Here is a 68,363-nt window from a genome sequence, read left to right as displayed (position 1 = left end):
AAATCCTGTGGACAGAGGAGCCTGGTGGGCTACAGTCCCTGGGGTCCCAAGGAGTCATACATGACTGAGGGACTAAACATGCCATACTGTGCCATAATCCATAACCGATCGGAAAGGTCACTGTAAAGTAGGCATACTATTACCATTGTTATCAAGCTCTGGCAAGACGTATTGATATCATGCAAATCTAAGATGAGGTTATAACTCTTGCCACTGAGTCTGCAGGGCAACCTAACTTTTGGAAAATACGACAACTGAATAGGCCCCAGAAGAGCAAGTTCGGTAACATTAGAGCAAAAGTCTAGTGTCAGGGTTACTGAAACTACTGGGGTGTGTGTCTTATGAGCAAAACACACAGACAGGTTTACTCATTTATTTCCTCTTTGGTTCCTATGAGGTTACTTTGTCATCTGACTCTGATGATAATTTTATTAATATTTTCTAATATCTGACACAGGAAAGAAGCTAGTCAGAGGCATTTCTGGCCTTACCAGTGAAGTCAGAACTCTGGAGTGTGGAGTCCCCTGGTGGTTCAGGGGTTAAGAATCCGCCTGCCAGCGCAGGGGACGCAGGTCTGATCCCTGGTCTGGGAAGATTCCACATGGCCTTGGGCAACCAAGCTGGTGAGCCGCAGGGAGCAAGCCTGCCCTCTAGAGCTGTGTTGCCCAGCGAGAGAAGCCCCGACACAATTAGAGAAAGCCCCGTGCATCGCAATGGAGGCCCGGGGCAGTAAAAAATCAGCCAGTCAGTAACAACGAAGTGTCCATTAAAAAAAAGGAAAGGCACACCGCGGCATGCGTAGGAGAGAGGCCTGTCCCACCACCAAGAGCGGGTGCTCCCCTTGAGGTCGGCGGGGTGACTCGGAATCTTTTAACGATTGAGATGTCAGGCCAATGTTCTTTTTTCTTAAAGTTGCTCAGACGTGTCCGACTCTTTGCGACCCCATGGACTGTAGCCCACCAGGCAGGCTCCTCTGTCCATGGAATTCTCCAGGCCAGAATACTGCAGTGGGTAGCTGTACCCTTCTCGAGAGGATCTTCCCAACCCAGGGATCGAACCCAGTTCTCCCGCAATGCAGACAGGTTCTTCAGCGTCTGAGCCGCCAGGGAAGCCCCAAAAGTGCGGGAAAACGCTTCTTAAGTGTGGGAAAAGCAGAAGGTCAGCCCTAGAAATATAAATGTGGATGATAAAAATCAAGTATCTCTGGGAGCCATGAAAAGCTTCTGATCAATACGGTCAAACACTAAAAAGCTGGAGGAATTGTGCAGGGGGAGAAAGTTTTAACATATCCCAAACCTCAGGTGTACAGACACCACCCTGAGGGCCGAAAGCAGAGAGGAATGAAAGAGACTCTTGACGAAGGAGAGTGAAAAAAGCTGGCTTAAGACTCAACATTCATAAGATGAAAATCATGGCATCAGGCCCCATCACTTCATGGCAAGTAGATGGGGAAACAACGCAAACAGTGACAGACTTTATTTTCTTGGGCTCCAAAATTACTGAAGACGTTGACTGCAGCCATGAAATTATACGATGTTTGTTCCTTGGAAGAAAAGGTATGACAAACCTAGACAGCGTATCAAAAAGCAGAGATTACTTTGCCAACAAAGATCATACAGTCAAAGTTATGGTCTCCCCAGTAGTCATGTATGGGTGGACCATAAAGGTTGAGCACCAAAGAACTGATGTTTTCAAACTGTGGTGTTGGAGAAGACTCTTGAGAGTCCCTGGGACTGCAAGGAGATCCAACCAGTCCATCCTAAAGGAGATCAGTCCTGAATATTCATTGGAAGGACTGATGCTGAAGCTGAAACTCCAATACTTTGGCCTCCTCATGCAAAGAGCTGACTCACTGGAAAAGACCCTGATACTGGGAAGGATTGAGGGCAGGAGGAGAAGGGGATGACAGAGGATGAGCTGGCCGGATGGCATCACTGACTCACTGGACATGAGTCTGAGCAAACTCTGGGAGATAGTGGAAGACAGGGAAGCCTGGGGTTTCTGCTGTCCGTGGAGTCGCAGAGAGTCAGACACAACCTATCGACTGAACATCAACAATAACAAAAACAGTGTTCTCTAGGGTCATCCATGTTATTGCTAACGGCAGGATTTCATATTGAATAATTACTATGGATTTCATATTTCAACATTTGATCATATTTTGAGATTGTTATTTTCAAATCATCTTAAACAGTTATTTTACAATTGCTGTGTGACATTTCTAATTTCTGAAGTTTTTGAGGATTTTGTCTCTTATTCTCAGTTCTGGTACCTTGTTTCCTTGTCATTTTATTGATTGATTGATTGACTTTTTACTATGAAACAGCTAATCCCTCTGGAATTTTGTTGCTGTTCAGTCGCTTGGTTGTGTCTGATTCTTTGCGACCCCATGGACTCTAGCCCCCTAGGCTCCTGTCCATGGGATTCTCCAGGCAAGCATACTGGAGTGGGTCGCCACTTCCTCCTCCAGGGTATCTTCCCGGCCCCGGGGTCGAAGCCGCATCTGCTTTGTCTCTTGTGGCTCTTGCATTGCAGGGGGATTCTTTGCCCTCTGAGCCACTGGGGAAGCTCAAGGCATAACATGGAATCACCCCTAAAACTATTTGGTGACTGTCCTCCCACAGTCCACTCTCACCTCTCTCTTGTGCAACTCATCTGGCTGTTACTTTTATTAATATTCTTCACTCCAGAAATAAAGTTTCAAAGTTTGCAAAGTGAAATGCTCACCACTGGCCTTTGCCTTGAATGATGTGAAGTTCACCCTGCTGTGCCTTCAACTGTTATTTCAGGGCAGATCTTCATGCCCAGAGAGTATTTCCCTGTGAGTCAGCTTGGGATTTTTCATATTTATGGAGCCGATCTATGAGGCAAGGAGCCAAAAATATTTTGAAAACCATGTATATTGACCGTAGAATAATGATAACCCTCACCACCAACTAATTCTCACTACTTTAAGATACAAATGATCATTTCCATTTGCTGCGCGCGTCCCAACTATCGGGGAAAGAACGAAGCCACAGCCGCTCTGGTTGCCATGGTGGCAGCATAATTACCCGTTTTAAACATGGCAGCTATCAGGGCAAGAAGAATTTTAAAAACGGAAAGGTTTACTCCAAACATAGTACCTGATCATCTGAGCCAGACTTGCAGTAGCTCCGAGTCTAGCACACCATCTGCCCTGTTGGCCATCGCTGACGCCGTGAGGGCCCAACTTTCCCGTCACGTCTGAGCTGCAGAGAGAAAGCCGTGCCGCCTGACCTCAGTACTGCTCCAGCCCCAGGATTTCCTGAGCCCTCCCTTCTCTCCCACCTTTGCGTGAGGCATAGTCAATTACTGTCACTTGCAACCAAAAGATGCCCAGATACAGTCATGGAGGAAATCAAAGTATTTATCAAGCAATTTGTCATGCAAAATAAAATTTGGAAGACAGCAAACCATTTCTACGCATCTTTGTACATGGCTAATTGCTAGTAAACCCTATGAACAATTATTGATGTTTGTTTTTATGGAATTTTATAACAGAAAACATTGAATGCCTTTGGGTAATCAAAATCTAACCAAATTCAATTTCTCAGACATCCGTCATTTAGAAGCATTCTGCATTTCTAATAGCTTATACATTTGTCCTAAAAGTATTTCCTTCACACAAACCAACTGAAATTCCACCTCAGGTATGACTATTTAGAAGTTAGAGAAGAAAACGTCTGGATTTTCGATGTCAATTCTTAGATTCGTTATTTACTCAACGTGTTTATTGAAGGTTGACAGCTTCCCGTGAAGAGTGACTCCCTGATGGCCCTGGGGGTGACACCGGGCCACCCGCGGACCGGCCGCCCGCAGTCACAACGCTCCGCCCGGTCTAAGCTCTGCCGCTGAAGTGCTGAGTCAAGTTGTCACCTGAGCCTCAGCTTCCTCTCCTACACACCGAAGGGACTGAACCCATCTCTCTACGCTCAAATTCAACCAAGAGGTGAGTCAGCAAGGTTACTGGGTTTTGACAGCTGCTGGAAACAAACCTCTATTTCTCTACTTACTTCTGTGTTCCGCCAAGAGAAGCAATGATTTCTAGAAAAGCAGCTGCAGATCTGCTCCTCGCGCAGGAGGAGAGAGGAAGTGACCAGTCTGTCCTAAGGCTACACTTGACTGCTTCTCTCCAGCTGTAAGCGATCTCAATTTCAGTTTTCAGAATACATCGGACGACTGGCATAACCAACAACTGACCAAAAACACGGCTCCACGGCATGGAGTTGAGCGTTTATGAGATGCTTGCACACCTCCGGCCGGCTGGTCCTCCTGCTGGGGGAGGAGATACACGGTCACCCTCCTCGGGCTGTCCGTGAGGACACTGGGAGGAGACGCGACGGCCCCTAGGTCAGACTGCATGAGGCAAGCTAGCCCTGGTTCAAACCGTCGGACCTCACATCTCAGCTGAGCCCAGGACCCTACCCTGCCTCTGGTGAACTGCTTTTGTGTTGTTTGGTCGCTCAGTCGTGTCCGACTCTGCAACCCCGTGGACGGCCGCACGCCAGGCTTCGCTGTCCATCAGCATCTCCCGGAGCTTGCTCAGACCCATGTCCATCGAGTCAGTGATGCCATCCGACCATCCCATCCTCTGTCGCCCCCTTCTCCTCCTGCCCTCAAATCCTTCCCAGCAACAGGGTCTTTTCCAGTGAGTTGGCTGTTCTTGTCAGGTGGCCAGCATCCGTATTGGAGCTTCAGCATCCATCCTTCCAATGAATATTCGGGGTTGATTCCTCTCGGACTGACTGCTTTGAGCTCCTTGCAGTCCAAGGAGACTCTCAAGACTCTCAAGAGTCTTCTCCAGCACCGTCAGCCCCTCGGAGCTCAGCCGCCTTTATGGTCCAGCTCTGCACTCACTATAGGGTGCGACGGGCGCCGGCTGTGACGGCCGGCTGTCCACTGGAGGACAGGCAGCGCGGGGCCTTCCTTCAGGCCCAGGCCCGGCAGTGAGGACCCCAGGCTGACTGCCCGTGCCCTGGGCTCCTGCACACGTCCCGTCCGCCTGCTCCCACCCTCTCGGTTTCGAAGGACAGAGGTGAGATGAGGCGGCGGCAGCAGCCTCAGGTCCTGACCGCAGGTCCCGCCAGGATGGGGACGGAGGGAAGAGGACTCAGGCTCTGCAGCCCCGGGAAGGACAGCGACCCCCGAAAATCAGGTCTCACCCAGGGCTGAGCACCCTCACCTGCAGCGGGGACACCGTCCAGACAGGGTCCTTGTGAGGGATTAAGCAAACAAACACTTAACACCCACCTCCGAGCAGCGAGTGGCCGGCGGTCAACGGAGGCTGTTCATTAGTCAGCAACGCTGACTCACTCTATCTTCAGTGGACCTGCTTAAATAAACGCTGTCCTAACAGGTACACTCAGGTTGAACCAAGTATTAAATGGTGCAAATCAAGATTTAACCTGTTAGTCCAGTTGCAGTGACTTCAAGTAGGGTTTTTAAATTGAGAAAGTTATCAACCCCGTTTTTTGAATGAAGTCAAATGATACAAAGAATTTGAGGCAGGGACAGAAAAGTGACCTAATGCTTTTCTTCCTTCCAGGAAATCTACGCTTTCGTTGTCATCCTTTTTGAGGGGGAGGAGAGGACACAGCAAACTCGTGTTTAGTTTGTGAAGAAAACAACCAAGTAGTTAAATATTCTGAAACAAAGCCCCTCATTAAAAACTCCCGGAAGAGGGATTCCCTGGTGGCCCAGTGGTTAAGACTCAGTGCTTCCACTGCAGAGGTTCGGGTTCGAACCCTGGTGGGGAATTGAGATCCCACATGCCACGTGATATGCCCAAAACAAACAACCCGGAGGCTATTTTGAGTCTCGACACACCTCTTTCCTGAGCCAAGGAGGGAGATGAGAGAAAAGCCTCAACTGACTAGCGATTTCTCTAGATTAAACGAACCCAGAAGTCTGGCCCCCAAACTGCCTAAGACCACCTGGGACCAAGATGAAAGCAGAATGGGTTGAAGGCTACAAGGGAGGGAGACAGACCGTTTCCATAAAGCCTCGTTGCGTGCGTGCCAGCAACTGCTAAGAGTCATAAATCACCTCCGACAGGACGATGGAGAAAAGCCAGGCCTCTGGCAGGGGCACGTTGTCTTTAAATGTGCAAAGACAGAATGTTTGCAACTTGCTTCCTGAAAGATTCAGTACCTTAATACACATGGCCTGGAGCATGATATAGACAGGAGACACGAAAGGAAATTTCAAGTAAATACCTGTTCTTTCTAAAATAAGCGTATAGTAAAAAATTAAATAAATAAATAAAAGAAAAAAAAAAGAGAAAAGAAAATAGTGAAAACACAATGGATTTTACTTTGGTAAATGCTTTATTACTTTAGCAAGCGCACCCGTGGATGGTTGAGGCTACTGAAACACCTCCACGTCCAGGTCACTGGAGGGCGGTCACTGCCGCGTTCCTTCTCAGGACCCCGAGCGCACCCTCCTCTGAGCCCCGCACCCAGAAACACCATGCAGTGGCTGCCCAGTACGTGCTGATTCACTTAATGAACCAAGCTGCCTTGCCCCAGGTCAGAACACAGTATGTCCTATTTTGTATTAGCCAACAACGTTGTGATAGTTTCAGGTGAGCACACATATACGCACGTATCCATTCTCCCCGCAGACCCCTGCCTGTCCAGGTTGCCATGTAACATTAACAGGGCTGTGTTACATTAACATGTAACATGCGCTGTGCATGCGTGCAGGCTCAGTCACTTCACTACTGCCCAGCCCTTTGCGACCCCATGGACTGTAGCCTGCCCAGGCTCCTCGGTCCACAGGCAAGAACACGGGAGGGGGTTGCCATGCCCTCCTCCAGAGGATCTTCCCAACACAGGGATCGAACCTGTGTCTCTTACATATCCTGCATTGGCAGGCGGGTTCTTTACCACTAGCGCCATCCATGTGCTGTACAGTAGGTTAAGTCTAACACAAACAAAAAGAAAATAATAAAATAGGTTCTAATGGAAACATTTTAGATTCCTCATCTTAATTGTAATAACTTGGTTATTAAATAAAAGCAACTGGTGTTTAGCAGAGGTGGCGGGGGTGGTACATGAAACAGGTGAGGAGGGTCTAAAAGTACAAATTCCCAGTTAGAGATAAGTCACGGGGTATAAGGTAAGGCACGGTGCCTGCAGCTAACAGTACCACACTGCATATCTGAAAGTTAAGAAAGTAAATCTTGAAAGTCCTTATTACAAGATTAAAAAGATTTTGTAACTGCGTGGTGACAGATGTCAGCTAGACGCAGGGGTGATCATTTTGCAATATACACAAATATCAACTCACTATGAGGCACACCTGAGACATCATTAACACGTTATATCAATTATATCTCAGTAAAAATGTTCAGATCAAAAAAAAAAAAAGAAAAAAGCAAATTAACAAAAGCAATTGTTCTCCACCAGATAGCTTTTCACTAACCTCTACAGAGAGAATTCAGGCCCATTTCCAGGGATCCCCTAGGGTTCCCTGGACCTTTGTTTTATCATGACCTAAAGCCTAAATCTTGATGTTCTAAGTACTTGTTGTTCTGTTGCTAAGTTGTGTCTGACTCTTTGCCACCCCATGAACTGCAGCACGCCAGGTTTCCCTGTCCTTCACCATCTCCCAGAGTTCAAATCTAGACAGGGTATTAAAAATCGAACACATTAGTTTGCCAACAAAGATCTGTATAGTCAAAGCTATGGTTCGTCCAGTAGTCATGTATGGATGTGAGAGCTGGACCAGAAAGAAGTACTTATCTGTGACTTTTTACCCAGTATCCACTGGAATTAACCAAAGTGATTTAAAAGGCAGCAAATTCCCAACGGACTCTGCCTCTGAAACATTTCATTTTTTAGAAGGCTAGCCATTGGTCCTTATGGGAAACGTCATTAAGGTAGGAACAAAAGCCCCAGCGTTAGATTACCCTGAGGCCAGTGTCCCACTCACTTCACTCGTTGGTTCTCACTACCACCCCACGAAAAACATACTGCTGACCCCTGAATGCCCGGAGTTAGGGGCGCTGACTCCCGTCAGTGGAAAACCCGAGTATGCCTCAGAGTCAGGCCCCACCCCCCCAGCCACTCGGTATCCAGGGCTCAGGGTGCACAGACGCAACAACTGCACGTCCATCGTGCGCTACTGAGTATTTACCTCCGAAAAAAATCCACGTGTAAGTGGGCCCACGCAGTTCAAACCAGTGCTGTTCAAGGGTGAACTGTATTTTAACAGTGAAGAACCTAGATCCAGATTTAGGCAATTTATTCAAGACCTAAGCCCTAAAGGAAATCAACCCTGAATATTCATTGGAAGGACTGACGCTGAAGCTCCAATACTTTGGCCACCTGAGGCAAACAACCAACTCACTGGAAAAGACCCTGATGCTGGGAAAGACTGAAGGCAGGAGAAGAGGGTGACAGAGGATGAGGTGGTTGGATGGCATCACTGATTCAATGGACATGAGTTTAAGTAAACTCCAGAAGACAGTGAAGGACAAGGAAGCCTGGTGTGCTGCAGTCCATGGGGTCACAAAGAGTCAGACACAATCTTAGCGACTGGAAAACAACAACCAGCCCTAAGGGCAAAGACGGGGCTCCAACACTCCAAGGTGTGGCCCCTGGGTGTCTCCCTCCAGGACAGCCGTCTGCACTAAACCTGAACAAGTAGGAAGAAAGCCAGTATTAGCAAAGATATGCTATTCAATATGCACTTTTATAACAACTTTGTCAGCTATAACTAAAAGTAGAAAATTAGCAGAGAGAATTGTTTTAAATAATAATTTATATAAGCAAAGATTTGTTTAAACCACTTTTCTTGCCACTGGATTGTTATTATTTCAGGTAACTTATTTTTATCTAGTAACCTTCCTGTTTTATATGTCTACCTCCATGCATGCATGCTCAGTCGCTAGGTCGTGTCTGACTCTTTGCAGCCCCATGGACTGTAGCATGCCAGGCTCCTTTGTCCATGGGATTTCCTAGGCAAGAATACCGGAATGGGTTGCCATTTCCTCCTCGAGGAGATCTCCCTGACCCAGGGATCGAACCCACGTCTCCTGTGTCTCCCGCATTGGCAGGAGGATCTTTACCAATGAGCCACAGGGAAGCCCATTTGTCTAGGTAAAGCTTATCAAATTTAAACACTTAAGATTCTTAAACGTTTAAGAGTTTTGCTAGAAAGCACATACCTATTTGTAGACACTGACATGCAAAAAGTTCAAGTTCTAATGTATGATCAGTTACAATGCCCCTTTCTTTACCAAACAGTGCTCTGTACTGGCAATTCACTGTCAAAGTTAGGGAATGACGTCTGGCACAAAAAAAGTTCTCAGTAACTGTTTACCAGACGAAGGTAACAGTCAGAGAACGGACTCCTGGTTTCACGTGGAGTGAACAGCTGCCACAGGCGTGCCCAGACGCTCTAGCAGCCCGACCTCCCCTGTGGTGGCTTCAGAGACCCAGCAGACCCTGCAAAGAAACAACCCTCGCCCAAGCAGGGTTAAAGGGAACCACCTTACCACTGGGAGCTCAAAGCTCCACCGACCCACGCGGTACGTGGGCAGTGAAGACTCCGATGATCGCACCGGCCGCTAGTCTGAGTCCGACGTCAGCACGGTCCTTCGGTGGGGCTGGGGCCGGGAAGGAAACGACTTCAGCTCTGTGGGTCCTGCGGTCTCGGTCCCAACCACTCGACTCTGACGCTGGACAAACTCGGCCACACACAACGTGTTAGCAAATGAGCCTGGCTGTGCCCATAAACTTTATTTCCGGACACTGAAACGTGAAGGTCATATAATTTTCATATGCCATGAAATAGTATCCTTACGTTGACTTTTTTTTTAACCATTTAACAATCTGAAGATCATCCTTGGCTCACACACTATACAAGAGCAGGTGGTGGGCAGCATTTGGTCTGTGGACAGTCATTTCCCAGCTCCTGGTCTAAACATACACTCCTATTTTAACACTTATTTTTTTCCTGGCAATTAGGGTAACTTCTACTTGATTAAGTGAGAACAATAATACAAAATTTTCTTAAGGCTTTGTCTATACTGCTGGTGTACACGTTTTTAAGACAAAAATGTAACACGTACTTATGTCAAGATTAAATATACTGGTAGATGAACAAACTGGCCAAGGTGCATTTATTTGACATCATGTCTGCACTGCTCTCCTGCACATGGTGGCATTTGGTTGCACTTCTGATTACAATACAGTAAGTGCCAGGTTCACTTGAAAACCCTCATTGGTACAACTTCTGTAAGTTAGAGACAGCTACCCTGGTATCTGTGACAGCAAAAGCGTGTGCTCTGAAGCTGGATCTCTCCAGTTTGGTTCAGGAACAAACGTACGCAGTCATTTAAAAATGGCCATTTGGGGAATAGGCCAGAATATAAAATGTTTGTCTGGTAAAATTAACCATTTAGCATTTTCAAAAAACAATTTTCAAGCGTTAAAACTTGTCTATTGAGTTGTTACACGGATACACACTATTACAGCGAGAAACCAACTGGCCACAGGCCATTATTTTAGCAACTTGGCTAATTTTTTTAAAAAAATGTGTTCATGAAGTAGTAACATTTTTATTCAAATAAAATAGTGGCGAGATGGACTCTTTTCTTCCCACATCTAATGCGTGAGGTTGCTGCCAAGACGCCCCAACCCCCAACAACAAAAAAAATCAGAGACTGACTTGGGTGTTTCATTCAAACCTATATTTTCAGTTTCTCAAACGCTGGTCCACAGACCACGTTCCTGTTACACGCGTGCACCGCCGGGAGAGCAGAGACGCCCGGCGCCCCACCGAGGACTGTCCTCCTCCGTCTACAGGTGCATCCCTGCGCGCGCCCGCCCGCCCGGTGGCGACGCAATAAATACGCGGCTTGCGGCCGCCTGGGTCCAGCAGGCCCGCCACTACCTGTTGTAGGCCCGCTCCCGTTTGGACTTCTCCAGGGCCTTGTCCATGGTCTTCTCGCTCTCGCCCCGGCACTTGGGGCAGTACCACTTGCCCTTGGGCTTGTGGCTCAGCCCCACGCAGGAGAAGTGGAACCACTCGATGGGGCACTCGTCGTTGTCGCAGCCAATCATCTCCCCGTAGGAGACCTGGTTGCACAGACAGTACGTGGGCTCGTTCGGGTCTATGGGCAGGTCCGCGGGGGAAGCCTCCCTCTCCGCCTTGGCCTTGGAGCGCTTCTTCTTCTTGGAGGCCTTGGCCTTCTTCTCCTTGGGCGTCCCGGAAGTGACGTCATCGTGGTCGTGGTTGTTTGCGGCGTTCTCCCGGTTCTCGTTGTTGCGCTGTCGCCGGGACCTCTTGTTGTTGGGCTTCTCCGCCTGGGCGATCGCCTCGTTTTTGGCCTTGTCCTGGCCGGCTTTGCTGTGGCCCGTGGCGTCGGCGGCCTCCTGGTGGGCCTCGAGCAGCTCCACGTGGCTGTCCACCTGCCGGGCCCGGTTCTCCACCAGCTCCACCATCTGGCTCACGAGCTGGATCTTCTCGTCGCCCAGCTCCTGGCTGCGGATCAGCGCCCGCTGGATGCAGTGCAGCGCTCTCCGCTTCTGGGTGCCGTCTGCCTCCCGCTTGAACTTCTCGTAGTACTCATCCAGTTCCTTCAGGATCTCTGCCAAGGGGAAAACAACCGTTAGACCCCGGGGGTACACAGTCTCCAACCCACAAAACCGTGGCTGTCAGGGACAAAAATGATCAACGCAAGGCTTCCTAGTACGAAAAATGTGTAACACGAAGGCCTTTCTAACAGGCTTTTTACACTCCCCGTTACAAAAAGGAAAAAAAAAACAAAAAAGAAATCTCTGGAACTAAATACAAATGTTAACACGGTTCCCATTTATCAAAGTGCACTCCAAAGCTTCCCAATGGACTGCACGCATTCAGAGCACAGGTAACAAAAACTCCCTGGACAAGGGGCCACGGGGAGAATTCAAGTTTAGGCGACGTATTGAGGTCCAAGTTTTTATTTTCTATAAAATTAAAGATTACGTCCTATATTTCCATTGTTTTTATCCAAGCATTTTGGGAACATTTTAAAGGCTGTTTGTTATTCTCTTTATTTTAGTGCACCGACATCTAGAAGCTACTATTGGAGAGATTATATAAATACTTCAGTGGCCCAGCCTCAGTTTACTCGCCACATCACTGCATCGCAGCATGCATGGGAATATCTCTCTCACCCTGTCACTGAAGACAAGAATGGTCTGTAAGGAGGAGTCAGACCAGAGCAGCCCTGCTGGGACACAAAGGTAACAGATTTCACTTTTCCCTTTCCTGCTCAGAACAATGAATGACATTTGTATCTATAGAAGGCAACAGATTTTAAAACAAACAAAACTCCCTCCTACTAAATGTTAATCTATTTGGACAGGTTAGAAAACAGTATACCTGATTTTAAAATGTAATTTGGCAAATGGAACTAGGCAATGTCTCAAGAAATAAAAGCTGTTAGATAAATCTGACTGAAACAAGGAAAGTAAATATTCTTGCCAAAACTCTACTTAAATACACAGAAATTCCCACAGTTATTTTCCCTAAACAGTAACCACTACACAGTATCAGATTTTATTCCTGAAAACCCTTCGCAGTCTCTTAAGATAAGGCAATTGAACTTTCCAGCTAGGAAGTTGGGGAGAATGTTGGTAGAGGGTGTATAAAATGTGACACGACCACTTCCAGATCTTATCTCCAATTAGTTATAAGGCACACACCTAACGCCAGGGTAAACCTATGAACTTAGGCCAACACGACTTAAGCATGTATTATTTTCCAGGCTATATTATTCAGACTGTCTTCTACTAGAAAGGAGGAATGCCACAGTCTCAGGGGCTCTTGGAGTAACTACGCCTGAAAACAAACAGCTCTGTTCAATTATCCAAGTTCTATCTCATAGGTGTTAAAATATGAGTTTCTGCCATTTATTTTTAAGTGAATTACACATTACAAAACTGTATCACTTGGTTTAATCAGTAACCCAAATTTCTGAAGACAATGTTAGCATTTCACTGGAAAGACACCAATCCCATCATACCACTAATTTGAAAGTTAATAGGTACACCTTTCACATCACAACCAAGCTCACAGTCCCATTAAGCCTTACTGTGGAAAAGAAACAAACATCCCATCAGAAAATCACCAAGAAATAATTCTGTTACCTACACAACAGTATACATTTCTTCAATGCCCCAAGCAAGGCACTCTTTATCAACAGAGCCATGGAAGTACAAATATCTGTAAACAAGAACCCGGGTCTAACTAGAGAGGCATCCTGGTCTCTTAAGCTCCATCAACTCCAACTGGTGCTAACCCTTTTTTCTAAAAGGGCTCCACACATGAGCACACTGTGAAAGTAATGGTACCAGGAAAAGAATCTTAAGGATTAATGGAGATTCGCAGCAAAGTTTAATCTGACCTGCCCAATTATTAGAAATGTATTTTAATTTTACATAGGCATGGCACCAAAGTTCTATTAGGAAGCCCTCTTCCTTGGGGTTGCATCAGCATTTAAAAAAAATAACATTTTAAAAATAACTGGAAAATATTTTAAATTGAAAATAACCCTAGATATAACTGGCAAACGAATTACAATCCATCGTTATAAATTAATGTCCCATTGAAAATAAGCAAATAATGTTAATCACAGCTTGACTTGCGACCGAGGAGTTAAGAATGAAGCCTTAATTTCTAGACTAGGCTGCGCTGCAAATCTCGGCGTTTATATTAAGTCCCAACCGCATAACTTAGGACCACTATATGCCGGGTGACGAGGCTCCCTCGGGGCCCCGCCGGGGTGTCGGTGGGGCTGGTCTTCTCCCGCGGAGCCGGACACGCGAGAAGCGGCTGTCACCCCGGCTCTGAGGTGGTAAAACAGGGAGTCTTCACCCTCCGTCTCCGAGCACAGGGCACGTCACCCGCGCCCGGGGCACCCACCCACCAGGCCCGGGTCACTCACGACACCGCCGCTCCGCGCGGCCGCTCCCGCGGGCCCCCAGGGCCCGGGCGGGAGGCCCGACTGCACCCTCGCCAGTACCAGCAGCACGGAGCGCCGGCCTCGCCCCGTCCCTCGGGTTCCGCCATTGCTCCCTGGAGGAAGTGACCTGCTCCCGTCCTTGGGGGTGGGGTGGGGGCGAGGCCGAGCCGGACCCCACCAATGGAGAGGCGGCCAGCGGGCGGCGCGCCCCGCCTCTGGAGCCACTGCCTATAGGGATCGCCGGACCGGGGGGGCGGGGGCCAGGCGGGGCACCAATCACGACGCAGGACGGGAGGACACAGCCCGCCCCCGCAGCACCAATGGCCAATGCGAGGCCCAAGGCCGGGCGACCCGAACACTTTCGAATCGACTCGACCACCTCCCTCCTGCCCGCCCCACTTACGCAAGGGAAAAAAGAAGGCAGCGGAAACACAGCAGTGCCACTCATAGTGCAAGGCCCGCCCCCATCCGGCCGAGGAACCAATGGCTCAGCGACGGACTGATAAGGACATTCCATGGGAGATACTGAGGCCAATCACAGGAGGCCGAGGCGGAACGATCGCAATATGCTAATCGGCTGCCTATATAAGCCGCCGCGAAGCGAAGGCTTGGGCAGAGCGCGCAGGGGCGCCTTGCCGTACCGGTGGCAAGTTCGTTGCGGTGCTCTTCCTGGTTATCCGCCTCCCCCCGCTCTTCCGTTTCCCTGCTGCGCAGCCCTGTAAACATTAGTAAACTCCGAGGTACTGTCCACCGCCCAGACACAGCCCCCAGCGCCGTGACTGACCAGGCAGCAAAGTTTCCCCAACGGCCGACAATTCCCCGCGGACCCGACCCCTGCGTCTCTCGGGCAGTCTAGGCGGCGGGGGCTGCAGAGGACGACGCACAGATCCCCTCCCCTGCCAGGTCCCTCTCCAAGCCGAAGGTACCTGCCTGCGCCCCTCGAGCGCAGCACGGATGGACGACTTCCTCGCTCCGTCCTCCTTCCCCTCCCTTCCCACGGCACACACGAAATAAAGCCCTGGCCCTCCGCAAGCTACACCCGTCCGCGGCGTCCCTCAATCGGTGTCCGGCGCCGCGCGAGGGCTGGGGACTGGGTGGGGGCGACTTGGGCCGCACCACGCGGAGTACGGACCCCAGGACTTTACGTAACACTCAGATTCGGGACTGGCTGGAGGTGGTTCCAGGGACCCCTCGCCCTCTGCGCCCTCCTGGCAGCCCTGCGCGCAGCCCGGTCCCCGCGCCCCTCAGCCTGACGGCCGCGGCACAGCCCTCCCCAGGCGCCGTGGCCTGCGCCCCCTGCGCCCCCTCCCCCGCAGCACCCCGCCTCGTCACTTCACTACAAAGAGCGCTCTGCTCGCGCAGCCTGGCATCGAGACCTCTCCCGTTCCTCCTTCCTCCTCCGTGCCCGGGCTTCGCGCACAAGGACCTTGGCAAATCAAAGACGCCCCAGACCTTTTGTTTCTGCCCGGCAAAGGCCCCGCCGCGAGCTCGCAGCTCTCCAGGAGGGGAAGCAGGACGGCCCGCGGCCCCGCGGCGCGCCGCCACCGGCGGGGATGGAGCAGCCGCCCCCGCCCATCCATCCCGCCGTACCTTGGTATTTCGCGTCGATCTCCCGCATCAGAGAGACGTTTCTCTGCAGATCAAAAGGCAGAGACTCGATGGAGTCCAGGTAGTCCTCCACGTAGTTCACCAGGTGGATCTGCTCCCCGTTGGCAGGGCTCAACATGGTTCACCGCGGTCCCCGGCGACTCCGCGCGGCTTTCCGCTTCCTCCGGCCCCCGCCCCCTCGGAGCCCGGCGCTGCAAAATGCAAGGCTCCCGCCCGCCGGCGAGCCCCCCCCCGACTCCAGCCGGCCCCGCGCCGCTACATCTGCGAGCCGCGCCGCCTGGGCCCGGGGACCGGCGCCTGGCGGGCCGGGCCGGTGCTCGGCGGCCTCGGGCGCGGGGCGGGCACAGGCGGGCGTGCGGGCGCGCACCCCGGCGCCGGGGCCGGGGCCGGGGCCGAGCGAGCGCGGGAAGGGGCGCGCGCCGCCCGCCGCGCCGCACTTGTCCAACGTGGAAAACCCAAATACCAGTTTCAAACACTTGGGAAACATTCGGCCCCCCGGCACCGCGCATGCGCCCCGGCGCCACCGCCCCCTCCCCCGGGGGCCCCGCCCCCGCCGCACGCACGCCCCTCGCCAACCCCGCCGCCCGGGGGTGGGGCTCTGCCTGTCACTCCGGCCCGGGCGGGGGTCTCGCGGGCAGAGGGCGGCGGGCGGGGCGCAAACTTTACTAGGAGTTTCGCACTTGCAGGCAGAGCGGCGCCGGGCGGCACCGCACTCCCACTGGGGCGGGGGGGGTGCCGCAGGGCGGCAGACGGCCCCGCCCAAAACGGCCGGAGCCGAGCCCGCAGCAGAAGCCCCGCCGCCAGCCCCATGAACCACCTCCCTGTCGCCGTCAGCCCCTCACACTCCCCCAACCCGCTCTGCAGCGGGGAAATATATAAGTACGGCTCGGAACAGACTGGCAACCTAGGCAGCCAATCGACTTGCCGCGCTCGGTTGGATGGCCCAATCAGGACGAGAAGGGGGCGGAGTGAGCTCGGGTACCGCCCCCTCCGCCGGGGTCTCACTACTGGAAACCCGCGTCCTCCCGGGGCGGGCGGAGCCCGGTCGGGCGGAAGTGGGCGCGCGTGCGCACCAGGGCGGCCACGGCGGCCGCCGGCCCGCGCGGGAGAGACCTACCATCGGCAGTCGGACCACCACTCCCAGCGGCCCCGGCGGCTCGCGCGCTTGCGCGGTCCTCACCGCCCGCCCTTATTGTGTCGCCGGCTGGAGGCTGGAGCCAAGCGGCTTGGAGACAAAGGGGCTCGAGAGGGGAACCCACGCCGGGTCCCCGGAGAGGCCAGGCGGCCCTTCTTCTCTCTCGTGGCCTGGATGCCGCTCTTGAAGTCCGCGCCCCCAGTTCGAAATACAACCCACGGCGGGGCGGGGCCGGCTTCCACTCAGGGGGCCGGGGGGGTGGTTTCTCTCTCAGTCTTGGGCCCTCCCCTCCCCCCACGTCTCTGTCCTTCTGGAGCTAAACTTATGTTGGGTTTTCATCGAGCCCCGTTGCCTAGACGACGAGCCCGCGCGCGGCTGCCCGCCCCTTCCTGTCCAGGCCCCGCCCCGTGGGCGTGACCACGGCGGGGCTTTGTCCGCGAGCTTTTGGGGCTTGCGCCTGAACGGCTGCTGCAGGCAGGCGAGCTCGGCGGAGTCGTCTTCGCCCCGTGTGTCTCCTTTCCTTGGGCGCAGACGTCCTGTCGCCGTCTCTAACCCTGCCCGGTAGCTCGGCCCCAGCCTACGGGCGTCCTCTACCAGCTCTGCGCCCCCTCTTCGGCGGGGAATGGGGGTTCGGCCTCCCTCCCTCTCGGGTGCCCCGCTGCCCCGCGCGGTCCCGCCCCTCGACCCGGCAGCGAGGCTCTGGTGGAGCCCCGAGTGTCCGCAGAAGCAGCGTTGTGACAGCCGACACCGCTCGGAAATTTTCAGTCCCTCTCTGTAACCAGTAGAATTGCAGCCCAGCCCGGTGTTTTTAAAATGGGCGATTGTCCGCAGCGCGGCTCGCCCTGGCCAGGTGATGGGCTCGTAGACAGCGCAAAACCGCGTTGAGCTGTTTTCGTCTTTCGAAACGAGTTTTCACGTTGGATCGTTGCTGCGCTGACCAACGCAGAATAGTACTTAACACTTTGAAATGAGTTTCCTCTTTACGCTCAGCCCCCTTAACCACCCCTCCCCCCCCCTCCCGCAATCAGGAGAATGTTCACTTCGAAAATTTGGGGAAACGGTTGTTACTTAGAGATTCACATTTTTCCAGTTTGGGTCCACTTTAAAGCTGACGCTGAGTTATCAACTTCATTTATGGGCCACTAGCCTGCACAAGACTTTAGTACTACGACGCTATGTGGAAACGAATATATTATGTGGACTAGATAGTGAACGCTGGATAAGAAAAAAGATACAAGTAACTTTAAAGAACATTGGCAAGAAAGAGGTAGGTACTGTTAATCCAGGCATTTATTGCCTTAAACTGAGTAGTGTTCATCTGGATTTAAGGATAAAGGTGAGAAAGAATTTACTCCTTTCAGTAATAATCAAGCTGGACTGTTTTATTTTGGTTTTGTTTTTTAAAAGACGATGTCATCTCAGTAGCGATTCCTCATGTTTTCATGGACTTCACAGACACGTGAGACAAAAAAAAAAAAAAATTGTTTCGTTCAACAAAAAATATTTAATGAACACCTACCATGTGCTTCCCCCTCTTGTGGCTCAGCTGGTAAAGAATCTGCCTGCAATGGGGGAGACCTGGGTTGGATCCCTGGGTTGGAAAGCTCCCCTGGAGAAGGGAAAGGCTACCCACTCCAGTATTCTGGCCTGGAGAATTCCATGGACTGTATGTATATCCATGGGGTCGTAAAGAGTGGGACACGACTGAGCGACTTTCACACTTCACCGTGTGCTCGCTGCTGTCCTGTGCACTAGGGAAGCAGTGGTGAATAACGTTTGTAAGTCGTTTAGTTTACCCCTTGGGCTAAAAAAGCCAGAAAATATTTGATTAGTTTTACCAAGTGCTTAAAATGTATGCCAATGACTTCAACATTGAATGGACAAGGTTAGAAGACCAATAGCTAGAGCATAACTGTAATCACCCATTTAAAAATGCCACTAAAGAAAAGAGCTTAATTTTGCCAATACATTGAATTTGGGTAGATTCAGTGATTGTTCTTTGGAGTGTGTTTCAAAAATTGATATTAAATGTTTTTTCTAAGGTTATAGTTCTAGTTTCACTGAAGATGCTCAAACTTATGGAAGAAAAAGAGATGAACTATAATTCTTTCTGTTTTGACCTGCTTAAAATATAAATCCTAACACGTTCATCTCAAACTTGAAGTGCCCTAAACAATATGTGCTACCTCATCTACTGTACTTTAGATTTACAGATTTTGCTTTGAAGCAAAATGTAATGCTGAGAACTACAGTTTTTGTTGTTGTCATTAAGGGGCACGAAATGGCATTCATGACATTTTGGAATCATTAATTTTAATGTACTTACTTGTTCTGACCTAGACTGGGAGGAGTCAAATTAACTGCAATCTCTCTCTCTCTGGGTATGTATGCTACTATATCTTCCTGGTCATTTTAATATTGAACTTGCAAGAGGAATCATGCTTTTAAACATCAGTGAAGACTGTGTCTGTTTTTCACTGTTTGAAGAGGCCCAGAAGACTTAAGGTAGCACTGCTGCTGGCCAAGGGCTGAGCACTTGACAGGACCAGTTTTCAGAGGACAGAATATACCTTTGTTAGTTTAAAAACCATGATTTCCCATGGCCAATTAAACCTGCCAGCCGCCAGGTTCACATGCAGGCTTCCATCTTCAGTCTTACTAAATTTGTTTTAAAGACGTCTAGCTTTTTCCTCAAATTCTTCATGCTCTTACAGATTGCAGTCAAGCCTTTTGTTCATCTTCTTAGTTTTCTGGCATATCTAGTATCTGTCAGAGCTTTCTCTATCAGATGTTTTACTGCTCAGATTTCCTCCCACCTGCAACAGGTGGATCTCCACAGAGATTACCCTTTTCTGAATTTGGTGGTGGACACAGTGAAAGAGGTGGCTTAGTGGTCAAGAATCTGCCTGCCAAGCAGGAGACGTGGGTTCAATCCCTGGATTGGGAAGATCCCCTGGAGACGCAAATGGCAAAACACTCCAGTAGTCTTGCCTAGAGAATCTCACGGACAGAGAAGCCTGCTGGGCTACAGTCTGTGGGGTCTCAAAAGAGTTGGACAGGACTGAGCAACTAAACAACAACAGAGTAGAAAATAATTTACAATATGAAGTACTCAAGGAGTACACTGCTATAATCAAAATGGATAACCAACTAGGACCTATTGTATAGCACACGGAATTCTCAGTGTTGTGACAGCCTGGATTGGGGGGGAGGGGGGCGGTTGGGAGAGGATGGATACCTGTGCATGTATGGCTGAGTCCCTTCGCTGTTCTCCTCAAACTACCATTACATTGTTAATCGGCTATACCCCTATGCAAAATAAAAAGTTTAAAGTTTGAAAAAAGAAAAAAACCCAAAAATAATCAGGGAGAGAAACACACATCTTGTCCTAGAAAGGAGAATTACAAAAGAGCAACAAGGCGAGCGCGCAGGCAGTGGGGAGGGGGTTAATGCGGAGGTAGGGCTCTGAGTGGTGGGGGAGAGGGGCTTGGCTCTGATGGGAGGTCTCCTAATTGTGAATGACAGGCTCTAACACTTCAGCCGTCACGCCTTCAGACACAGTTCCCAACGAATTGCAGAGCTGGACTCCAGAGGTCTTGGGGAAAGTTTAAGTGCTGTTGAAAGGTACTTGTTTGTCTCTACTGGAGCACTTGCCTTGCTATAGAACGACCAAAACAAACCCCAAAAAGAACTGAGGAACTTAACGTGCTGTTTTGAGGACTGCAAAAGCAAGGGGGGTTTCTTTTTTTGAGACGCCGTTTTGGAAGATATCAATAAGGACACGTTTGTCGAGGTAATTTGAAAGTTAACTTCAAGAGAAGCCACCTTTAAACAGTCTCGTTGAAACCGCAATTCAGAACGCTTTTGTTCTCAAGAGACCAGATGACAGAACTTACAACCTTAAAGTGAATCCCAGGCAGTCATCTCATACTACGCGTACTTGATGAATGGGTGGTGTCTTAGCTTTGCTCTTTCATCCGGAGACAGGGTGTGCCGTGTTCGGGTGCAGACGTGCCTCCGGAGCAGGCGCGGAGCCGTCAGCGGCCGCCCGCCCCGGGCACTGGCTCCTGTGGGCCCAGCCCCAGGTTGCACCGGGTCAGCTCAGTCCGGCGCCGCCCGGGACGAGAAGGGCGGAACTCTGCCCGCCGCCCCGGGGCGGGGCCGCCACCAACGCCTGCCGCTCCCCTCCCCCACTCCGAGGCGCGGCCCCGCCTTCCACGCCCCGGCGGCTCGGGACCGCCTCTTCCGGGTAGGCGGGGCCGCGCCGGGCCTTCCGGTGGGCGTGGCCTGGCGCCCCGTCTCCTGGGGTGGGCGTGGCCGGCTCGCCGGCCATGCTGAGGACGCGCCGGGCCCGCGTGGGCGCTTGGCTGCTCCGGGCCGCTCGGGGCCCGGAGCCGGGCCGCTCGGCTTCGGGGGCGCGCGGGCAGGGCTGGCTGCAGCCCGCGGGATACGACACGGGCGTCAAGGTGTACAACAGCCTCACCCGGAGGAAGGACCCGTTGATTGTGAGCCGCGCGGACGCCGCCTCCTGGTAGCCCGCCGGGACTCGGGGAGCGGGGTGCGGCGGGGCGGGAGGGGCTACACCCAGCCTTTCCGGAGGCGGGTGCCCTGCGTGGGGGGCGGGGGGGGGCTTACGTCCTCAGGTGCAGGCGTTTAATGAGTGATGAAGTACTCCGGCGGCACCTGTAAAGACCCTGGGGTAGTCGCAGCGTTTCACCGATTTGGCGCTGAATTTAGTGATCCGAGGGTCATACAGCCCCGGGTACGCATCCCCCAAAGCGTTACTTTTCTTTTTTCTACAAAAAGACATGATTATATGCTGATTATGACTGAGAACGTGGCGTCCTTTCTTTCAAGTTTGTTTCACATGGTCGGTCTTACCTCTGTCCCCAGGTATAGCTGTGGACCAACTGTCTACGATCACGCACACCTGGGTCATGCTTGGTGAGTGTCCTGACGCTGAATTTTCACTTGAGGGGACCGTTTATTTTGGAAAGAAAGCCTTTTGCAGGTTTTTTTTTTTTCCTATCCCTCAAGTGACAACTTAAGAATCCTCGGTAGTTAGTGTATTCCAGGCATTGTGGGAAGCATACATATTACATCCTCACTTGGTCCCCGTAGCAGTGCTAAGCACTTCGTCGCATTTCAGGTGAGGAGACTCAGGGATGCAGTGAGAGCAGGGGAAAGGACTGTTTTGCAATCTGATGTTTCTTCTTGTGTTCAGTGAGATGAGGCCATTCAGAGGGCCCTTGAGTCAGCTGGTCAAGTGTTTCTGCGTCCTCCCCCGCCATTTACTTCCCAACTTTGGACAAGTCACTTTATTACTGAGTCCTGGTTTCTTCATCTTTCAGATACAGATAATAATATTCTTCTTTTGAATCTTGACAATTTAATGAAATAAACCCCACAAAGTGCTGCTTAGCCCAGTGCCTGTCGTGGGAAGGCTGGAGAAGGCTCACCTGTTCTCCGGGATAGGTGACTCATGGGAGGGCACACCGTGGGAAGCGTAGCAGGTGGGCTGGAGCCTGAGACGTCTGACCGCCACACGCTCTCTAGCTCTCTGTCTTGTAACTCTGTCTCCTAGGTTTAGTCCAAATTGCTGCTTTTCCTAATATTTTGTCTGTTCTCTTGTGCATCTCTTAAATTTATCTTTCAGATCTAGATTAAAAGTTACCTTGATTCAGTATGTATTTTAGAAATTATGCATCACCCAGCAAGATCTGAGCTTTTTAGCGTGTATTATAACAAAATAAATAGATTAGTAGTCATTTTTTTTCCCTCTTCACTTTGGGCTAACTATTAATTTGTTGTTGCTCAGTCGTGTCCAACTTTTTGTGACCCCATGGACTGCAGCACACCAGTCTTCTCTGTCCTTCACCGTCTCCCAGAGCTTGCTCAAACTCATGTACAACGAGTTGGTGATGCCATCCACCCATCTCATCCTCTGTCGCCCAGTTCTCCTCCCTGCTCCATTTTTCTCAGCATCAGGGTCTTTTCCAGTGAGTCAGCTCTTTGCATCAGGTGGCCAAAGTACTATTAGTTATAAAAAGCATATTTCGGTGTCTTTTTTGAAGTATTAAATATGTTGGGGAAATACTGGAAGCAATAGAGGTTACTGTTTGTCCTACCCTGGAAAAGCTCTCCACAAAGGCAAAAGAGAAAGAAAAGATTTTTGTTATTGAAGGAGAGTGAAACAAGTATGGGGTGCGCTGGCCCCTGCCGAAAGGATCACAGAATAGCAGAACTGGCAAGGTTTCGTGTGAGCTGGGTGGGCCCAGCTCTCTGGTTCAGGCAGGTCTACAGCCTGGAGTTGCAGGGGTTAGGCCCCTCCTGTTCTGACCTTCTTGGTAACTTTGTCTGGAAGAGAAGGCTTTTGGGTCCTTGAAACCTTCCTGAGTTGTGAGACTGAATAAGGCTTACTTAGCCATTGAAAACATTTAGATACATTTTGAAAGGACCAAGGAAGAAATTCTGAAAGGAAGGGGGAGTGAGGCAGTCTCGCCCTTATTTTTCGCTGAGTGTCGGGCCTTTCAGTTGCAATCTGCTTGTCCCTACTGATGCGGAAAAGCGTGCCAACCCGCGGTGTGTGGCCCAGCCGATGCCCCGGGCCCCAGACTGAGAGACAGAGCGTTCCCAACATCCCGGACGCCTTCTGTCCAACTCCCTGGCCAGGGTAACCGCTCTGGGTGCACCACTCAGGAAGGGTCATCAAGCAGGGGTGTCCCTTGTGAGGCAGAAGCCTAAGACGTCGGAAGAGGCTGTGGTCTCAGCAGTTGGGATGGTCAGGCACAGTCCAGCACTCGAGTTCAAAAGCCCGAAGCCCAAGACCGCCTCATCTGTGGGTCTGTCCCTACTCACTCTCCGGGTTTCTGCCTCCACGCCTTCCTCCCCACCTGCTTCTTCTTTAAAGAGACAGACGCTTCACTGGACAGCACTCTGTGCCAGGCCCTGTTCTGAATGCCCTGCAAACCCCAGCCAGTGCAGTTCTCTCACCACGCCAGCTGGTGATGCTGTTACCTCCCAAGTGTCACCGGGGAAGGGTCCCGGGTGGAACGTGCTGAGCCAGGCCGGCTGCAGAGTCCAGGTTCCCCCGTGTGGAGCAGCCTCAGCCTAGTGAGCGAACCTACCCCTGGGCTCCTGAGGTGCCCGCAGGGCGGGTGAGGCCAGGGAGCAGCCACCCTCGGGTATCGGGCTCCCCAGCTCCTTCCAGCCGCGCGTGTGATTCGACTTTTTCTTTCACTCTGTTTTAAGTTCTTGTTAACTTTGTCTCTTAAAATCTCATTTCTTGTAGTGTTTTCCTGACTTGACAATGAGGGGCACTAGGATGATATTTCTTATCAGAATTAGTTGAAATCTCTGCTGCACAGGCACTGAGATAATGTACGGCAACCCTGTGAGAGAGGAGACTCGTGTCCAGCTTGTGGATCAGCATCTGAGGCTTCGAAGGGATGTTTAACCTCTTAGCTCCTTGGGAAGGAGTTTCGGAGATCGCTTGGCCCTAGGATTTGGCGTCAACTGTGTCTGTGGTGGGTGGGTTTGGGGAGTACAAGGGATACAATGAAGAAGAGCTTTGTTTTCAAGGGAAAATGACTTTATGAACCCAAGTTTAGAGAGGCCATGTGTACAACAGAGATGAGCATGAGATTGGCTGACCTGGAGAGTTAAGGTTGCTTTTATGGGCAATCTAGTTTCTTGAGATGTTAAGTAGATCTTGGTTGGAAGGACTGATGTGGAAACTCCAATACTTTGGCCACCTGATACGAAGAATTGACTCACTGACCCTGATGCTGGGAAAGATTGAAGGCAGGAGGAGAAGGGTCGACAGAAGATGAGATGGTTGGATGGCATCACCGACTGGATGGACATGAATTTGAGTAGGCTTCGGGAGTTGGTGGTGGACAGGGAGGCCTGGCGTGCTGCCGTCCATGGGGTCACAAAGAGTCAGACACGACTGAGCGACTGAACTGAGCTGGATTTTAAACCCTTTCTTTCTCAAGTCTGAGTTTCCCCCATGCAGTCTGCCCGTAAGCTGGAGTTCCCATTTTCCACAACCGTGTGCACACTTCCTGGGAGTGACCTTTCCAGTTTTGATGGGATCATCCCTGTCTTGACTTATTATTTGTTTTTGTCTCTCATCACGCTGAAACGTTAGTTATCCTAGAACATGAACATGGGCGGTAAAAGCACCCAGCATCTTGACCACCCCCTGACTTTGCATCATGAGTGAATCTTTCTACAGTGGAACAGATGTAAACTCACTCAAACAACAGCTCTAAAGTTAAAAGTGCTCGTGTTGGGTCCTGAAATTGAGGCAGCGCCTTAGTTTTCTCGTGTGGACCTGAGAGGACTGGTGAAAGGCTTCTCCTTTTCCAGCTGCCCTTGAACGTCCTTGATGACACAGTCATGCGGCCTCACGGTAAAGGTAGCACCCTCTTTTGAAGGTCACAGTAGTGACTTTGAGGATTAAAGACGCCCTAATGTTTCTCCTTGCAGCTCCTATGTCAGATTTGATATAATTCGGAGGATCCTCACCAGGGTGTTTGGGTGCAACGTCATCATGGTGATGGGAATCACGGATGTGGATGATAAGATAATCAGACGTGCCAACGAGGTGAGCATGGGTCATGTGGTCACGCGGCGCGGCGCTTTGACCGGGAAGTGGGCGACCCCCACCTAACAGTTGTTTGCGCCTCCCGAGACTTTTCATGCTTGCTATCCACATGTGACCCCCTGAGGCTGTTCAATGAGGTCTCCTCACCCTGGTGAGAGAAATTCGGTCGACTTAGCCTTTATCGAATCCTCTCATCCCGAGGACACCTCCTGGGCTGAATCCAGGCCCTCCCTGCCCCGTCAGCCTGCATGACAAACCTCCCTCCCTGTTACAGGGGGAAGTCAGAGGCTGGCTTGGGAATTTAGCTCCCATGAGGTTTGATTTTCTCACTTGTCATATAAACACGACACTCTTCTTATATCTCATGCGGCATTTAGAGGACTGGGGGGAATTTCTGGCTTAGGGATTAAATAAAGTATTTTGTTACATTTTAATTTTTTTTACTTAAGAATTTTTTATTTCATTTAATTTTTTGGCCGCCCCACAAGGCTTGTGGGATTTTCCGACCAGGGATTGAGCCTGTGCCCTCAGCTGTGAGAGCATGGGATCTTGTCCGCTGGTGACCGAGGAATTCCCTATAGTTATACTTTTAAAAGTCTGCTTTCAAAGGTCACCTCCTCAGTGTTTTATAATTAGCAACCCTGTATAACAATTTATATATGACTATATGTAACAGTTGGGGCTTCCCAGATGTCACTAGTGGTAAAGAACTTGCTTGCCAATGCAGGAGACATAAGAGAAGCCAGTTCAGTCCCTGGGTTGGGAAGATCCTCTGGAGAAGGGCATGCCTGGAGAATCCCCTGGACAGAGGCACCTGGTGGGCTGCAGTCCATAGGGTTTCAAAGAGTCAGACACGACTGAAGTGACTATCATGCATGCACATATATAACACTTACCTCTAAAGATATATAAAAATTTGTTAAATTATCTAATTTATGGAAAAGCTTATGCTGAGTACTTTTATGTCCTGTAACTTAAAAAATGTCTGAATGCATATATAGAGTTTTTCTTCAAAACCAGTTTATTACATTGTTTTGTAATCTGCTTTTCCCACTTATTGAGTGTTTTTTCCTGTTCTTAAGTACTCTTCAACATTTTAAAAGGCAGGGACGTACCTGAACTTACTGTCCTGATGTTTGGACTCTTGCATTCCTTCCTTGTTCTGTCACTTTTTCTCAGATTTCTTTTCTAGGAAGCCCGTCTCCCTGTTTCCTAGTGACTGCCTTCATGCAGCGTTCGGGGGAGTGTGTCGGGGGTACTCGGCAGTCCCCCTGGTCTCCCGGCGCTGACTCTCCGCGTTGTTCTCTCCGGTCTCCAGATGCCTGACCTGTGCCTCTCTCCCTTTGGGTCCGGTGTCCGCCCTGGCCACCACGTAAGCCCAGCGCGAGGTCAGGCGATGCTGGTGTGGCTGCAGGCGCCGTGAGTGGGAAGCTGAGGGGTCGTGGGAGGTGGGCTGCCCCGGCTGCCCACCCCCCACCACCCGCCCAGGGCCCTGCGCTGTCTCCCTGGGGCCGCGCAGGGCCGTCAGAGCTGAGTTTGTGCTCAGACACTCGCTGGGGCAGAGGCTCTGAGGTCCAGAGGAGCCTTTGAGCGAGTCTGATGCAGGAAGCAGTGGCCTCGTCCACGATCAGGACAGGCGGGGGCAGGGGCAGGCCTGCCAGTCCCTCTGGAGGTTCCCGGGGTCCAGGAGGGGCTGAGCAGGACCCCGGGCCCCGATGGGAAGGTCGGCCCCGCGCTGCTGAGCACAACGTGGGCTGGGGCCGGGCCTGGCTGGCTGGGAAGGGCAGGGAGAGGTGGGGGCCCCTGACGCGGCAGGTGGACGAGTGGTGGTGGTGGGGGGTGATGCCCGGCAGCGAGGGCGCCAGGCTGGGTGAGGAGGAGGGCGCCGGGTCGTCCACTCGGCGGGGACCTGTGGCTGCAGAGGTGTGTCCCCGTGCTGGCTGAGTCGAGGTCACCTGTGAGTCTTCAGATCGGAGGTGGGCTGTCCACTGTCATGAGGCTCAGCTGGTGGAGGCCCATGGGGGTGGAAAAAGGTTGGCAGAATTGATTTAAAAATGTTAAGTGTAGAGAGTGTTTTAATTTGTGACAGCTGAGCGCGTCCATACTTGTTACACAGCAGGATGCTAGCCTGGCATCACGTAGTCTATTCTGTTATAAAGATAGAATCTTAGTTCAGCATGGTAAACCAGGGTCTGAAGCACATAGTTATGATAACACCTCTTGGTTTCTCAGTGTCCGACAAAAAGGCTGTTCTTTTTACCAGAGGCAAGGTGCTTTTTGATGATGGCCGTATCCTTCATGCCATCTGCTTCAGTATGTGCTCTTAAAATAGTGTAAATTATATTTCACTTTTCTGAATCACTTTCTTGACTTTAACTTTTGGCACACTTTTATTTGTCAGGAATAAAAGCTGCAGGAGGATTTCTGGGGGAGGAATGAAAAGAAACAAGGTATATTCACAGGGTTACATTTTGTGTTAAGAAAAATGATGCTAAATGTCTCAGTGATTGAAGCAGAGTTAGTGTCTGTGCCTCGGAACCCTGGCCTGCATGGCGCTCTCTCCAAGAGGAAGGTTGGACACGCGTCCAAGGTCCCCTGCCTGCCTGGGGTGGCACTCAGCCCAGGCATCTGTTCTTCAGTCACTCAGTCGTGTCCGACTCTTTGAGACCCCATGGACTGCAGTGCACCAGGCCTCCCTGTCCTTCACCGTCTCCCGGAGCTTGCTCAAACCCATGTCCACTGAGTCGGTGATGCCATCCAACCGTCTCATCCTCTGTCATCCCCTTCTCCTCCCGCCTTCAGTCTTTCCCAGCATCAGGGACTTTTCCAATGAGTCAGCTCTTCGCATCAGGTAGCCATAGTGTTGGACCTTCAGCATCAGTCCTTCAGGGAGTATTCAGGGTGGATTTCCTTTAGGAGGGACTGGTTGGTTCTCCTTACCGTCCGAGGGCCTCCCGAGAGCCCCTGCCCCCGGGCGGGTCTGGAGTCGCAGGCCCGGCCCGTGTGCCAGCAGTGCGTCCTGCAGGCGGTGCTGTGGAGAGCGCAGGGTGAGCCCCTCTCGGGGGGACAGCCTGGGGGTCTGACTCCCTGTCCCCCGCGCCAGTGGCAGCTGGTGTTCTCTTCTAGCCCACTGTCACCTGTGACCGTCCCCAGGGTCCCAGCGAGGGGCGGGAGGAGCCACGTGTGAGCACAGGGGCCCTGAGGCGCATGTGAAGGACCCCACGTGTCTGTCACCAGAGCCGGACCGCCGGCGTCTGGGGCTCCCAGGGGCGAGCAGAACAAGTCCGTAAAAGGAGAGGCCGGAGGAGGCGGCGCCCTGCCGAGCGCCAGCAGTTACGGGGCTGCAGGAAGTTGTTTGTTTTTCTTTACTGTTTCCCCTTTTGCACGGCTCTGTAGATGCAGGACCGCCCCCGGGGAAGCTGTGTGTGTGCACACAGGGTCCAGCCTGACACGCCCTCCACACCTGTGCTCCCTGTGGTGAGGCTGACCGCCCCCCAAGCCCCCTCTGCCCCCCCGCCGCCCCCCACCTGCTTTCTATGTCTGCAGACCTCGGAGATTAAACACCAGTTCACAGTTACACAAGAGACAGGCAATGGAACATGCCAGAATGTCCAGAGACAGACACAGTAAATTATGGAAATTTGTTTTTGGTAGATGGCATTTCACATCAACAGGGAACAGAGGAACTGCTCAGTAAGAAGTCAACAATTGGGTGACCATCTGGGGGAAAAAATAAACCAAAGTCGGATATATGGCTCACAGCCAGATTTGAAGCTGATCAGAGATTTCACAGAAAGACGTGGAAGCACGGGTTACTAGAGTAAACCTCGGGGCACTTTTTTATAGCCGCCTGTTCAGAAGGCTTTGCTAAGTTTGTTTTCAAACCCAGAAAAGGTTGACAAATGTAAAAGATTGCTAAATACGAAAGTGAAATTTTTTGCGTGCCATAAAATAACCGTAAAGTTGAAAGAAGTTTGGAAACAGTTGAGATTCATATGGAGGATAAAAGGTTTATTTCTGTTCTTTGAAAATACTTCCTACATATCAATAAGACAAGACTTTAAGGACCTCGGAGAAGGCAATGGCACCCCACTCCAGTACTCTTGCCTGGAAAATCCCATGGAGGAGCCTGCTGGGCTGCAGTCCATGGGGTTGTTAAGAGTCGGACGTGACTGAGCGACTTCACTTAAGGACCTCCAGCTTGGTAGAGCCATGGTTAACTTCAGACGGTTTAATGCAGATGGTCCCTAAACACTGGAGATGTTCACGCTCCCTCCGAACAGGAGAGACTCAGGTTAGAGATGCAGTGAGAGGCGCCGTTTACATTCAGTACCTTCACGACCGTGGTCTAGCCGGTCCTCAGCAGCGCCTGAGCGAGGTGCTCAGTTTCACGCTCCTCTGGAGGCGCTGGCAGCGGCCACCAAGGGTGTGCACGCGTGTCCTCGAGCAGGGCGTCACACGTGGTCTGCCCGGTGTGTGCGTGAGCGCACCCGTGTGTCACACGTGGGTCTGTGGCTCAGGGCGGTGCCCCCGTGTGTGCGCATGCGTGAGTGTGTACTCGAGTGCATCACGGCTTGGCGCACTGCGTGCCCGGGGCCTGCACACCATGTGCCTTCAGCCGAGGATGCCAGGTGCAACGCGGAAGGTGTTTGCTTTCCAGGGGGGGCGGGGCAGGGCAGGGCACACTTCCCTCCCGCCCCCAGGAGAGGATTACTGCTCAGAAAATGAAAACCAGGCAAACTCATCAGGCCATCTGCTGCTCTTTGGGTCCAGAATCGCGTAACGTTGGAAACTTCCTAAGCGGCACAGTGACGCTGGGTTTTTGGGTCTGTGGTTTGCTTGGCCTTTGCCCCTGACAGATGCTGGCTGACTGCTTCGGGGCCCGCTCCGCTACCAGGGGCCGCTCGGGAGGAGCCAGCGGGCCTGGAGACCCCACCTGGTGTCTTCCTCCCGGAGTCTTACCGTGTACACAGGACCCCAGGGCCTAGTGGGGATTTGGTGGGACTGTCTCCATGTTGCAAAGAGAGCTAAGAGACGTGTGTTGTCTTGCCCACGACCGCCGTGAAGACACTCTGTTCACCAGCCTCAGCTCTTCAGTAAACATCCCCGGGCCGCGGTATCCAGGACGATTGTCATTTTCGGGGGTTTTGTTTTGAGTTAATGGAGGTCATGGCATCGTTTATTCTGTTTTCAGTCTAAGCAGAGAGCAGGCCCATGGCCCTTGTGAGCGGGGCTGCGCGAAGGCCATGCTGCGGGCCCGTGGGGGCGGCCGTCCTGCGTGGCTGCATCCTGACCCCTGCAGACGGAGCCCCGCCTCATTCTCTTGCAGATGAGCGTGTCGCCCGCATCCCTGGCCCGTCTTTACGAAGAAGACTTCAAACAGGACATGGCGGCCCTGAAGGTAGGTGGCCGGCGAGAGGCCTGAGTGATGGAGCTGGCTTGGGGACCTCTGTCCACGAGGGGCCGGAGAGACCTCGGGTCTGCGCCCTCCCGCAGGTTCTCCCGCCCACCGCCTACCTGCGGGTGACTGAGCACGTGCCTCAGATCGTCGCCTTCATCGAGAGGATCATCGCTAACGGGCATGCTTACTGCACAGCGAACGGTGAGCCCCCGTCCTCCAGGCCGTGGCCCCCGAGGAGGGCGGTGCAGACAGGAAGGTGAGCCCCCAAGGAGGGCGGTGCAGACAGGAAGGTGGGCCCCCGTCCTCCAGGCCGCGGCCCCCGAGGAGGGCGGTGCAGACAGGAAGGTGAGCCCCCGAGGAGGGCGATGCAGACAGGAAGGTGAGCCCCCGTCCTCCAGGCCAAGAAGGGCGGTGCAGATGAGGGTTGGATCGGGTTGGAGCTAGGAAGGTTCGGGTGAGAAGTTGCAGGTTTGTCCAGGTGATAAGTCTCAGACGACCGCGGCCCTGTGCTGACCGCGGTGTGTGCCGGCCATCCAGGAGTGCAGTCCAGTGACCGTGGCTGCAGCCCTCCTGAACACGGATCCTTCCCCGCCGCCGCCCTGTGGGTTGGAGGGGCGGGGGCCGCCCTGGCTCCGCAGGGCCCCGGGGAGCACACGTGCAGCTCCGGGAAGGCGCCCCACGGGGATGCGTGTGTGAGGAGCTGCCTGCCGTCTGAGCGGCAGGGTGCTCTTGGGGTGTGTGGACTAGGAAGCGTTGTCTCAGTTGATGGGTGTGTAACATGGGGGCCAGAGCTGAATGCGGGCCGCCAGTGAACCCAGCGACCTTCCGTTTGTGTTTCCACCTCCACCGCTGGACGGCCGTGGCACGGGCGAACGCGTGCCTCCCGAGTACAGGGTCGTAGGACAGCGTCGTCGGGCGCCGTTTGGACATGCAGGGGGCGGCTGGGGCCGGAGGCTGCGTGCCGTGTTTAAGCTCTCTCACCGCGAGCTGTGACGCGCGCGTACGCGGTGCTGACGGCTGAGAAGTGGGCCTCACCGTTCCCTTCACGAAACAGGCAACGTCTACTTCGACCTGCAGTCGAGAGGCGACAGGTACGGCAAGCTGGTCGGCGTGGCGCCCGGGCCGGAGGGAGAGCCAGGTGGGTCCCCCCGCCTCCTGTGGGGCGTCTGGGGAGGGGGGTGGGGGTGAGGACGCCTGCTCCTCAGACACGGTCACACTGCCAGACGTCAGTCATGGCTGAGGTTTAAATTTAGGGGTTTTGGAACAGAGAGTGCTCACGTGGAGGCCTCGTTCCTCCCGTCAGCTCCACGCACGCGCTCGGCTGTGTGTCCCGTCTTCACGCTCTTGTCCACCCTGCCGCTCTCACGTCAAACCCCCGAGGTGTTCTATCCTGCGCCAACGCCCGCATGAGCCTCCCTCTGTGGCAGGTTCCCGTGTGTTTGAGTCTGCTCCTATACCCTCTTCTGTTCCAGTGTTCCTTAGGTCAGATCGTTTTTATGGGGAAGAATACTAAGTATATAGAACTATATTAAAGACACTTTGAAAGGATACTGTGTGCCAGAACTAAACCCCAGACAGAGCCCGTGTGCGTTTAGGTAACCCCCTGCCCTGCGGCCGCGCCCCGCCGGCCCCGTCTAGCTGTGTGTGGCCTCCTGAGCGGCCCTTGCCATCTCTGCTCCAGGCGCTCCTCCTGCTGGTCCCTGGCCGTCCGCACCTGCGAGGCATGGCCCGGCCTTAGGGAAGCGGGGAGGGAACGTCCAGTACCCATGCCAGCATCAGCAGCACCTTTTTGAAAAGAATAAGACTTAAAAAAAAAAATTTCATTGGCCGGGGCCCGCGTGCTTCTGGTGTGCTCTGGTCAGGGGGTCGGGGCCGCGGCCTGCACGGGGGAAGGGGAAAGACTCGCAGGAGAGACGTGCGGCTGCTTCTCCGAGCAGCGGGCTCTGGGGCGTGCGTCCCGCCTGTTCCGTGGCCGCTGGGGTGTTGGTTCTGGGTTCCCTCCGCTGACGGACCACTTGTCGTTGGCAGTGGACTCCGACAAGCGGCACGCCAGCGACTTCGCGCTGTGGAAGGCGGCGAAGCCCCAGGAGCCATTCTGGGGCTCCCCATGGGGCGACGGGCGGCCCGGCTGGCACATCGAGTGCTCCACCATCGCCAGGTAAGCCTCAGCTGTGCTGACCCGTGCGCTGGGTGGTGCCCGGCTCGCTCAGCGGAGCGTGCAGATGCTTTGTCGTTTTTAAAACCACATCCTGAATGCAGAGCAAAGAAAGTGAAGTCTCTTTACGAGGAGAAAAAGCCGTGAACTAGGGGTTTTTATGATGTGAAAACAGAATTTCAGTTTCTGTCTGTGTCAGCCGAGTTATCACGCACTTAGAGCTGGGCTCCGTCAGTGTGTGCAGAGGGCTGGCAGGCGTGACCGCAGGTGGGCGTGGAGACCGTGTGGCTGGACCCGGTTAACCCCCTGCCCTGCCCGTGCCTTGCAGTCTGGTGTTCGGAAGTCGGCTGGACATCCACTCGGGCGGCGTGGACCTGGCGTTCCCGCACCACGAGAACGAGATCGCCCAGTGCGAGGCCTTCCACCAGTGCCCGCAGTGGGGGAACTACTTCCTGCATTCCGGTGAGTGACGGCTCCCGTCAGCCCGCCCCGCTTCTGTCCGTCAGCTCTGCGAGAGAGCTCCGCTGGGTGCACCTGCGTCAGCCAGGCAGCCCGGTCCGTCCTAAGGGAAACAGCCCTGGACACTCCCGGGAAGGACTGATGCTGAAGCTCCAGTACTTGGGCCACCTGATGCGAAGAGCCGACTCATTGGGAAAGACCCTGATGCTGGGAAAGACTGAAGGTGGGAGAAGGGGACGACAGAGGAGGAGATGGCTGGATGGCATCACCGACTCGATGGACACGAGTTTGGGTGGACTCCGGGAGCTGGTGACGGACAGGGAGGCCTGGCGTGCTGCGGCCCATGGGGTCGCAGAGAGTCGGACGCGACTGAGCGGCTGAAGAAGAGGTTAGCTAGTAGGACGAGAGACAGCCTTCCCTTCAGTTGTCTCTGATGCGGCCAGCTGGATGTGCACTTCCTTGGATTGGAATGCCGAGTATGCCTTTTGGAACTGAAGTGTGAGCTGACGAGAATTTGGAAAACAAGCTTTCCGTGAAGCTGTGACGAGGGGTCTCAGACAGCCTGCCTCCGTAGTGATCGTGACTGCGCCGCCCCTGAGCTGTGACAGCGTCTCCACGAGTGTCTGTCAGCCTCTGAGAGCACCGCTGTCCGTCTCATTCAAGCACATGATTAACACCAGCCGTCCGCTCTCAGAGGCGCACCCCGAGCTGTGGAACAGCGGCGTCCCGGGCCAGGCGGCTCTGGAGCCCCCGTGAAGCGCGGGGCGTTAACGTGTCCACGTTCTGACAGAGGTCGCGGGGCCACCAAGCGCTGGTGTCACCGCTGCTCTGGGACGGGCCGGCGCTGTCCAAGGGCAGGGGATGGAGGGCTTTGGTGCGGGTCAGGTCAGGAGATGCAGGCCCCGTCTCTGTGAGCCCCTGGGTGGAGGGAACCGGGTTTTCCCAGCGGGCAGCTCGGCTTCAGCACATGCGGAAGCTGCTTCCAGTCCGTGGCGGGGTCCCCGTGGTGACCAGGGTGCACTCACTACTGCGTCTCCTTCACCCCAAGTTCACATCCCCCCGCCCTGCTCCAGAGACGCCCCAGCGTCTGCCCCGCCTGGACCCCCTCACTGTCCTCATGACCCCAGCCTCCGTGCTGCCCCGAGGTTGGCTGAGCAACAAGCCGGGCTACTGTCCCCGGCGCCGGAGCTGCGGTCTGGCGTCCACTTCCTGTGCCGCTCGGAGCTCGACAGTGGCCGGAATCACTCCCTCCTGCCAGCCCAGCGCCTGACGGGCCGTTCCTCCGGGGCAGCTCATGTGGGGAGGAGTCACAGGGCTGGTGATGCAGGCTCCTGTCCCTAGGCCGGGGTCGGGTGACCCCGTGTTAACCGCAGGTGTTGCTCGTGATGATGCGGGGCCTGCCTCGTGGGTCTGGGCGCAGACAGCACCGTCAGCAGTACCAGCGCTCACGGAGGTCCGTGTGCACACACGTGTGTCCCACTGTTAAGATGTGGGCAGGCTTGCTCTGTGTTCTGCTAAGAAGCAGTCTGTTAGCGCGTTGGATCCTTCTTTGTCCCCCTTCTGCCCTGTCCTGGAGGAAGAGTGGTGTGTCCTGACCCCTGGAGAAGCGATCTGTTTTCCTGGGCGTCCCGGGTGGTGCAGTGCTAAGGAACCTGCCTGCCGACGCAGGAGACGTGAGACGGGGCTCGATCCCTGGGCCAGTTAGATCCCGTGGAGCAGGGCATGGCAGCCCACTCCAGGATTCTTCCTGGAGGATCCCAGGGACAGAGGAGCCAGTGGGCTACGCTCCTTGGGGTCACAGAGAAGCGGACACGACTGAGCAGCTTCGCACACACAGGGAGGTGGAAGTGGAGTTCAGCAGTCAGATGAGTTTCGTTCTCCAGACGTCGTCGGTTTTGTAAAACTTCCGTTGCACTTGGTGTAAGCGGCATGCTACTGGGTTTACACATTCAGGGTTACGTGTTTTTCTGGAAGCCGCACTGTAAGGAGTTCTCAGGAAAGTTGGCCTTGGGCACCCTGAGTGAAGTCATGTCAGGAAAGGTGGACGAACCTTCTGCTGGGAAAGCAGTTTCCTGGGAAGTGAGCCTGGTGCCCAGGCGGTCCTGGAGGAGGTCCTGGCTCGGATGGAGGCATCCTGAGGGGTTCGGGTTCCCCGTCTTTCACACACACAGGACGGTGTGTGTGAGAGACGGTGCCAGGGCGGGGACACGTTGGTGAAACAGCTGCCGCGGGAAAGCGCTCAGGGGGACGCAGAGGGCGTCCCCCCGGGGGCTGGGTCGTGGGAGGGGAGGGCGGTCCTCGCGTTGTGATGCCTGGCCAGTGGCCGTGGCCCCTTCCTGGGCAGCGGGTTGGGGGGTCCTATGTCGGCGCTGACGAGGGGCAGCGAGCGGGGTAGGGTCCTCGGAGGCTGGGCTCCGGGAAGGGCTCCTCCTTCGCACCTGTTGAGGACCGAGCGACTGCGCTCTCGTTTCAGGGCACCTGCACGTGAAGGGCGGAGGAGAGAAGATGTCCAAGTCGCTGAAGAACTACATCACCATTAAGGTAGCGTGCCTCTCAGGCCCCCGCGTTCCTGACGCGTCGCGGAGGCTGCCCTGAGCAGGAGGCCCCAGCCCGGGTCCCCGGGTCTCTTCCCCTTCCTGACGCGGTCGCGGTGGTCACTGCTGCACTCAGGGCCCGGGACTGCGTTAAATCACGTGCAGACTGCAGTGTCTCCTGGGTGGGCCTCCAGTTGGCTGGTTTGGGGGGCCAATAGGACCAGGAAAGACCCCTTTTCCACACTCCGGGAAGGAGCGTCAGGAGGCGGACGTGGATGCTGAGATAACTGGGTCAGACGGGTCTTCGCATGGATACCGGGGGTGGCCTGGGGAGGCCTGGGAACCGTTCCCAGGGCTCAGTGTTTCTGAGTAGAGTGCAGTCTGCAGGATTCAGACAGGCGCTGACCACACTGAAATACGGGCAGCCACGCCTGCCCTCCCCCGGGTGAGCTAGGCCGCGGGCCCTCGGGCCAGATAAGCAGGCACAGCGCGGGGCAGGTACGGCCACGGGTGGGTGGGGGAAGGCGGTGTGGAGAAACATCCGTCCCTCCGGGAGGTCAGTAGCTGGTCTCACCCGTGTGCCCCCCAGGACTTCCTCCGCTCCGCCTCTCCGGACGTCTTCCGGCTCTTCTGCCTGCGGAGCAGCTACAGGTCAGGTGAGCCGGCCGTGTGGCCTGAGTCCCTGAGCTCCTGGGGACCCTTAGACCCGGGGAGACAGCCCCTGCTGGCGTGCTGCCCTCGCCCTGAGGCTGGGAAGCCTGAGGACAGACGGCCGGGAAGTAGCTCCAGTGCTCGGCCGGCAAGCCACGGGTCTGCACTCAGGCCTGAGCCCCCCGCCTCGCGTGGCCTGGGGGTCTTCTCGCTGCCCCTGCCGCGTCCTGAGCCGGGCAGAGCTGAGCGAGCCCCGGGCCTGACCAGCAGCCTCAGCAGGGCCGCCCCAGCCGACCCCCGGTGTCCAGGGTCAGAGGGGGCGGCCCCTTGCGGCCCTGCGGGCGAGGCTGGACCTGTGATCCCCTCCCCCGCCCCGCCTCCACCGCAGCCGTCGACTACAGTGAGGGTGCCCTGCTTGAGGCCAGGCGCCTGCTGCGGGCCGCGGCCGCCTTCGCGGAGGACGCGCGGGCCTATGTGAGGGGGCAGCTGGCCGGCGGCTCCGTCCAGGAGGACGTGCTGTGGGAGAGGTGGGTGCACAGCAGGGCCCCGAAGAGTGAGCGCGTGGGGGCGGGTGGGGAGCGGGCCGGCCTCGGCAAAGGACTCGAGGAGGGGGGTTGCGGCTGACGTCAGGGACGGTGCGAAGTTGGGGAGATGATGGGGGCGAGAGAGGAGGGGGCCCTCGGGCCACCAGAGGCTGACGCCGCTGGGTCTGGGGGCTTGGCGTCGCCCCCCCGGGGACCATGGAGAGTGGCGAGCAGGGACTTCACCGGGGCCAGGCAGGAAGGACGTCGGGAGGAGATGAGGAGCGGTCTGCTGGCCCCCGTGGCGGAGTGCAGCACAGAGCCAAGCGCCGGGCCCGCGAGGTCGGGAGCCATCGGCCACGGGCCACCCAGGCGAGGGTGTGGGTGGGCGGGCAGCGGCTGCCTGCTCACAGGCAAGCCGGAAGTCCGTGTGTCCGTCCGCGGAGGCCCGGCTTCGCTGGGTAACACAGCTCCAGGTGCAGGAGCACGCAGAGCGGAGGTCTGTCTCCTAGTCAGGGTCGCTCGGGGGGGTCTGCCAGGCCTGCCCTGTGCCAGGGAAGCGAAGGGTGTGGGGTGACGGACGGCAGGGAGGAGGCAGCACCCTGAGGGGCCGGTGACGGCCGGAACGTGTGAGCGAGGGGCCCGCAGGGGTCCTGACAGTGCGGGGAGGGGGCGGGGCGGGGCAGACAACAGCCCCGCGCTCTCCTCCCCCAGGCTGGGCCGCACCAAGGGGGCCGTGCGGGCGGCCTTGGCAGACGACTTCGACACGGTGCGGGCGGTGGACGCCGTCATGGACCTCGTCCACCACGGGAACAAGCAGCTGAAGGCGGCCGCCGAGGTAACTCCCGGGACGCGCTCCCCACGAGCAGCCACCTCCCGAGGGGCTCACAGGGGGCCTGTGTGGACAGGAGCCCGGGACCTGCCGTTGCCTCGCGGGCTCCGCGGGGTCTGAGTGGGTCACAGCGATGTGAGCTGGGGGAGGAGATCGCGGTGGAACCCCAACTAGCCCCCGGCCCACACGCCCCGGGCCAGGCTCCGCGCAGAGGCTCGTGACCCTGTGACACCCGGGGGGCCACCGGCCGGCACAGGCGCCCGGAGCACACACCCAGCCTCCCTGGCGGCTGCGTCCCCGTGACCTGCGGGGGCTGCGCTCTGGCCTCTGAGCGCCCTCCCCTGTGGCTGTCACAGGAGCCCCGCGGTCCCCGGAGCCCCGCAGTGCTGGGGGCCATCGTGGCCTCCGTGGAGCAGTTCTTTGAGACGGTGGGCATTTCTCTGGCCGAGCGACAGGTATGCTTTCCTTCTCTTTTCAGTCCTCGGTTTCGGGACTTCACCTATGTGCCAGCATGTAACAGACGTTTTCTTCCTTCATAAATGCTGATTTTAATGTGTAATTATAAGGCCAAACTTCTTACATGTTTAAGACGTATCACAGTCCTTGAAAGGCGCATGCGCACAGTGAGAGCTGGCACGCGCTAGCTGCAATGATGCGGTTCTGAGCAGACCAGCGGCCGCGGCGTGCTACGGGCCCCTTATGTCCTGTAGGGACACCCCCCCCATCCCCCCCCCCCCCCCCCCCGGTGGACACAGCAGCTGCGGGGAGCACTGCCGGCCCCGCCCATCAGGGTCCCCGGGACGGCAGAGGCCCAGCCCCGGCTTCTGGTCCCCCCATCTGAGCCTTCCTGGGCCTTCGCGTCGTGACACCTTGACGCTGGCACCTCCCAGAGCCCACCCTGCGGCGGAGATCGGGGCGGGGCCTGGACGCCGGCATTTCCGGATGGGGCACGGGGGAAGATGCGCCCCAGCCCCTCGGATGCCAGTTTATACCCGCTCACGCCTGCACACCCGGCTCACACCCCCGCACACACCACTCGTCCCGCTCACCCCCGCATTCCTCAGGGTGTTCCAGGGGCGGGCAGCCCGGCCGCCCTGCACAGTCTGGTGGAGGAGCTGGTTCGCTTCCGGCTGAAGGTCCGGCAGTTCGCTCTGGCCTCTGGGGAGGCTCCTGGGGAGGCGCGGCGGCAGCTGCTCCTGGAGCGGCGGCCCCTGCTGGAGGCGTGCGACGAGCTGCGCAGGGACCTGGCGGTCCACGGCATTAGCATCAAGGTGAGCGCTCCGCGGGGCCGGGGCTCAGCTGGTGTCTTCCGGGAGCACACCCGCCCCTGGCTAGGGCCTGCCCCTGAGCCCCGACACCTGCCCGTCCAACCACCTGGGGCCGCCTGCCTCCTTAGGACAGGAGCGGCTCGTCCACGTGGGAGCTGCTGGATTCGAGGACAGAAGACCCCACACCCAGGAGCTGAGGACGGGGGAAGGGAGGCTGTGGTCTCCTGACAGGGTTCTGTACCCTTTAAGTCACAGTAAAGCTTCATGTGAAAGTTGCTGTTGTGGCTGTTTTCCCTTAAAATAAACCAAGCCCACGGCACCCTTGGTGTGAATGGATGTTGAGAAGGGTTTCCTTTCAGCACAGACGGCACAGATGCAGTTTGGTGAGCTCTCAGCCAGGAGACAGGACGGAAGCCCCACACGGGCTCCTGGGAGACAACCTTGGGGGTGTGGGGAGTGGGCGGGACCCCTGCCCCGGGTCACCTGGACCCTGCCTGACAGGCAGAGTAGGTCTGGGCCTGTGGGTTTCCATTTGCTGTGTCTGGTAACAAAGTAACACGGTTCCCAGAGGAAATGGCAGCAGAGGAAACCCCAGCGGGCTTCCAGCTCCGATGCACCCCGCTCCCTCAACGCTGGGTTCTTGGGGTACCAGTGTGAGCAGATGCCCCGGGGCAGGGCTGTGTGAGGGTGTCTGGGTGGCGCGGTGGGAGCCGGCAGGGTGAGCAGGGACCGAGCTAGCTGGCGGCCTCGCCCGGGTCTCCCTGCTCTCGCAGGCGGGGAGCCCTAGCTGTGCAGGGCACCAGCAGGAAACGGGGGGACCGCCTTCCGCTCCAGCTCTCAGCCAGGCCCCTGGGCCGTCCAGAACCGGTCCACGGCTCCGCCCCGGGCAGCAGGACAGCCTGGCAGTCACGTTAACAACTTCACCGACCTTGCTGCCCCGACAGGCAGGGGCCCTCGTTCTACAGGAGGGACCCTGAGGAGCAGTGAAAACCCCGAGGGCAGGCGGCCGGCCCCTGATGGAGACAGGTGCTCAGTCCTGGGCGGGGGGGATTGGCTGACGGCCCAGCCTGACCTGCCCCGGGTGCTGCTCTCCTGGGGGGGGTGTCCTGCCTGGAGCTGGTGAACACCCGGGGCTGCAGAGGAGCCAGGAGCATCGCCCAGCTGCCCCGTCAAGCAGAGGGACTCAGACGCCGTGGTTCCTGTGACTGCTGCCTTATGTCTTCCACGGAGAGAAGCTGCTGTATTCCAGGCTGATCACTTCACTTTAGCAGTGTGACAGGCACTCATGAACTGTACCGTCAGCTGGTTGGGCATCTGTGTATCCATCCCCCTCGTGTCTAAGAACGTCCTCGCTGAGGACCAAACTGAAGGTGAATTCTGGCTGTTTGAGAAAAAAATACACAACTCTCCAGTGAAATCAACCACGTCTGCCTTTTAATAACGACCATGTTAGGTGTAATTCCCCAAAGGAAGAAAGGTCTGTGACAGTAGTGAAGCTTTTCTACGATTAGATGTAAGTGATCCACAACTTTAAAAAAATCTTAAGTCCAAGCTGTTCAAAGAAAGCGGGATCTTTTGTGCAACCACAGAGCGGGGATCGCTGAGGACAGCGGACACAGATCAGGCCTGCCCCCCACAAAGCGTGTGGCTGGTGCACTCAAGGGCACGCGCAGTGACTGACCCCCCGGAGAAACGAGATGGGCCACTGAGCACCGGCCACACAGGCTGACCCGAAGCCGGCAAGAAAACTCAGTGCAGAGACTCTCCAGAACGTTCCTGAGAGCACCACCCCCCACCCCGCCCCGAGGCAGAGGCCCCGCTGTCCTGCCCACCAGCAGGTGGAGGGCAGCTTGGGCCCCACCTGGGACCTGACCTGGGAGCCCTGGGCGCCCCTCCCCAGGGGGGCCCGTCACCACACACGCCTTTGCACAGACACGTGAAAGTGAGGTGTCCCAGAGCCGCCCTGCACACTCAGGGGCCGGGGTGTGTCACTGCATTCAGTGGTTTCCCAGGGGCCTGCACGAAGGATCTCCAGTGCTGAAAGATCGCTGACTTTTCCGGAACACTTCAGCCTAACCAACTGATGCTGAATATTTCTGCCCAGATGTGTCCAACCTAATTAGCGTTTAAAACGTAAAAATGAGCTACAGAATGAACACCACAGCCTCTGTGGGACCTCAACTTAAAAAGAAAACATGATTGACAGACACTTGGGAACGAGAGACGGGACCCCCCGAGGGGCCCAGTAGCGAGGGCCCTTCTCGCAGGAACACGACGCTCAGACGCGGGGTCCACTCCAGGCAGCAGCGGAGCCCACAGCCCGGCTGAGCCGCCGTCAGACTGTCTCGTCACGCGATTCTCTGTGTTCTTTTCTGACGCTGCAGAGGCTGAGGAAAGTTCACCAACACCGTTCCCTATCAGTTTCGGCAGAAAGCGCTATGCTCCAAACTGGCGTTGTGTCAACCTGCAGAGCGCAGACCTCTCGGGGGACCTGGGTGGACGGCACCCGGCCTCCAGCGGCTCCGGCTCAGGCCTCGAAGAGCCTGTGGAAGGCGGGCCCGACCTCGGCGACCATGTCGGAGGTGGTGGTGGCGCGTCCGTGCTTCTGGAAGGCCTGCTGGCTGCACTGCCGGGTGAGGGCGCAGGCGCCGAAGGCGGCCACGAGCAGCGGGCTGGGCCTATGGGGAGAGGTCTCAGGGGCGGCCCCGCACCCCGTGGGTCCCGCCTGCCGCCCCGGGACCCACACTGGCAAGCTCAAGTCTAAGGGCCTCTGAGATAGCCTCCCTACAGTGAACACAACCGGCAACCAGGATATGGACGATTCCGATGGACGAGCATCAGAAACAGACGTGCGTGTGGGGAGGGTCGACACGGCCGTTGCCCCAGGTGACCACACACAGCACCTGGCCAGCGTCAGCGCCCGCTGTGTTCTAGGACCTGGAGGATGCTGAGGTCGGGGACACCTCACTACGTCACTGAGACCCCGGGGACACCTGCTTGCTCTGTCACTGAGACCCCCCGGGACACCTGCTCGCCATGTCGCTGACACTCTCCGGGATACCTGCTCACTATGTCACTGAGACCCCCGGGACACCTGCTCATCACATCACTGAGACCCCCCAGGACGCCTGCTCGCCGTGTCACTGGGCCTGCCAGCACGCTGTCTGCACACACCCCACGGGTGTGCGGTGACCCTGCAGGCTGGCACCGTCACTGTGGCCAGGATGGGTGCAGAGAGCAGAGGTCTAGGTCCCAAGGGGTGGGGGTGTCCCAGCTCCCTCTACACCATCCGGGGAGGGCCCCCCAGCTCAGCCCGGCCGCCTCGTGGAGACTCATCTGCCAACAGGAGCTCCCCGGACCTCCGTGTCCCCCGCCATGAGAGCTGTTCTGAGGGCAGGTGCTGCAGAGCCCGGGCAGCGTCCCCCCTCCAGCAGGGAGGGGAGCAGGGAGAACCATCGGGGCCCGGAGGCCGTCCAGCCAGGGGGACAGGGCCGCTTCCTGCAGCCAGACCAGTGTCAGGGATCAACCTGGCCAGCCCTGGGAGCCCTCCCTGTGACACCAGCGTTTCACCAGGAGCATTATAGTCTGCTGCTTACTACACGTACGAGCCGCTCAAACGGGAGGGACGAGGTGGGACTTACCCGCCAGTCTTCTCAGGGCCCGCGCGGAGGGCCCAGTGCGCCAGGACGCCCAGGGAGCCCGACAGGAGGTCCCCTTGCCCCCCGCACCTGCGGCCGCTGCCCTCCTGGCTGCACACAAGCACTGCGGAGAAGAGGACGCGCTGGGGGCACCCTCCACTCCTTCTCCCCGCCGTCCCCACACGGCCGCCTCTCCAGGCGAGCACGGCAGGAGGCCGCCCCCAAACCAGCACCCGGGGTCTGAGGGGACAAGCTCGCCCACCCCCAGGGCACCTCGTCCACCCGGAGACTCAGAGCTGCTGGCGCCCCAGCTGGGACTTGTCTGCACTGTGACAAGTTTCCATTTCTTTTTGTCTGAAGCCATCGTGACTCTGACTGTGTCAGGGTTCAGAGCACCTTCTAGCATCTGAAGAACCCACAGCCTCAGGGTCCCTCGGAGAATGCTCGCTGCATCTCCTGTGCAGCGTGTGTGTGCGCACGTGCATGTGTGTGGTGAGTGCATGTGTATGGGGTGTTAGTGTGTGTGTGGTGTGTGTGTGCGCGCACGTGCCTGTGTGTGGTGAGTGCATATGTATGGACTGTGTGACTGCGTGTGAGTGTGCGGTGAGTGCACATGTGCACGTGCATGTGTGTGGTGTGTGTAGTGTGTGAGTGCGTGTGTGTGGTGTGTGTGTAGTGTGTGAGTGCGTGTGTGTGGTGTGTGTAGTGTGAGTGTGTGAGTACGTGGGTGTGCACGTGCATGTGTGTGGCGTGTGTGTAGTGTGAGTGTGCGTGTGGTGTGTGTGAGTGCGTGGGTGTGCATGTGCATGGTGTGTGAGTGCGTGTGGTGTGTGTGCAGTGTGTGTGTGTACATGGGTGTGCACGTGCATGCGTGTGGTGTGTGTGCAGTGTGAGTGTGTGTGTGAGTGTGTGTGTGGTGTGTGTGTGGTGTGTGTGTGGTATGTGTGTAGTGTGAGTGTGTGAGTGCGTGGGTGTGCAGGTGCATGTGTGTGGTGTGTGAGTGCGTGTGTGTAGTGTGAGTGCGATGCCACTGGGGGACTGGGGCGGCGGGAGGAGTCTGCGGGGCGCCGGGGCGGGGAGGACTCTGCAGGGAGCAGAGGCCTCACGCCCAGAGCCCCGGGCAGGACACAGGCTGCCAGCGGCCCCCAAGGCTGCACTTGGTGCCTGGGGGCTCCCGCACCCCCGGCCGCTCCTTGGGGTCCCCACTTTCCGGGCGCCGCTGTAAGACTGAATGAGCAGCAGGGAGACACTCAGCACCCGCGCATGTCTGCAGTGAGGGGGCGGCCCTCCCTGGGCCACCACACACAGCAGGGACGGAGCGTCAGCCGCCTCGCCGCGGTCAGCCCGGGCCAGCATGCCCCACTGCGGCCACCTCCCCGTGCAGAAGACCGAGGAACAGGACAGGCAGGCTCTCTGCGGTCAGGGACAAGCGGTCCTCCTGGGGCTGGTGCCCAGCGTGGCCGTACCAGCCGGCCGACACGCGGTGTGAGGCCTGCGGCCACTCACCCTGCTCGCCGTCAGAGATCACGTCCTGCTCCCCCTTCTGCACCACGGTGACATTGCCCAGGGCCTGGCTGAGTCTCAGCACAGCTCCATGACGGTCCCCGCCATCCAGAGGTGCCCCCAGCTAGACAGGAGCACAGACACGTCCTCATTGGACACAAAGAGCCCGTCTGCCCAGGTCCCAACTCGTCTGGGGGCCTGCCCGGCACCTGCTGACCGAGCTCGGCCCTGAGGCCCAGGCCATCCGCACTCCAGGCAGACACCAACACGGCGCTCAGGGCAGAAACACCGCAGGGCGCCCGCCCCGACCTGTCCTGGCAGAGTCAGGCCCCTGGCCCACGGCAGGGAGTCTGCAGGTTTGCCCGAGTGACACAGCGCAGAAGGATGAAGAGCGACATGCATGGGCATGAACACGTAAGGACGCTGGACGGACAGACGCAGCTGACCCGTCAACAATTTCGGTGTGAATGTCGCAGTCCTTACATGTGGGCTGTCTTAATTCAGGCTGGCTGAATCCACGGAGGTGGAGCCGCACGTGTGGAGGAACCGTGCTGACCGACCCTCAGGTTCTCAGCAGCGTGCAGGCGGCAGCACCTAACCCCGTGCTGTGGGGTCAGCCGTGCGGTTTGATCTCATCCTCACAAACCCTGTGACGTGGACCCCATCCCACCCCACCTGTTAGAGGAGGGGATGCAGGGCAGGGACGAAGCGATTGCCTGGGGGGCCCAGAGGCCGGGCTGACTCCAGAGCCCACCACCCAGCTTTCACCCCATCAAGGACGCTGACCGGAGAATGCCCTGGAGTGAACGCAGTCACCCGCCTAGGTGGCTGGCTGACTCACCACAGCCTCGGACAGTCTGCCGAACTCCACGTGGTTGGGGGTGAGGACTGCCCTCCGGTAGCCCTGGATGAGTGCCGGCTGCTGGGCGATGAGCCAGAGCCCATCCTGCAGACGAGGACTCAGGTCACTCGGGCGGCCGCAGGGGCCGTGGTGAAGAGGGGGCAGGGCAGGGGCCACACTCACCGCATCGATGACCACGGGGACGCCCCTGGCCTTGGACGCTTCTAGAATGCCCTGCAAGAAAGGAAGGCAGCTGAGCACTGAGCCCGTCACCTGAGGAAAGCTGAAAGAAACAGCAGTTCTGACGGATTCCACACCAGGCCATCAACACACACACGGGAAATCATAAAGCAAGTGCAAAACACAATCAGAAAAGCCCCTCTGTAGGGCCGGCACGGGACCCTGAACACACGAGCCACGGAACCACCGCCACTGCTGGGCCCCACGCCAGTCCATGGAGGCCGACTCCAGGCTGGCATTTCCAAATCCTAACAGTTACGGACCCTCGGGATTCGGGGTCAGAAATCTGACGTCTCAAGAAGCACCCGGCTCTTCTGTTTTTACGCACTTCTCGTAAGTCACATTTCATGTGTTTTTAAAGGAGTGACTAACCGTTAACAGTGAATAAGGCTCTTTTCTGGCCTCATGCAATTGTCCTAAAACTGACTGTGGTGATGGCTGCAAACTCTGTGAATACCCTAAAAGCCATGCAACTGTGCACTTTAAATGAATGAATTGTATGCCATGTAAAAATCTTGCTAAAATTGCTGAAAAGAAAAGCAGGAAACTGAATCCCAGAGAAACTAAATTACATCCCTGAGGTGGTCATGTAGCAAGGAAATTGCTTTTTTTGAATTTTACTGAGATTTTTACATGCCATTCAATTCATTCATTTAAAGCTTACAGTTTGCAGCCATCACGACTGCAACATTTTGCAATCATCACGTCCCCTGGGTCAGGGTGACAGGGGTGCCGCCGGTACCAGCTGTTCTGAGTCCCGTGCCGACTGGGCCCCTGCAGGACGCTCTGCAGACGTGGCTCTCTGTGACTGGGGGCACGCCGCCCTCACGGGAGTGCCAGACCACAAGCCGAGCAGGCTGCCGGCAGCCCTGGCGGCGGGGCACCACGAGCCTGACCCGAGCAGAGCCACCGTGAACGCTGCTCAGCCCAGAATGGGACCCGCAGTACCGCCCAGGCCACAGCAGGAGGGCCTGCGCCCCAGAGGGGACCCACCCAGCGCGGTCTTATTCTACATGCGTCTCTCCTCATTCCCCTTCCTCCTCTGTCCCCTAACCCCAACTCCTCCACCAGGAGTGTCACAGGAAACACTTCAGACTTCCCGCGATCAGAGTGGTCTCCTGGGAGAGCCCAAGGCTACCTTGACGTTCTCCAGAAGAGTGTCATCTCTGCCGAGGCCGGGCCCCACCACCAGGGCGTGCAGTCGGGGTAGCCACTGCTCCACGTCGCGGACAGCGTCAGGGCTGTCTCTGAACAAGGAGGAGACGCACCAATGGCTTATTTTCACATGTTCGTTTCCTTTATTGATGACACTACAGACGTCTGGCAGATGTCCCCCAGGGTCCTTTTCCTGTCCCAGGACACCCTTCTGGCCTCCTCCACGCCCATACCCCCCACCCGTCTGCTCCCTGCTGCCTGCACACCAGGCCCTCCCACCCACACACACCCTGCCTCCCGCTTTAAACACCATCCACCCGGCCCTTCTCCTCCACAGGGTGCCCCCAGGACCCGACAAGAGCCTCCCAGTGGGACCCCTGCCACTCCTGGGCCCCAAGGGCTTATTCTCAACACAGTGGCCTGACGAGCCTTTAAAAGCCTCAGGCTCCACAGAGCCTCTGCGGGCACTTGAAGAAACTGTGGGCTCCCCTGTCTCATGTAAGTCAAAGCCAAAGCCCTTACGATGACGCTCATGACCTGCACCGCGCGGCCTGGAGCCTCTGCGGTCGCCTGGCCCGGCCTGAGCACCCACGCTGAGTGCCTCCAGTGTGAGCTCCTACACCCTTTCCCCACCCACCCCGTGTCCGCCGGCCTCACTGGACACCATGCCCTGTGCCACTGCCCACCACCAGCCCACGAACAATCACGCCTGCCTGACGCGCACCCGCGTCCCCGTCCAGGGACGCCCGTGGCCCCACCCCACTCACAGAACGGGGTGCACGATCAGCTCCGGGCTGTAGGACTTGATCACGGGCGCGGCCTCCTGGGTGCAGAACACGTGGGACAGGTCCGCGCCCTGGGGAGGGGCACAGCAGGTGGCTCAGGCGGAACTCGCCTGACAGACGCCCAGAGCGCGCGGCCCGGCTGCAACCGCCCCGACCCCAGCATGGTCCACAGGAGCGCCCACCGCCGCAGTTCGACCTCACCAGGAGGCGGCTGAGAAGGCCCTGGCCAGCGGCAGAGCCTGGGAAAGGCCTGGAGTGAAAGGCGGACACTGCTGCCACGCAAGAGGAGCCTGGTGGGCTACAGTCCAGGGGTCGTAAAGAGCGGGACGGGACTGAGCGGCCGAACAAGGGGCAGGCCACCAGCAGCCAGACGGCGTCCCCATGAGGTCTGTGGGCTGCAGGGTCCACCTTAAGATCCCCAGGCCACCAGGTCCTCGGGATGCGCGAGATCAAAATGCCTGGGCAGTGGCCACGGTGAAAAGGTGTCCACCGCTTGTGTGAGGCCTGAAAAGGCAGCCCGGGATCACCGTGGCAAGGGGCACTTCTAATAAAACTTTAAGAGAAAAATGAGTCCCCATCTGAGTTACCCTGTGGCTACACAAAAGGTCAGGGTAGATTAAAAGGTGTCTCTCACCCAAGGTTACCTGAAACGTTAGCAAGATTTCTATCAGAAAACATCTGCTGCAGTCATATTTAAATGATCTGACACTTGCACTAAAAAAACTCTAACAAAGAAGCTATAAGCAAACATACCACTTTGAGAGCTGAGATTGCTGCAAAATAGGGGGCTCCAGTGTACCTAAGGAAATATTTAGTCAAAAGTAGAATGAGGCAAGCATTATCCAGACCTCAATAGAAAAATTATCTCCTAGTACATACTAGTTCAGCAAGATTTCCATCAACTGAAAAAAACTTCTTTCAATTCCAGGAATAATTAATTGCAAAATATAATAGCATCTACAATACCAGTAAAAATCATAAACTTTCTAGGAATTAACCTTATAAAAACACATGGTAACTCTACAGGGAAAATTTTTAAACCTATTAAAGTATAGCAGAGATATACACTTGATGAGACGACTTAATATTATAAAGCTGACACTTCTCTCTAGACTAATACAGACACAGAAAGCACTGGATTTACCGGAAATGCCCACAGGTACAAGAAAGAGAAAATGCAACACCAACTGAACAGGACCGGGGTTCTGTTGGCAAGGAGGACGGGTGGCGATGCGTGTTGGGGGAAAACCAAAAAACAAAAACTCCGGAGGTCTGAGAAGCCAGGGAGAGTTCGCCAAAGGCCTCTGCAGAGAGGGAGTGTGCTCAAGGCCAGAGCCCCGGGACTGGACAGTACCCCAGGGGCAGGACCCAGGCCCTGAGAGCACGGTGAGTGGAGGCCACGGTCACCTCGCCCAGTCAGGGCCCCCTGCTTTCTCTGCTGTTCAAGCAAATGTTCCTCATGGAAAAATACTGTCATAGTATCAGCCGAAACTTGGAAATGATTCCTGACCAACAGACAGACGGACGGGTGGATGATGCATCACTTACTCCCGGCAGCCTCCCACCACGCCGATCCTTCCATCCTGCCCTTTGTGCTTCTTGGTGGTTAGAGAAGGTACCACGTTTCTCACCAGCTGTAAGGTATTTTCCATGTCCTTTACTGAGTGTGCTTTATGCAGCGAAAATGCTCTTTTTAACACTGAAAAACAGGAAAATGTTCAGAAAGGTAAACAGCTATCAATATATATAAAAAACAGAGACACTAATCAAAATACTTCCCAAAGCTGACTTAACTTGAATGCTGCAGACTTTTATTCAGTAGTTCATTTCATTTCCATAAGAAAATGAGGTTTAGAAATAACAACACAACACTTAACAGATATGGTTAAGTACCAGATTTACTTTGAAATGTATCAGAAGTCTTGGAAGTCTACTTAACCCTTCAGAAAGCTTTCCTAAATGCACTATTATTTACTGAGCTACACAAATTTCACCACAATCTTCCTGTAAGCTTATTAGGTCTCGTCTCCCTCTTTGTTACTTTCCACTGTCTATTCAAGCCAGACAGGTTCATGTCCTTCCCAATTTAGTTTTCTAGTCTTGGCTCCCATGCTCAGTTAGTTACTAATCAAGTATCTAATCAACCTGGAAATGGCATTCTAAATGAAGAACACATCTTACACTGGGCTCAAAGTGGTTTTTCACTTCTCTGGCCATGCCATAAAGCACACAGGATCTTAGTTCCCTGACCTGAGATCAAACCTGGGCCCCCCCACAGTGGAAGCATGGAATCTTAACCACGGGACAGCCAGGTAAGTCCCCAAGGTGGCATTTTAAAATAGTCTGATCCCTGAACTGTCTATAAACAGCTAATTTTAATCGGTCTTTTCTTGAAAAACTTCCTGTGCTGTATGTTTTGCCATGTTGTTTAAAACATCTCAACTGTGAGAGAAATTCTATGTTCTGTAGAGCCCAATGTATGAACAGATAAAGCACGCATTTTCTTTAGAATTACAGGATCTTTGCTGATGCGAACAACACTTTCACAAAAAAGGCATCCAATGTTTTTATCTTCCCATTATCTCAGCAGTGGAGAAAAACTACACGCGGGTCATAAGTTCAAGTGAAGACCAGAAGCTGACTCAGCTCCATATGGTAAAACAGCTTTATCTTAATATTGCTCATACTGTTCTACTTTTCATTCAACAAAATTATTCAAGTAATATTCTTTAGTGAGTAGATGTAAATGCTTCCTTAGTTGATACATCAGATGCTTAGACCCAAGATGTAAAAAGAATATTAATTACCATCCAATCAAACACCTTCCCACTTTCTTTCAAGTCAACACAGGATTAAAACTCCAAATAGAACCACTGTAAACCTGTGGCCATGAAAAGGCACAAGAAGGCTTGCTCAACTGTCAGCCTAGCCACTGACCCTCGATTCCAGCCCAGCCTGACAGGCCACCGAGGTGCTGGGCCAACAATCAGCTCTCACCCTCCCCCCACCAGTCCCGTCTGCACCCCGAGTTCCCAGCCACGTGCTGCCTTCCCACCGTGCACAGTGGCGGTGAGACACACCTGTGTGGGCGCCGCGGCCAGCTGCAGGACAGGAACCTGAGCTGTTACAGGAGAATTTAGGGGCGGCCCTGCGGACCACTGACGGCCGTCTGTGCGGTCAAGGTGCTCTCCAGGCACCTGTTTCAACATGACTGGCCAATGAGAGCCCATCAGAGAATGGCCGCCCCTCCAAACACCCCGGAACAGTAAACACAGCTGCTTTCTAAAGACTGGTCGCTGAGCCCAAACTTAGCAGTCACCCGAGGATTACTCTGGGTTCCTTACAATGTTCTGGGTTTATCAGTTACCATTACTTTAATCTAAGCACCTAGCTACACACAAAACACCCCTAAGACTACCCCTCTACCTCTGCAGAATGCTGTAGGTAGGGTTCCCACCTGTGACTTAAGGGCTGGACTCCACCCGCAACCACCTTGGACAGAGTCTGGCACAAAATAAGCCACTCAGTAAATGTCTGATGAATTAAAGGCATCGTGGTTCACTCTTCACCAGAAGCCAGCTTATCCTTCTTTTAGACGAGGAAACAGACTCAGAGACAGACCTGCAAAGACGCCATGGTTATGAATGGATAAGCCTGAGCAGAACACACGGTTTCACCAAAATGCTGTCACTTTCAGGCAGAAAAAAAATTTTAATTTTTTTAAAAAATCAATCACACCACCAACCAAAAGACAAGTCAAATCCTTCTCATGTGCCTTCTGAAAGCAATCTGTGATGGGTAAAAAAAAAAACCACTGCTGAAAAAAAAAAGCATATCACTGTTGAGAAGTACAGTAGTTTTAGTTAACTGCAACTGTTTGAATGCAAAGCACAACCCACGTTGCTCATCCGTAACATTCAGCTGAGATGAATACGTGTTCCTGAAAGAGCCATAGGAAGATCAATAAAATTTCCCTACACTCCACAGAAAAGCAAGTTTCAGCTAGCTCTCTAATATACACCATTTGGACTTTCCCACAGAAATACTGAAACATACACACCACAAACCTAAGGATAAAAAGGCCTTGAGGAGAGGCAACTTGAAATTTACCCCATTAAGCAATTTGTCTTCACACAATTCTGAATCTGGAGGAACAGGTCAAACCTGTCTGGTTTTTGTCTGTGTTCAACGAATGTGGCTGAGGAGAGTTAAATAGATTTCTTTACTCTGGGCTGTTTTCTAGAATTACTTGCCACTCACAACTGTGCAATCTCAGCAATTCCATGTGAACTGTGGCTAATGTGGAACCCCTGACAACAATCTTCAAATTAACCTGGAGATGCCCTATGGCCTGAGGGGAAGTCAGTGACCTGCGATTCTGTTTCTTTCTCTGGTAAAACGTTCAGCAGGTCGGCCTAATGATGAAACCTCAAGAAGACTCAAAGAGAAATCTTGCTAGACCATGGCAGTATGGATTTTAGACAAACAGCGACCAACAACAAAAAAATCGTGGTGAGGGGGTTGGGCCTGGGCTGGCGTGCCTGAGGGAGCGCAGCAGCTGAGGCAACTGGGGTGCACAGCCCCCCCACGGCTCTGCCCCGGGGTACCCGCTGACGAGGGGCACGGCCAGCGTGCGTCTCCCCGGTCCAGCCCCTTTAGGGGGGAGCCTGGCTCAGAGCCCCCCTCTGCCACGGTGGAGGGCAGCAGGCTCCCCACGCCGTCGTGACAAGGGAGGCGCAGGCCAACCGACGCCCTGAAGACCCTCTCCTCAGACTCGTGAGGAACAAACACCCCGAACACCGAGGACGCGCTCGTCCGGTTCACCCTGCTCCTCCGCCCTCCTCTTCAGCAGCCGAGGCCGGGCCCTCGGGGTCACTCGGCGGCCCCCCTCCACACGCCAAGGGGCCCCCACGGCGGCGCCCCCCGCCCGGACCCGCGGACGAGTACCTGCATCCAGCGGCGGCCCGTAGAGCGCCAACGCGGCCGAGAGCACCGCCACCACGGCAGCGCCGGCGACCGCGGCCCCTGCCCGGACGGCCATGCCCCGGGAGGCCGGGAGCGCGCTTACCTGGCCGGCAGCCCCAGACCGCCCGGCAGCCGGGACCCACCGCCATCCGCGGACTTCCGGGCTCCCGGCAGTCCCCGCGCCGCCTCGGGGCCCGCAGCCCACGGCGGACTTCCGGGCTCCCAGTCGCCCCCGCGCGGCCGCAGGCGTCCAGCTCTCTGCGGACTTACGGGCTGCGCAGCCCGCGCTCTAGCCGGAAGCGGGCTCCCGACTCCCCGGGGTTCCTGATCCCGGCCCGCTCCACCCGCGGGCTGGCCTCCGCCGGTCCCTGGGGACTGTTTTTTTGTTTTTGGTTTTAAAGAAGTATTTATTTTATTTATTTGGCAGCGCCAGATCTTAGCCAATAAAGGTGCGTCTAGTCAAAGCTTTGGTTTTCCTCGTAGTCATGTATGGATGTGAGAGTTGGACCCTAAAGAAAGCTGAGTGCCAAAGAATTGATGCTTCTGAACTGTGGTGTTGGAGAAGACTCTTGAGAGTCCTTTGGACTGCAAGGATATCCAACCAGTCCATCCTAAAGGAGATCAGTCCTGAATATTCATTGGAAGGACTGATGCTAAAGCTGAAACCTGATGCGAAGAGCTGACTCATTTGAAAAGACCCTGATGCTGGGAAAGATTGAAAGCGGGAGGAGAAGGGGACGACAGAGGATGAGATGGTTGGATGGCATCGCGGACTGGATGGACATAAGTTTGAGCAAGCTCCAGGAGTTGGTGATGGACAGAGAAGCCTGGAGTGCTGCAGTCCATGGGGTCGCAAAGAGTTGGACGCGACTGAGCGACTGAACCGAACTGATCTTAGTTGGTGCATGTGGGATCTAGTTCCCTGACCAGGGGTCAAATCCCAGCCCCCTACGCTGGGAGCGTGGAGTCTTAGCCACTGGGCCACCAGGGAAGTCCCTCAGCAGCTTTCTTAAAAACACGAATAAAGTAATCAGTGAAAACTTAGATTCTGTTATTGATCGGCTTGGCTATGACTGACCGTCTACTTCAGCTATTGCTGCATCAGTTGGAGGGTGAGGATGAACTTCTGTAGTTTCACTGCAACCTCTTCTCATTGGTCAGTTTGATGAGATCAGGGACCAGAATCATTATTAAGAACTCCAGTGATGAAAGCCTGCTCACGTTTGTCACATTTGCCGAGGACGCTGCATGTGTCTCACTTTCTCCTACATAAAATCCAGGAGCATATTTCTCCATCCTTTCTCCCTGCATTTACCAAATAGTCACACTGAGCTGAATCTGAGATCATGGAATTCACCTTATTCATCCCTAATCAGGAAGTTAGGCTGAGAGGAAATAAAACATCTAGTTGTGTGTGTGCACGTTTGCACACTTATGTGTCAGCCACCAGTAAATGAAGTGACAGGCTTTTCTCAATAGCTCTAATCTCAAAGACTTGAGAAGGCCCACGTTTCTGACAAAAATATAATAATAAATATAAAGTTTTATATATAATTTTATTTAATTGTATAATATATATATATAAAATAAAAATATGATTCCTCTTCTATAATCACAACATAAAGAAAAAATACAAGCTGCGTTGAGTCTGGATATAAGATGTCTAATTCCTGCACAGTGGCTTGGAGAATTTGGGAGAGGTGTCTGAACTTTCTGAGTCAGAGTTTTCATCACCAAAAATTGAAATTAGATTAGCTAGCCTCTAATATTTCTGTCAGTTCTTGAAATATACATGCTTAATCTAGTAATACATTCTGTTTATATTTTATCTTTGATTTAGTTTGTGACTTATTGTTTTAAAGTCCTGTAAGAGGAACAGAAATGTGGTTGGGTTTTGTCAATAATCTAGGATTTAAATGGAGCAAGTGCCGAATAAGATTCAAATACCTCCCCTACATCTTTTTTTCAATTGAAGTTCTTATCCAGAATAAAATTACAGAAACCCCCTGGAAGGGTGGTGTCACCTGATTGGACATATCCTCTATACCTAAGACAACAAGCTCCATCAACCTCAAAGGTTCAGCCTCTCTGCTAAATTAGGCTATGTTTCTCAGTTATTCTTGGCAAATTGTGTAACGGAGGCAAGAAAGCCTTTCCTCTGCCCATTAGGGTACGAGGCTGAGAATTAAACTGGAAAAAGACAGATTAACAGGAGGAAAGACAAATTCTACTTGTTGTTAATATTTTAATTTTTCTCCCATGAAAGGAGACCTTCATAGGAAAAAAAGACCCAAAGAAGCAGTATGATTAGGAGCGGGACGGCGAAGGGGGTGTGTATATGCCGTTTTAACAAAAGGTGATAAGCTGTGGACACGTGACGCGACAAAGGAAAAGCTTTGGGCTTTCAGGACTGGAGCGCTGGGGAAAGGTGGTACCTGGGGCCACTGCTGGGGCCATGGGCTCCTCGGTGAGGTCTAGTCTATCAGACACACCCTGGCTCTGTCACCGTCTCCAGAGATACAGCTTGTCCTTCCCTTCCGGGTGGGACAGAGGGCGAGCCCCTCGCCGTGGCTGCCAGGTGGAGGGCAGAGAGCTTCTCTGGTGTCTGCTGTTTCCTAATTGGCTTCAGCTCAGAAGGATCTTTATGCCAAAGTGGCCTGCTGGAGGGTGGCAATCATTTGCAATATACCTGGGAATGGAGGCTTCAACAGTGTTGTCCACTTGACCTTTCTGTGATGGAAATGTTCTCTATCTGTGCTTTTACTCCAGTAGCCATGAGCCCTCTGTGTCTATGGAGTCCATGGCACGTGGCCAGTGCCACAGAGGGACTGAATTCTGCATTTGAATTAACTTAAATTTAGATAGGCACACGCGATCTGCCGTGCAGGGCGGTACAGCTCTAGTATATTAAGGGCCTAAACAATTGAAAAATATTTAGGTTAGCTTTGGGCTTCCCTGGTGGCGCTAGTGGTAAAGAATCTGCCTGTCTGTGCAAGAAATTCTAGAGTCTTGGGCTCAATCCCTTGGTTGGAGAGAACCCCTGGAGGGGGAGATGGCAACCTGCTCCAGTATTCTTGCCTGGGAAATTCCATGGACAGAGGAGCCTGGTTCCGCAAAGAGCTGGACATGCTTGAGGGCACGCACACACGTCAACTTTGAGCAGGAGAAATTTCAGCTTGTGCTGTATCGTGTGCTATACCCATCGCTCCAGGTCACATTTCATCCTGGGATGTTCGTTTTTTCAGTTGCTCCATGTTTACCTGGAGTACCCTCAACTGTCTCTAGAATGAAATGTCCTCAAGGTGAGTAATTTTGGATGATCATCATTTCTGTAAGCAGTTCTACAAATTGGCCTAAACCTAACCATCTTTACCAGACAGTTCTGTATTTATGTCTGATCCTTCAGACGTCATTCAAGTAGAACTTCTGCTGGAGGTAAGTAAGAAATGAACTCAGGAGTCAATTATGAAATTTTATCTTGGCAGTGAGAGGAACATACACCTTTCTAGAGTCTTGAGTCACCATTGTTTCTGCGAAATCTTTTCTTCTTGGCAGAAGTTACATCTGCAGGCCTTGTTAAGAGTCGATGTCTGACATTCACACTTACATTGTGTCTTGAAGAAATAGCCTGAAGCAGATGTTGGCAAACTGGCAGGTGGCCTTGAACATGAGATCCAGGAATTTGAGTCCAATCCAGGAAGCAGGGTGACCTAGTGAAGAATCTTAAGGAGAGGATTAGACCTTCTGTTTGCTTTGTGAGCATAATGATTTTATGGGTCAGAGTCATTTCTTGTAGCTGACTCAGGGGCAAGTTAAAGAAAAGAGAGAGAGAGAAGCCAGGCTGCATTTATCATGCTTAGGGAATATGGTACTATTAAATTTAAAACAATGGTTGGCATAGTCAACCAACTTAATAGGTAGAGAAAAAACGATGCAGTCCAAGTTTGTGGAGGGAAATCATTTGCTTATTCTATAGGCCACATGAGTCACTAAGTAAAAATCTGAGCATTGAAGTTTTATCACCCTCCATCTAGGAGATGTGAGGAGCAATTAGGAAGGATGAATAATAAGGATGTAGCATTTTATGTCAGCTTAGATCACCAATAAATACTCTAGAGAAAAGCAGAGACCACACTGTCTGTCTTAAAAGGCCAGAGGAATGCATCTGATGTCCCCGTGATCAGTACAGTGAGAGGGATGTGCAGTTTTGCTTCTGTGGAAATTAAGACACGCTCGGTGCCTGACCAGGCTTCTCACACTGGGCTCCTAACTTCGGAGGTGCTGACAGCTAGAACTTAAACATACCTATGTTTTTTTTTTCTTGCAGGGGATGGGGAGCGTGACACCGTGCTCCTGTAGAGGGGAGTAAGACCCAGACACCCAGCGGAGGCAGGGCGGCATCTGAGTGTGATCTACCCTCCCCACTCTGGCTAACTTACAGCTCCAGCCTTCCTAAGACTCCCTTCCTCAGCCGAACGGTGAACTCTGTGTTAATCCGTGAGAAAAAGAAGGTCTTAGGTGTTGCGCTGGTGGGTCGGTGTTATGGGCGGACTTTTCTTTCTTTTTGCTGACTTCACTCGTTTTGTCTGTTTCTCTTTTTTTGGCCCTGCCACACAGCATGTGAGATCCTAGTTCGCCGATCAGGGATCAAACCCGAGCCCCTTCCCTTGGAAGCATGGAGTCCTAATCACTGGACCTCCAGGGAAGGAAGTCCCTGACTCTGCTTTTGTGCAGCTGACAGATAGCATTCAAAGGGAAAGTGTTCTGCTTGCTGTCTGAACAGCCTGTCTCCAGTGCTGGAGGGACTCTGGAGGGAGATTGGGGAGCAATCAGGCAGGCCGAGGTGAGGGCAGAGTGCTGCCGTCAGCCACAGGCTGGTGGGTGTCGACTGACATAATCAGTAAACGGTCTACAATACGAATGGAAAAGGGCTTTATCGGAGCCACACTGAAGACTGGCTGGGAAGCCCGCTTCCCGGGTGACTCTGAGAAGCTGCTCCAGAGAAGCAGGGTTTCCAGTAGTTTTATATCTTGTCAGAACAAGGAACATTAAGCCAGTCAGGGATTTATTTCGAGGAAACACACACGCACACAGATTAGCACGTACACAGAAGATCAGCCTGCCCTCGCACCTCGGGAGGGAGTCTGCACATCAAAGGAGGACCAGTGCTGGAGTCCCAGGACAGGAGGCATTATTTTTAACACGGACCTTCTTCACTTCTGGCCAGTGTGCCCTTTTCTTGAACAATTAAAGCAGATGTGCAATGTGTGTTTGAGAGGCCATAAACAGGCTACTTTAGTTAGCACCAAATTCAGGTTAAATCAGGTACCAGCCAGAATGACTTCCCTGTATCTCAATATGTGAACACTTATTTTATTGCTGGTGGTAAGGACGTGTGATGAATGCTGCCCTACTGATAATATGTTGGTGTTTGCAAACAGGCTTCTGCTTCTAGTTTTAGCACATGGGGAGACAGGCCTGACACATCCTTATAAAGACAGCTCTGGGAGACTTCCCTGGTGGTCCAGTGGTTAAGCCTTTGTGTTTCTACTGCTGGGGGAGCAGGTGAGATCCCTGGTCAGGAAACTAAGATCATACATGCCGAGAGGTATAGACAAAAAAAAAACAACTGAAATCAGTAAATGACTTTTCAAAAAGACAGTTCTGCCCTAGCTCTCCCTCCTGAGTCTGCTCTCTGCATCTGGCCTCTACTCCTGCCCTGTAAGTAGGTCCATCAGCATCGTTTTTCTAGATTCTGTATATAAGCATTAAAAGGCGATATTTGTGTTTTTCTTTCTGACTTACTTCACTCTGCATGACAAGCTGTAGGTTCACCCACAGCACTGCAACAGACTCAGTTTTGTTCCTTTTTCTGGCTCAGTAATAATTCACTGTGGGCTTCTCAGGTGGTGCTGGAGGTAAAGAACCTTCCTGTCAGTGCAGGAGACATGAGCGACTCGGATTCGACCCCTGGATGGGGAAGATCCCCTGGAGGAGGGCACGGCAACCCACTCCAGCCTTCTTGCCTGGAGAATCCCACGGACAGAGGAGCCTGGCGGGTACAGTCCGTGGGGTCGCAGAGTCGGACACGACTGAATCGACTTAGCATATGCGCTCTACTGTGCATATGTACCACGTCTTTTTTACCCATTTGTCGGTCGATGGGCATCTCGGTTGCTTCCACGTCCTCATTATTGTAAACAGTGCTCCAGTAAACTTGAGGGTACTTCCGTTTTTCTTTTTTTTTGAATTACAGTTTTCTCAGGGTATATGCTCAGTAGTGGGATTACTGGGTCATATGCTAGTTCTATGTTTAGTTTTTTAAGGAATCTCCATGCTGTTTTCTACCGTGGCTCTATCAGCATTTAGGATTATTGTGGGGCCAGGCAAGGAGATGTGTGGCTCATGTTCTAAAAAGCCCCAAGCTCCCCCAGGGTTTCAGCAAAAAAAATTTTTTAATTTTTATTTATTTATTTGGCTATGCCAGGTCCTAGTTGTGGAATGTGGGATCTAGTTCCCCAGCAGGAATCAAATCTGGGCCCCCTGGAGCAGGAGCATGGAGTCTTAGCCGTTGGACCAGCAGGGATGTCCCAGGCAAAGTGTTTTAAAAAGTCAGGTGAGGATTGGGGTTGCAGTGTATGTGATCAGCTTGTACAGGGTTCTCTGATTGATTGGCAGGTGATGAGGTAACAGGGTGGAGTCTCAGGAGTCAACATTCTCAGTCCTTAGGCACCAGGAAGCCTGGGGCTGTGAGCTCCTGGTCATCACTGACTTGACATCTTCCCTTTGTTGGGGGTAGAGGGTGTCACGTCTGCAAAACTCAGGAAATGTGCATCAAGTACTATCGTCTATCCAACAGGTACTTCAGAGAGGACCTAAAGCAGAGGATGTGGGGGAGGCCCGTCCCTGTCCTGGGAAGGCCCCGGGAGGTCCTGCTCAGCTACAATGAATTGGACCGCATCCCACCTCGCAAGGAGAAGAGTAGCTCCAAGGATCTGCGGGAAAGGAAAGGATTTAAAAGGTGGAGGCGGGTGGAGGGAGGGGATTTTGAGCAAAGAATGCATTGTTGGAGGCAAGGTCTCACTCCTCCCAGAGATGGAAGGGGTCTAGGAGTCAAGATTACCCCTAAAAAATATATATATATATATTACCCCTAGTGGCCAGCAGGAAATGCCAGGGTGGCTGATGCAAGATCACATTCCGGGGAAGTCAGACATGTCCTTAGGTTAGGTATTAAGTCTTGGTCTGCTGCCATGGGCCCAAGACGACCGATTCCATCGCAGGCCTGCGGTTTCCTTCTTCACAAAAGAAAAAACAATGGCGATGGGGCAGTCCCACTTCTGGGAATTTTCCTTGAGGACAGATTCCCACAGATTCCAGAGGAAACAAGCCTTGTTGGTGTTCATCCAACCGCGCTTGGGAGCGTGGAGGCTTAGAAACGACCTGCAAGCAGAGTGTGAAGGCCGGGGGTGCTCCCTCACAGACGGTGCTCTCTGTTCACGCACCACGGCGCCTCTGAAACTCACTGTTAGGTTTCTGTGGGTGCGGTCAGGGACTCTCCGGGAGAGTGTTCCAATGGCTTCTAGTAAATTAACTAATGCTGCTTATTTGTGGATAATGCAATCCGAAGTGTTTTTAAATTTTTGCTTCCTAGCATTTTAAATTGTAGGGTATAGTTCGGGCGAGGCAGAAAAGGAAAGACGACCTCCACAGAAGTAGGTTACCTTTATTCAGGCAAGGAGGGGCGACAGTCGGCATGACGACCAGGCTGAGCGCCGAGAGGGATCAGGGAGGCTTCATACTTATAGGGAGGTTTGTGGAGGCGATAAGGGAAACGTCAATCAGGCGGGATATTTTGAGTATTCTTTTGTTGAGATGACATTTGTAGTTGGGCAGGGGGTGATAAGTCTTCTGGGCGGGTGTAGGGGGTGGAAGGTTTCTGGACAGGGGGTGATAAGTCCCAGATAGATGCAACCGGCCTGGAGCGTCAGGGTGGAACTAAAGTTATGCTTTGTTTTCTCCGAAGTTAGATGATTCAGCAAGGGGCCTTTGAGGCTGTTGTTCTCTTTTCTAGGCCCAAAAGACTCCTTCATGAATGATCACCGGTGTTGTAAATCACTATCACGTATTAAAGAGTTTTTATTGCAAACAGAAGAGGAATGATAGTCACTCCTGAAAGGAGCCTCTTGGTCCCCAGGCCCTCGGGGGCTGCGCTCCTGGGCTGACCCTGCCCGAGGAGACCCAGAGTCTGTCTAACGGGAAGCCGGGCCCAGCCCAGAGGAGGCAGTCGGAGTGGGGGCCACCTCTGTGTGGCCTTGCCCGCTTTCCTCCAGCTGCTGAAACAAAGTATCACAAGGCTGCCCTTGAAACAGCTGAAGTCTGTCCCCCCGTCCCTGGAGTGGGGACATCTGAGATCAAGGCGTCTGCAGGGAGTCCACACAGAGGGCCCTCCCGGCGTCTCTGGCTTCGGGGGTCGCCAGCACCCCTGACCTGAGATGGTATCCCTCCAGCCCCCGCCTCTGGCATCACGTGGCTCCTCATCTCCGTGTCTTGGGGACTGGATTCTCCCCTTTAACAAGCACACTCCTCGTCCAGGGTCAGCCCCTCCCCTGTTCTCCAGAAAGACCTCATCTTAACTGTTAACAGTCACGTCGAGTACCACCCTGTCTCCAAGCCAGGTCACCGTTGGAGGTCTGGGGAGCTAGGGCTTCCGCGTTTCTTTCGGAGAGACACAATTCAACCAAAGCAGCAGTTTAGCTGCAGACCCTGACCTGGCTTTGGGTAGGGTGGGACCCTGTCCTGGGTCCACTGGGCCTGCCCCGACGGGCTCTGAATGTCCAGCGTCGATGGCCGTGGCAGGTCCGCAGGGCATCATGAACTCAGGCCCAGAGGTGGCCCCGAGCACACCCCACAGACACCCACCCCGGGGAAAGCCTTGTCGAGCTGAGAGTCTCACCCTGGGTGACATCAGCTCAGTGAACTTCAGAATCCCCACGGACTCCCAGGGAACAGCAAGCTGACAAGGGCTTATGTGAGGAAGACAGCAGATGGCCATCCTTCTCCCCCTGGACGTCCCTCAAACCCTCGCGCTCAGGTGGACCCCAGTAGGGTCCTCAGGAATCCTGAGGGCTCACCCCTTCCTTGACTCTGGATTAGGAGAGTACTACCCCCGTCGCCAGTAGGGGGCGCAAGAACCTGCCTTGGAAGTCACAGTATTTGCGGAGCTTGGGCTGGTCTTGGGGGTTCTAAACATCGCCCCACGTTAGAATCATCGGCAGGGCTTTTACAAAATGCTACTTCCTGTGCAACCTACATTTGGAATATTTTCACTCATCAAACAGCAGTTGTTAAGATTTGTCTGTCACATAAGTGCTGGACAAAGTCCCACTGACAGTAACACTTCAGGATGTTTGGACTGAAATACTGCAGCTTAAACACAACTTCACCAACCACACTCTTCCTCCATCCCAAAGCCCTAAATACTCTGAATGGTGCGAGGAGATATAGTTGCAATGAAAAGGAAACAGTGCATCTTAAGCTTTTCATTTGGTCCTTCCAATAAAAGTCCATCCCATTTTTTCCCCAGGTTCAAACTTAATTTTAGATCTGCTTTTTTTTTCCTTCTCAAAAGTAATATGCATTCATTGTAGAAGACGTGAAAAATACAGAAAAGCGCAAATAGAACAACAGAAACAAGTAGAACCCCTCTATATCAATTGCTTGCTTCTTAAAACCTAAGACTCAGTCAGTGGTAAACAATTTTTAAAAATTAACTTCAAGTTATAAATAGTTCATCACAGTTCCTCTAAATTATTTGAGATCCATGTTAATATTTACTCAAGTAGCTTGAAGAATTAGTTCCTTAATCATTAAAACTGGATCTTTTATAGAAACGTTTGTCCAATGAGGCAATAAAAAGAACTTGTTTTTCTAAAGAATAAAAGACAGTTGGAATGCAGACCTGAGCATCGCTCCTCGCTGGTTCTCAGATATGGTTCTAAATGATTAATGCCTGGGAAGAAGTTTTCTGGTTCTGTCCTGTAATATACAGTTACCCATGGTCAGTTAGGGCCAGAGAAATAGAGAATTAAGTCAAACAAGAGACACGGGAAAGAGGTAACTAGGACCCAAAATATGATCAGCTAGTATCTGACAATGCTTGAGAGCCACACTGCAGACGAGTCACTGCTCATAAATGATGAATGTCTCAAGGTGGAGTCTGAGTGGCCCGGTGCCTTCTTTAAGGATGGGTGACAGCCAGCAGCATGGCCCGTGCTGGCTCTGGCGGGTCACACGGCCGGGAGGCACTGTTTTCAGATTCCCGTCTGTTCCCGTCGCAGCCCCAGACTGCAGTAAGTATGCGGGGAAAGGAAAGCTCATTTATTTCCCGTGGGTAGAATAAAGCAAGTATTACCTTAGTCCGTTTAGGCGGCTATAACAGAATACTACAGACTGCGTGGCTTGTAAGCAACAGAAACCTGTGTCTCCCAGTTCTGGGGGCTGGAAGGTCGAGAGGAAGATGCAGGCAGCTTCAGGGCTGTGTCCTCAGTGGGGGACGGGGCTGAGAGCTCTGGGGGGCCCGGTCCCTTTCATAACGTGCTGCTTGCAAGATCACGGCATCCGGCCCCATCACTTCATGGCAAGTAGATGGGGAAACAGTGGAAACAGTGGCTGACTTTATTTTTCTGGGCTCCAAAATCACTACAGTTGGTGATTGCAGACATGAAATTAAAAGACGCTTACTCCTTGGAAGGAAAGTTATGACCAACCTAGAAAGCATATTAAAAAGCAGAGACATTACTTTGCCAACAAAGGTCTGTCTTTTCCAGCAGTCATGCATGGATGTGAGAGTTGGACTATAAAGAAAGCTGAGCGCCGAAGAACTGATGCTTTTGAACTGTGGTGTTGGAGAAGACTCTTGAGAGTCCCTTGGACTGCAAGGAGATCCAACCAGTCCATCCTAAAGGAGATCAGTCCTGGGTGTTCATTGGAAGGACTGATGCTGAAGCTGAAACTCCAATGCTTTGGCCACCTGATATGAAGAGCTGACTCATTTGAAAAGACCCTGATGCTGGGAAAGATTGAGGACAGGAGGAGAAGGGGACGACAGAGGATGAGATGGTTGGATGGCGTCACCGACTCCATGGACATGAGTTTGGGTGGACTCCGGGAGTTGGTGATGGACAGGGAGGCCTGGCGTGCTGCAATTCATGGGGTCACAAAGAGTCGGACATGACTGAGTGACTGAACTGAACTGAACTGATCGCATTCATGAGGGTTCCACCCTTATGATACAATCACCTCCCAAACGTCCCGCCTCCTAACGTCATCACTGTGGGGTGAGGATTTCAACACGGGAATATGGGCCGAGGGACACAGATGTCCAGTCCCTGGCGAGTATGTATCTGTAGGCCTTAGAAATGAGAAGTAAAGCGTGCGACAAACTGTGGGCGCCTGGGCCTGTTTCCTCCGGGAATCGCTGAGACTCCGGCCTTCCCATCTCTGGAGGCTCAGCACGCGTCAGGGAGTCTGGACCAGGCGTGCCTGCAGAGAGAGCCTTCTGCTCAGACTCTAAGCGAGGTCTCCGTGGGGTCTGACGAAACCCACCAGGCCCCACCGAGGGATGGGAAGGTTACTGTAGACCAAGATGCCTGAGATCCAGCCGATGGAGCAGGAAGCCTTTTTGGAGCTTCTTTTATCTGGTTACAGGGTTAAAGACGGCACTTCCTTCTCTCATGGGGGGAGGAGGCTGACTCCTCACAAGGGGATGGGAAACTGCCCAGGGAAACATCATACCAGCTGCCACGCCTCCCAGGTATTCCCCTGAAGGCCCCTGTGTCTCCTGGTAGGAGCCCTTTCTGCCCCCTTCCCCCTGTAGCCAGCTGCCCAGGGGGCCTCTGCGTCTGAACGTACTCAGATGGATGTGAATAAAACGTGCTTTCTCTCCTCCTGTTACTCTGTCTCCTGGTAATTTTTCAGCCCCCCGCCCCCACTGACTCAACAGTCCAGATTTCAAGGGGGCATTCTGGGGTTTCGTAACTCGCCCCACGTTGGACTCTGAAGACTGCCGTGTGCTGCCCCACCTCTGCCCATGGGTGGGATCTTTCGGTCTCTCTTCCCTGTAAAGCCTTCAAGCCTCATCGTGATGCAATCTGAGAAGCTTACAGGAACTAGGAAATCTTGAGATAAGGATTTCTCAAGGTTGCTTAAGAGCTCCAGCACCAGCGGAGGCTTAAAACCCTGTGATGGATTTCATTCAGAACAAATACAGTCATTATTTCTTCTTTATTTTTCTTTTTCTTTTTTTTTTTTTTAATTTTTTTATTAGTTGGAGGCTAATTACTTCACAAACTTCTTTATTTTTCAAAGCATCAGAAATTCTGGAGTCTTTAAAAAAGACGTTTTTACACACCGACTCTTGGCAGGATTTAGGTTTGACTCCAGTGGGGCCCAAGTTCTGTTTCAAGGAAATTAGGCAACTTTACATGCAACAGAAGCTTCAGGGCATGAAGACTTATGGGATATTTCGCAAGTGTATGGTGAGTTTATTTAAAAAGCGAACTCCTGCGATCAAGGGTGGATCCTGGGGAGGCCCTGTAGTCAGGAAGATGGGAAGGCCACGGGGAGAGATTTTCACAAAGAAGGAACTGAGAAACAGGGTCGAAGGCTAGGAAGGCACTGGAAGACTGAGTGACCGTTTCATGGGTCACCGGTGACGGGCGACCGCAGTCTCAGGGAGGCTGGGGGAGCAGGCTCCCTGGAGGAAGTGGCACCGCTCAGCACTGAGGGGCTCTGCGACCCCGAAGAGGTCGGAGGGGAAAGGGAGGCTGCCCGGGGAGGAGGAGGGATGTGGCCGAGCAGGATCCCGGAAGATGGAGCTGAGCATCCAGAGGGATGAGAAAACGAGACACGGGCGTGGTGGGAAGTGGAATATCTCAAGGGACCAGGAGAAGTGAACAGTAAGACCGAAGAGGTGATGGTGGACAGATGAGCGTGACCAGGAAAAGCCTTCCATGGACAGTGTCTTAACAATGTCCAAAACGCTGATCAATCACTACAAACTGAAGGCAGTGAATGTAGGGTTCCTGTTCCCTCTGGATGGGGAAGTTCACATGGTTTCGCAAGAGGCCGCAGAGCTGTTAAACCCGAATGCTAGGTTAGCTGGGAAGGGGCGAGCAACGTCCAAATGCAGATTGATCACCAGCCCGGGGTGATGTCAGAGGGGCCGCAGGCGGGCTGAGCACACACAGCCCGGCCTCTGAGCGGCAGGGCTGGCCCGTCTGCGATCAGAGACCAGGCAGGAGGAGTGAGGTCAGCCCAGGTGTCAGCCGAGAGCGGGGGGCATCAGACTTGAGCTGCTCGGACTCACCCGGAGTGGGTGGGGCTTGAGAGAAGCCCAGGTCTGGCCCGTCCAGCGTTTCTGGGTCAGTGGGGGTGGGCTGGGGTCGGCGCTTTCCTGCGTCTGGGTGCCAGGTGCTTTGAGGTCTGGGGCCTGGTCCGAGGGTCACCCATCCTGTGATCAGCTCCTAGGACCCGCCTGGGACCGCAGGGGACAGCCAGATCCTAAGGACCCCAGGCCTGGAGGAGAGGAGCAGAGGGGTCCTAGGGCCAGGAGTGCCGCGTGAACCTTCTGTTCAGAGAGAAGACGGACTTTCCTGTCTAAGCAGAGAGGGAGGTGTGGTGGGAACCAGGGGACCGCCGAGCTCAGGACACTGACATACACACCCGTACTCACACCCACACCTGAATTCACACTCACACCCACAACTGTGTACACACCTCTCACACTCACACCTACAGCCACACCTGCACCCACACCTGTACTCACACGCAGACCTGAATTCACACTCACAACTCTCACACCTACGGCCAGGCCCACAGCCCCAGGGGAGTGGAGGCTGAGGGCTGACCCAGGAGCTGCCCTCCAGGCCCTCTTTCCTCGTCCCGAGGGCCCTTCAAAGTCCCCCTGGGGGCCGCATCCTCCGTGACCACCAGGAGGGCAAGGCCGAGACCAAGCCGCCCTGTCCCACATGCGCGGGAAGGGAAACAGCGCAGCCCTGCATCTAGACCCGGGCCCGCGAGGAACACGGTGGCAGGGACGGAGCTGGCCCAGGGCTCCGGCGAACGGCAGCACCAAGACGCCCTCAGGGCTGGGTGGGGACCGGCCGTGGTCTCGGAAGTCCAGACTCCCGCATTGCGGGGGAGAGTCTGCCGTGGACAGCTGCTCAGCCTGCGGCGCTTGTTACAGCATGCCAGGCAAACCTACCAGGGAAAGGAAGTCGGTGACTCGCCCCCAAGGAACCTGCCGTCGTCCCAGACCAAGAGATGCTGCAAGCAGGGCCGGGACAGGACAGATGACCCGCAGTTTGGGGGTGACGGATGCGGGCTAAGCTGACTAGAGGTGGAAAGAACGGAATGACTTGGAGGAAACAGTGCCGTTAGATGCCTGGTGCAGATCCTGGGCCGGTTGTGTGGTTCAGGGCAGGAATAACCCTGAGATTTCCTCGAAGCGTGTGTGATAGAGAACAAGAATAACAGAGTCTATGCAGAGGGCGGAAGGTGGGTGGAGGGCGCAGAAGACAGAGTCTGTGACCACCCCTTGGCAGTGAATGGTACCCCATGCTTTTTATTTGGGAAGATTTTCTTTTTGTCAGAAATCTCCCATCTTGGGATTCAGTATTGATTTTACTCCCATTTCTACAAAATTCCATTCAATTTGCTCGTTTCAGCTTTAGGATAATTTTTACAGTAAGTGGGATGAGCTGATAGAAGGCATTCATGTTGAGCTAGAGGAAAATATTTTCTGAAATCTCAGAAGCCGTCTTCTTGGCAGATTGCTGATATAAACTACCATCTTATGGCAGCTTTGGGTGTTTTGTTTTACTTCTGTCAAGCATTTGAAGGAATTTTCAATGCTCTTGACTAGGTACCCCTCCTCCCAATCTGGGTGTAAATATTTCTGCCTAATCATCTTTCTGTAGGTTTGCTTCCCCAGCAGGCCTGCAAAGGGGTCCAGAGGCACTGACTTCCTGACCCGGAATGTCAGGGGGCGGGGAGGGGAGGCTTCCAGCGATGTAGATCGCCAATTTGACTTGTGCAGAAGGAAGCAGACGACAGGAATTCTAAGAGAAAGAAGAGCAGACACTTTAGGGTGGGGGGTGGGATGGTGTCAGAGAATGAGAAGTGGAACAGACTTGATGAATACCCACTATTTCCTGTCCAAGCTGGGGTAAGATTGGTGTCCTCAAGGGCCTGTTTCATCCTGTTGACTGTGTGTGGGGAGATGCTGGCTGAAGGGATGCTGGTTGAATTGAGGGGGTCCTACGGAGGAGGAGCTAAGGGGCCTGACTTTCAAGGTGCACTCTCTGGGTAGATGCCGGGAGCCGTTATGGGGGGTCCCGCCCGTGACGAGGTCATGAAGAAAATACCAGGCAGGCAAGGCCGTCCAGGACCCCATCCATGACGAGGTCACGAGGAAAATACCTGACAGGCAAGGCCTTCTAGGATAAGGGACCCTCCAGGTTGGCCTCGGCCTCTACCCCACCCTGTATCCTCCCCCCTTTTCTGTTGTTGTTCTTATTTGCCCTGCTGCAGATTCTTGTGTTGCCTGCCGAGAGCTCTCCTGCTCCTCTTTCACTGAATAAAGACCAACTTAAAAGCTAATTAATAAATCTCCTGGATGCTGGTACCCTATGGAGGGGCCAGGGATGAAGGAAATGCTTCCATTCAAACCCTTTTGCTGGCATTCTGGCTTGTTTGATAAACGTGTGCTCTCATTGCAAAAAATGCTCATGATTGTTCTAAACATCCTAAGCACAGTACGCTAACAAAAGAAACTATTAAGCATAGGCCCCTTCGCAGGGTGAGAAAAGCTCCACAAATATTATAGCCACATATACGCCTAATAGAAAATAGTTTAGATAGAGATTAGCTGGTGACTTCTTGTAGGTAATTAACTTTTGGACTAAGACCCTGTTTTGTGCCATATCTGCTGTTTTTGCAATCCTTTGCATTTCTCTTCTGTAAAAAATGTAATCCTATCTAGTTCCCTTGGAGATGACACCTAATAGAAAGAAAATAGAT

At 54.0% G+C, this 68,363-nt stretch overlaps 3 protein-coding genes and 2 long non-coding RNA genes across 11 annotated transcripts; 3 read left to right on the top strand and 2 right to left on the bottom strand.

Annotated features, from left to right (window-relative positions):
* Positions 1-10,698: 10,698 nt before the first annotated feature.
* ING1 (inhibitor of growth family member 1) lies at positions 10,699-15,715 on the bottom strand. 3 transcript variants are annotated; one of them, XM_043892212.1, is made up of 2 exons: positions 15,569-15,715; positions 10,699-11,620 (listed from the first exon to the last, which is right to left on the bottom strand). In XM_043892212.1, exons 1-2 carry the CDS (start codon positions 15,702-15,704, stop codon positions 10,920-10,922), a joined length of 837 nt encoding a protein of 278 aa, XP_043748147.1. In that variant the 5' UTR covers positions 15,705-15,715; the 3' UTR covers positions 10,699-10,919. The 3 variants fall into 3 exon arrangements, with proteins under 3 accessions (XP_043748147.1, XP_043748144.1, XP_043748145.1); XM_043892209.1 differs by lacking the exon at positions 15,569-15,715 and adding an exon at positions 13,961-14,441; XM_043892210.1 differs by lacking the exon at positions 15,569-15,715 and adding an exon at positions 14,039-14,441.
* Positions 15,716-21,006: 5,291 nt separating this feature from the next.
* CARS2 (cysteinyl-tRNA synthetase 2, mitochondrial) lies at positions 21,007-39,485 on the top strand. Of its 3 annotated transcripts, XM_043891791.1 has the most exons (16): positions 21,007-21,252; positions 21,615-21,665; positions 25,215-25,332; positions 26,651-26,704; positions 30,662-30,733; positions 30,829-30,934; positions 31,788-31,871; positions 32,762-32,891; positions 33,217-33,350; positions 35,821-35,888; positions 36,471-36,537; positions 36,921-37,059; positions 37,768-37,891; positions 38,242-38,340; positions 38,950-39,156; positions 39,282-39,428. In XM_043891791.1, the coding sequence occupies exons 1-16, from the start codon at positions 21,053-21,055 to the stop codon at positions 39,348-39,350; spliced, it is 1,722 nt and encodes a 573-aa protein (XP_043747726.1). In that variant the 5' UTR covers positions 21,007-21,052; the 3' UTR covers positions 39,351-39,428. The 3 variants fall into 3 exon arrangements, with proteins under 3 accessions (XP_043747726.1, XP_043747727.1, XP_043747728.1); XM_043891792.1 differs by lacking the exon at positions 26,651-26,704 and having other exon boundaries at positions 21,009-21,252; XM_043891793.1 differs by lacking the exons at positions 21,007-21,252; positions 26,651-26,704 and adding an exon at positions 21,424-21,483 and having other exon boundaries at positions 39,287-39,485.
* Positions 39,486-41,324: 1,839 nt separating this feature from the next.
* NAXD (NAD(P)HX dehydratase) lies at positions 41,325-52,528 on the bottom strand. Of its 3 annotated transcripts, none has more exons than XM_043891795.1 (10): positions 52,384-52,528; positions 48,864-49,014; positions 48,069-48,114; positions 47,298-47,386; positions 46,514-46,622; positions 45,319-45,369; positions 45,136-45,240; positions 44,298-44,418; positions 42,795-42,915; positions 41,325-41,831 (listed from the first exon to the last, which is right to left on the bottom strand). In XM_043891795.1, the coding sequence occupies exons 1-10, from the start codon at positions 52,427-52,429 to the stop codon at positions 41,681-41,683; spliced, it is 990 nt and encodes a 329-aa protein (XP_043747730.1). In that variant the 5' UTR covers positions 52,430-52,528; the 3' UTR covers positions 41,325-41,680. The 3 variants fall into 3 exon arrangements, with proteins under 3 accessions (XP_043747730.1, XP_043747729.1, XP_043747731.1); XM_043891794.1 differs by having other exon boundaries at positions 52,263-52,463; XM_043891796.1 differs by lacking the exon at positions 52,384-52,528 and adding an exon at positions 50,773-50,906.
* Positions 43,699-47,882, top strand: LOC122686624. Its single transcript, XR_006338860.1, has 2 exons — positions 43,699-45,708; positions 46,447-47,882. It is a non-coding gene; the product is annotated as an uncharacterized LOC122686624 (long non-coding RNA).
* Positions 52,529-53,350: 822 nt separating the features above from the next.
* LOC122687024 lies at positions 53,351-56,657 on the top strand. The gene is made up of 3 exons (XR_006338991.1): positions 53,351-53,392; positions 55,526-55,582; positions 56,608-56,657. It is a non-coding gene; the product is annotated as an uncharacterized LOC122687024 (long non-coding RNA).
* The last annotated feature ends 11,706 nt before the right edge of the window (positions 56,658-68,363 follow it).

The sequence above is a fragment of the Cervus elaphus genome, chromosome 30 (assembly GCF_910594005.1).
Source record: "Cervus elaphus chromosome 30, mCerEla1.1, whole genome shotgun sequence".
NCBI classification, from domain to species: Eukaryota; Metazoa; Chordata; class Mammalia; order Artiodactyla; family Cervidae; genus Cervus; species Cervus elaphus.
The sequence above is the reverse complement of the archived record's forward strand: the minus strand, read 5'-3'. Positions and strand labels throughout refer to the sequence as shown.

Coding starts and splice junctions, on each gene's coding strand:
- NAXD (XM_043891794.1), bottom strand. CDS start 52,356: ATGGCCGTCCGGGCAGGGGCCGCGGTCGCCGGCGCTGCCGTGGTGGCG. Junction 47,387..48,068: donor CAATCTCAGCTCTCAAAGTG/GTATGTTTGCTT, acceptor GCCCCTCCCCAG/GGCGCGGACCTGTCCCACGT. Junction 46,623..47,297: donor CTGATCGTGCACCCCGTTCT/GTGAGTGGGGTG, acceptor CTCCTTGTTCAG/AGACAGCCCTGACGCTGTCC.
- CARS2 (XM_043891791.1), top strand. CDS start 21,053: ATGCTGAGGACGCGCCGGGCCCGCGTGGGCGCTTGGCTGCTCCGGGCC. Junction 25,333..26,650: donor TAATCAGACGTGCCAACGAG/GTGAGCATGGGT, acceptor TCCGGTCTCCAG/ATGCCTGACCTGTGCCTCTC. Junction 38,341..38,949: donor TTTCTCTGGCCGAGCGACAG/GTATGCTTTCCT, acceptor CGCATTCCTCAG/GGTGTTCCAGGGGCGGGCAG.
- ING1 (XM_043892209.1), bottom strand. CDS start 14,426: ATGAGTGGCACTGCTGTGTTTCCGCTGCCTTCTTTTTTCCCTTGCGTA. Junction 11,621..13,960: donor CCGCGCGGAGCGGCGGTGTC/GTGAGTGACCCG, acceptor TCCCCTTGGCAG/AGATCCTGAAGGAACTGGAT.